Source organism: Colletotrichum acutatum (genome assembly GCF_030867785.1).
Source record: "Colletotrichum acutatum strain CBS 112980 chromosome Unknown BDZ83scaffold_138, whole genome shotgun sequence".
Classification (NCBI taxonomy): Eukaryota; Fungi; Ascomycota; class Sordariomycetes; order Glomerellales; family Glomerellaceae; genus Colletotrichum; species Colletotrichum acutatum.
In genome coordinates, this window is record NW_026849132.1 from 24,890 (window position 1) to 89,154 (window position 64,265).

The following is a 64,265-nucleotide window of genomic DNA, read 5'->3' on the forward strand; positions in this document are numbered from 1 at the left end:
CTCGCCGACTCTTGCTTGGGCGCGGATCTAATCATGAATGGACGAAGCATCGTCTCGACGGCAGAAATCGAACACGAGCAAAGTACTTCTAGAGCCAAACGACAATCAGGCTTTGAACAAAATGGCTCAAGTCCGAGGACCATTTCCGCTTTGAAAACTCTCACAGCTGGGAAAGGCACAATCCGCCTGTGTGCCATCCTGGTATGCACTTACTATATTCAGCTGAGTGATCCAATGCCCCAGGCCGACCGCAGCAGTTCCAATCATTGTGGGTTGTAGCGCATTGCAGTGAAATTTTGGACAGCAAAGGACGTGTGTCACTTGAGCATGCCTGACTAACCCAAGGCAAGCGTCGGCAGCGGGTGCGGTGCGACGCCAATTATCTTTCCCTTCCTCCCCTCTCTGTCAAGCTTTTGGCTGGATCTCATCCCATATCCTTCCTGGCAGCTGAATGAATCTGTGAACTTACTCTAAATTGCCTCCATAACGGCACTCATTCACGGTATTTCACGTATCTCCAAGACCTTCGCGGAGGCCCATGGCCAAAGGACCAGAATATCACATCTGGAAGATCCAGGATGCCTGCCATGTACGTGCCTGTTCGACTGCCCCGATCTCTCCACCAAGTTCCCATACGCGCCCCTGTTGCGACTCAACGGATGGAGGAGACTGTTTGGGCGTTCGCAGTCGCACGCGGACTTTCTGGTTCATGAGTCGTAGTAATAAGAGAGGGGCTTCCGCCGTCGGGCTAGTCTCGGTCTTGCTGAATTCCTTCCAAGCTCTCATTCGGATAGTGATGTTGTTTTCTTGTACGAGGTGCGGCAGCCAGCAGGGGTTTTCCCCTGCACCAGTCCAGCTAGAGCATTCCAGGCTTTCGCTCGAAATTTTGTTGGCTGCCTTTGGCCACGCCTGGGTCTCGAAATGGTCAGAGAGCCCAATCAGTCTACAGACGTCCTTGGCGCTCGCTCCGTGTGAATCGTTAGCGACAGGTTTATTGACTCTCTAAGGCTTAGTTGTAGCGAGGAGACCGGCCGCCATGGACGTAAGAGTCGAAAAGAGCAAGACGTGGCTTTCCACAAAGCTCTGGTGCGCAATCTTCAACAGAATTTGGAGGTCCCCACTCATCGTCCACGAATGCAGCACTCTCTCCCTCTTTCCGCTAGTAGCTCTGACTCTGGCTCTTCACGATGAGCCTATCGCGCTGAAGAGACAACCTATAGCGTGGGAAGTCAATTTGTGACAGCCCACAGAGTATAGCAGTGACAGGTCTGCCAGCTCAGAGCATTGGGCTTTGCCTTGGGCATGCCAAACTTATTGCTGAGAAAATCGCACAGCATCATGTCCGGAAGTTGCGCTCGAGACCGCCTGATACGTCCCGCGCACCAGGGTAGTACAGTCCGCCAACAGGCGTGAGCAGGAACGGCGACCTCCTTCAAACTTATCGGGTTGTTGATGGACGGCCCATACAAGTCAATCACTGGGCATCCACACAGCACACGGAAGTCGCATGCATATATGACAGCCTGGCTTTTTATCTACTTTATTACTTCCTGCACGAGGCGCATTCTTCGCCGTTCCCGTCGCCGTTGACGTTCCGTTGTGACACCGACTGAGACTTCAAGTGGATGAGTGGGCGGACTTTGGTCGTCTCGACATGCTGTTCGCACCATCGCCTGACCGGAGATATGGCGGAAGCGATGAGCAAACGTGGATCATAAACAGGTTTGTAAAGTTGGGTTAGGTAGTCCAGTATCTGGCGGAAAGAAAAGGGGCGGGAAATTGGGGTGTGGAATTTTGCGCGGGGACCCGAAGATCCTGCGCAGATGCGGCGGCACAGTATACTCCAGCTCCAGTGAGATGTCTTATGGGTTGTAGCTGACGATGGCTTTGTACACATGGCGGCTAGGGCACGATCTTCGGAGCGCATCACAAAAGCACTATGCACTACAGCTTTCTTTCACAATGCGTGCATAGACCCGCATCGTCGAACGCATCATGCCTTCATTTGCCGAGGGCCACAGATCCTTGGCTGAAGTCTGCTCCTGATAATGAATCCAATCGTTGATGTCACTACAGGCAGCCTGGATTGCTGTGTGGCCAGACGTAGACTGTCAGGGAGAGATCTAGGTCATGACGACACTGCGCCCAGTGGTACGCGCAAACGTAGAGAGATCTGAGTCGCTAGCCACTGAGTGAAAGCAATTATACCGCGTTTCCCAGCAGTGGTAAGATCGCTTCTCAGTAGATAATCTTGTCCACCTTCTCAAAGTGGCTGCCATTGGAGACGCTATCCGTCATTGGGTTATCTCTCAAACGATGGCTGAGAATGATGAAGACCAATACAGCAGTCCGCCCCCCCCCCCCAACGAGCTACGTTTACAGCCACCCTGACAGCAAGTCTTAGCTAGAGCCAATCACGAACGTGGATTTGAGACAGGCAAAATATTGATGCATACTGAACGCGCCCTGGAGCAGCTGGAACAGCCGAATTAGAGTCACGGTGGGAAGTTGTCCACAACAAAGCACCTTGCCTCACTGCATGCATGCCTCTTCATTGGTCCAACTCCTCATGGTTATGGCACAGCTTGGTCACTTTGGTCAAACACTCCAAATCCCAGCTCATAAAAGTCGCCGGTTTGGCACGTCGCCTTCACGAACCGCAGCGAGATATGGTAAAAATGGTGACTGAGGGGACCATGAGCGGTGCCACCACGAAACCAGTCACATCATTCTCTTCGGTCTGGCTTTCCAGTCATTCCTATGGCCACCATCCACCAGTTACCACGAAAGTCGGGCCCAGGAAGCGTTGGGCCCCAATAAACTTCGCCTTCGACTCTGAATTGCTTAGGATGCGAACCACCATGCCCGTGGTGGGGGAAGCCGCGCTCTTAATCTATCCAGACTTTATGATAGCTGAAAGTACCGAATCCTGAATCTCATTCGACACTGTGTTGTGCTGTTTCGAAAACGCCTGTGGTTTCGAGACCCAGCGAGTCCGCAGCTTTTGCCAGGCCAGCGATGCCCTTCCTATGACATGCAACCAACCGGGACAGGATGAGCGTGCTACATTGCGATATTCGACCGACACCACCCTTTCGCTAAGCGAGTTATGGCGAAGGACGACGACCTGCGTGTATTAGAGAAACTTCAAGTGATGAAGGATAGGACTCTGAACGTTACCTTGGTTGTTTTTACGAATAGGATCGAGTCTGATTCTTTCTCGGGGCTTTTGCTGTCATGCTCAAGCCAGCGAAATAGACTGAGAGTATTGGCGTCCATGGGTATCGGCAAGAACCTGCTCGTATGAAATTTAGAAGTCTTCCGTTGACGGAGGGAAGCGGTGGCTCAGCTCCCAGTTTCGAAGCGGGTAAAGGGCCTCATAAGAATGAGCAAACTGATCGCCATAACAGCCTAGCTGTCCGCAAACAGTACTCTGGTGTCCTGTGAATTGAGTTTAACCATGGAAGGACTTGCCTCGGCCCCGCGCGGATTGTGATGAGACACCAATGTTGGCCGCCCTAGCGTGAGGATAAGCGTATTGAATTATTTCTCCACAGCCATCTGATAGTATTGATGGACGATTGACAATCTGGCAGAAACTCCCGACCGTCGATCACAGCTCTGTTATGAAGCTTCAGACGCAAGACCAACGACAGAGGTGACGCACAAAGCTTCTTCCCAAAGAGTTTTGAAGCCCCTGCTCTCACAGCCATGATATGTACAAAGTTTTTGGATTACCATTCTGCGTTCCACTGGCTTTGAAGATGGGCCATTTGCACCCGAGTACGCGCAAAGCCTTCCGGAACGAGATCGACTCCTTGTCTACGAAGCCTCCCCATCACCGTCGATTGCACCTTAAAATTGCAGTGGACATGGTTTGGCGTTGCTATTTTGTTCAGACAAGCCACATTCACGACGAGGGACTGTTCTTACCGGTTAATCATAGATTCCCATGCAACCGGAGTGGATGGTTTACAGTCACCACAGATTCCATCGCCGCGGACTTCGTGAAACGTAACGAGAGGCGGGCATGGTCGGTGGGTGCTGGAATAGACGACGCACCATTCCGACACAATATATCGGACGTGGCCGCAGTGAAGTTCACGCTTTGTATAATTGCACATCATGTCGAGTTCAGCGGGACTGAATCGATGGCTGCTAAATTGCTGTGAAGGGAGCGTATGATGCACAAGTTTAATATAACATACGCGAGGGTGGGGTTACCCTCGGGCACGTTCGATCGTCCGCAGGTTCATCTTTCCAATGATTGGCTGTCAGCTTGTATCGTGGTCTGGGTTCTTGTAAGGAGCTAAAGTATCGTACGGTCAAAGTGACGGACGATCGCGCCCTAATGATACGAACGTGCATGCCGACCACGGGAACAGATCGCCTCCGTTGAATGATTTTAGCTCCACATGCTACAGCTCAGATGTAAATAGATGATGGTGCTATGAAGAGCTTTCTCTAACCAAGTTCTTGACAAGGCCATATCACATTGCAGCAAGTCTGCCAGCGCTCCGCGCGGCTCGAGAGAATGATGATGGGGCGGCAGTCACAAACCCCACTGAAGTCCTGGCAGGTTCGCCAAGGTGAGAACAGAAGAAGACCGAAATGCCTATTCAAGCAACCGACACACACTCTGGATGGTCCTGTGTGACTGCTTCAAGTTAATGGATAGAGGTCGCCATTGCCTTTGGTGGTCCAATAGCGCATCTGACCTGCATGCTAGTGTTGAAGCGATGCACACTCTGGACTCGACAGAGCCGGCATCGATCTGAACGGCCATTCCTGGCCTCCGTCGCACTATAGAATCAGAGAGGAAAGTACACTAGGATGCTGTTCACGCTATCGGCGGGCCAAGGGCAGGGTCGCGGACATCTCCCCTTGTTGGTCCAACGGCCGTAAAGCCTCCCCCCCGAGATGACTGTCTGGTGCACTCCACACAAAGAGTGGCGCGAAAAGCACATCACCTTTGCATTGATGGATCAATCGTATCACCGTTGGCCCCTTTCTGGGAAGTTACGACAAGGTACCTCAGGTCCGCGGGACTCCGCCGCCGAGCTTGGCCCTGACGCATTACCACGGGCACTACAAGGTCGGTATTTCATGAAGCATGGACGGTTGCGTTCGGGCCTAGCTATGCTGGGCTCGCGGAGTCAGAGTCGGGGGTCATATAATGTACTACACGACTGGAATGCCCTTTCAGTTGCTGTCCCTTTGTCGCACTTCAACTAGCCGTCTTGCGATTGCTGTTCTTGATGGGAAAGGCCAGGGTCCTGTGAAGAGTCATCCGACTCCACTCACATGAATAGGCTGTAGAAGGCGTTGCTATATCTCCATGAGCACGCCGCGGACAGAAAAAAGGGCGTCCTCGCAGCTAGACCATCTTTCTAATGGCAAGCGCCTTTGATCTCATACTCAAGAGCGATGGCACAAATCCGGACTGCTCAACAGATGGCCCTCTGCGGTGATTGAAACATGACTGAATGGGTTGGCCAATCGCCGGGGTTGGGAGCTGCGAATGCGGGGTCGGGCTCGTGCCATGCGATAGATGTGGGGGCTGGAAAAAGCCTTCGACAATCGAGGAGTCGAGAGACTTGGGACAACGCGCCGGTACAACAATCTCGTCGATCTCACCCGCGAGAGCCGCCTGGGACACCCAATTTCAGTTTGTGGCCCGTGGATGTACCGATATCAGCTAGAAGATCTTTCGCCCTGGTAAGTGAATGATTTCCCACAGCTCCTGAAAGGTAGACCCAGGTTCTGGGTGCACGCAGCCGGGACACTAGTGGCGGGCGTTGGTAGGAGTACCTACAAGCTGAGAGTTCCGTGGCCCGCCAAAGGCTGCCGACTTCCAAGTCTCAGTTGGAGTCCATGATGTACTCAGTAGATTGGCTGGGGCGGAGATCCAGCGTGAGCAAACGCACGCCGTTGCATCACGCTTTACTCTTTTGGCCGAACTCGCAAAAGATTGCGAGTTCGTTGAATCCGGTAAGCGTGAAGTAAGGGCGTGCATATCATGATACCAGGGTTCAGAACTCGACGTGTGCAATCAGGGCCAAGACTTGAAGCTAGCCTGGTTAGCTTTAGCACACTACATTGGCGAGGATGGTAGGTAGTATCGAGATGGGCTAGGCACATGCTGGGGTGTGTCGGAGACGATGTAGCAGCAGATGCACACCCCACGGTGACGCTTTACTCTTTTGGCCGAACTCGAAAAAAGTTGCGAGTTCGGCGAAAACGGTAAGCGTAAGGCAAGGGTGCACATCACCGTACCAGGGTCGATAATGCGGCGCACGGTATCGCTGAGCGGAGAGGGTGTCGAAGACAGAACCCAAGCTAGCCGGCTTGGAACTATGCGCACACTACACGTGTAAGTATTGTGCAGGGTGGGGTGGACATGGGAGGATGGGAGTGGATAAGAAGCTGCAGCAGATGAACACCCCCCGGCGAGGCTTTACCTATTTGGCCGAACTCGCAAAAAGTTGGGAGTTCGGTAAAATAGGTAGGCGTGAGGCCCATCAAATCTGAACAGGGGATCAGAGGACCCAGTGGGGCAGTCAACTGCGCTAGCCTGTTTTGCCGAACTCGCAAACTAAGCGTCAAGTCGGCTGGTGCCACTGAGCTCGGTCCTGAAGCAGGCGCCCGCGTCTCTCTGTCTCCTGTCAACTCGTCTTTCCACACAATCGATCCGCATCCTGACAACAATCGAGCGACGTCAGACCAGCATCGACGCAGTACGCCAGCCTGACCGCAAAATCCGAGCCTGCCAGCCATTGACAGCTCGCCGCGCCGACGCCTTGGTTCAAGAGACATGCCCTACGCCCCCGGACGATGCGGGTCTCTCTTCCGCGGTCCCAAGAGCTCCCTCCGCCGAACCCGACTCCGCCCTCCGACAATCACAACCCGACGCTCCACGAAGATAGACCCGAGTTGAATGCATCCCCTGCATTGTCAGCCTTGTCCGCCTTGAGACAAGAAAGTGGAAATTGGCAAGAGTCTCCCAAGGAATTCTTCGCAGCTGTACCGGATAGTGTAACCAAGTTCGACCGCCACAGCCCGGTGCACTTCATACGAGGGACGATCGCGTTCAGGATTCGAGCTGGAGAGTTCTTTCAGTGTCGAAAGACATGGGGATACCGCGGGCTAAGCGCCTTCAAGGCTCATGTGGCCCGTTGCAAAACAGCGTTATCCTCGATTGACCACGCCAGGTGGCTGGAGTTCGGGAGGACTACGGACATGATTCTTCGAAGACATGCCGCCGGTACCATCGTGGCGAGCTGCCTGGTAATTACAGATGCAACGTCAGCTCTCTCATTCTCACGGGCAAGGACAATTCATTGACTATGAATAGTTTTCGCTCTGTCCCTCAAGCGGAAGACCATCCCAAGCACAGGGAGTTTTTCGAACAGCTTGATGCGCCAGAAGCCAAACAATATGCGGAAGAATTTGCAGCCCTTGAAAAGGCGTTGTGGGACTACATCGTCAAAGACTATAGCTGTCTGAAAAATAAGATTCGCACGCACCGCTCGCACCGCACTACAGGCCGTTCCCGCCCTCATGGGGCCCATCACAACCATTCATGCAATACTTTACTCTCTGATGAGCCACATCAAGTTGTCTTCGACAGCTTGGCCAAAGACCTTCCGCTCCAGAACACAGATCGAAGCGATCCCGTTGACGGGCAGTCGGCCTTGGTCGATCAACAGCCAACTACTTGCGCGATAGCCCAGTCAGATGAGCGTGCCAGAATGCTTTACAACACTCCAATATCTCAACAATCGCCAACACAGCAGTCACAACAGTCTCTATCGTCCTCCGTTCACCACCCAACCACTCCTCCCCAATACAGTGAAAGCACAGCGGAAATGTCTTCGCATCCGGCATTCGTGGTGCAGCCTTGGACCTTAACCAACACGATCCCGATGGCTCCAGAATATATCAGTCACTTGCCTCAATGGGACTTCGCCACACATGCCGTGACGAACACTCCGTTTCCTGCATACGATATCTGTCTGGCGGGTCACCAGCACCGCTCGCTGGGCTCCTTGCCTACAGATCCGGAGAGGATGCAGACACAACTGGCGGAACAGACCACCGCGAGTCCTCACATGGCTGGGTATGAACAGTACCAGTCTCAGGCATCATTGTCGACATTCGGCAGACCTGCCCACGATCCCTCCCACCTCAGGATGAATGTTCGAGGGCAGTCTGTGGCAGAGGTACCGTGGGAATGCGCTGAAAACCAAGACTCTCGAGATAGCTATCATCCACATGCCATAACTCCAAACACGACTATGACGAACCTCAGCCGGCTCCGTCCGCAACTCCAGGGTCCAGGATTCGGCACCGGCAGCGCACTGTCTGACGTGGACGAAAGTGCCATGATGAACTACACAGTGGCATTTGTGGAGCCCGAGACATATTTCTTGCACAGGCAATTAGAAAGAAACAGCCAGGAAGTTGATGTTGCCTCAATGGTGTGTACAACGAACATGGCATCTTTGGGGGACATAAGACAGCGCATACAATATTAGCAAGGCCTAAGTACTACGAAGACGAATAAGATCGGCTTTTCGACCGGCGTCAAAGAAACCTCTGGTTCTAGCAAGTAATATACGCCAGTGTCCCATTCCAGGTCTGGGTAGACATTACCCTTTGCTGTCATGCGCACTTTGGTAGCATGCCGTTCACCTATGGGGATGATCAAGGCTTTCGACCTCTCGACGAGCCGGCGTCCAGGCTCAAGCATGGCGACGCCTTTAGTCACGTCGAGGTCGACAGGCTCGTTGCCTCTAATTTTACGTCTCTTGGATGTCAGCGTGGCGCATTCACCAGGACTTTTTTGAACACACCTCACTATCTCGTCGTCGGATGCATAATCCCATAATTTAGAGTGTATTTCTCGCCACGCGAACTTGCTCAGTCTTCCTGTATTTTGATACCAGGCCCCGATTTCGTGTGGATGCACTAGAACTTCGCCAGTGAGATCTTTCCCGGCGTCTATTGCGAGTTGCAGTCTGTCTTCACCGAGTTCAAAACGATGGTACACGACAGGCGTTGCACGCGATACAAAGCTGAGAGAAGGAGTGAACGCGGCCATCGAAGCTTCTGTCGTCTGTGCTTCGCAAGCTACGTACTTGAGGGCATCTTGATGATAGGAGTATGGTCTGCTCCAATAACGTTCAGATTCAGACTCGGCTGATTTTGTGCGGCTCACCTGCGGGGTTAATGTGACCAGGTGGTGGCAGATGCTGATTATGTAAGCTCCGGCTGCTTACCCAATATTCTTCCTGGGGAAACAACCTCACCAGCAGCCTGGACAAATTTGGAAAACCGCATCAAACCGATAGAGTACGCACCAACCCACGTTTCTGAAGGCGATCTATCCTCGCCGTTGATTACTCGAGCGAGTTTGCAAACGCGAATTGCGAGAGTAAGTCGCCAAGTCAAGCGCGTCGAGAGACAACCACTACCACGGGCAGCAACGAATCATTACACAAGGGACGATACCTGCGTCAAAACAGAGACCACCCTGCCAGCCCCCGATTGGCTCTGGGTCGTCAACTATAGCCGACCAGTTAGCGACATTCCATGACAACGACGATGGCGATAATGACGACGATGGCCGCGAGCCTGGCAGAACGGTACGGCCTTCTACATGAGAGAGCGTCAGACAGTAGGCATGCTGTGCATGGACGATGATCAGAGCAATATGGTGGACGGCCGTGGTGGTCAAAACATGAAGACGAACATCCATAGAGGAATTTGGCAGGAGGCAACGATGTCCCGCTGGTTCATGGAAGAAATACTTCGCCCGAGCCGAGAGGATGCAGACATCTTGAACAGACGAAGCGGGGCACCGAATGAAGGCTGTAGGCATGCACAGCCAGCCTTGGTGGCAAGCACTGGCGGCCGCCGAAGCAGAAGTTCGTGGTAGATGGATTCGGGAGGCATCGCAATGGAGAGGGGAAAATGCAGCAGGATGATGACCTACTCTTCAACAGATGGCACAGATGATTGGATGTAAAGTGCAGCGAGGAGCTTCGTGAATAGTTGACCCTGACTTCAATGAAGGGCGAGGCGAGGCGTGGCAGTTTACCGTGACGCATCGACGGCTCGCTAACCATACTTCCCAGATAGCTACTGATACAAGAGTAGCTGATGACGGTGTAGGATCAATTACCCAAACCTAAAGCGGATTCGTAGAATAGATCACCGATCGAAACCTCGCCCAACCTCCCTTCTTGTTGAAAGAGTTGCTCCAAATCAGGTTTCATCATCTCAACTGAATACACTGGAGCAAGGACATTAAGTATGGTCAGAGGAAAGCTCTGCAAGAAGAAAAACACAAGAGCAACCGGTGAAAGAAGACATGCCACGATGCTATTGCGTCGAGCATCATAATCGTGCCCAAACCATCATCATTGAGACAAGTACGATCGAAAGGCTACCAATTGCCTATTAACTTCGACAACGCTTATGTTCCACAACGAGCAACGCACCTCGCAGGACGTGTCGTTCTCTAAACCAAGAAAACACTAGACTCATTTCTTCCACCATACCACGAACTATACACGATTTGGTTCATTAAACATCCCTTTCGGAAAAGGAATTGTTGTCCTCTTAACACAGAGCAATATCTGCTGGAACCCAAGCTCTAACAATAATTGTGAATTCAGTAATAGAACGAGCCGAACTCGGTCGACCTTAACGAAACTCACTGATCTTCGAAACCTGAAATCGACATGATCAGAGTCGAACTATCTCCGTCACGCTGCCAACTTCGGTCATGGATGTGGTTTCCTGTGGAGCAGCTGGTGGAGGCGGAGAAGGAGGCGGAGGTGGAGGAGGATTTCGGTTGTTTGACATTGCGAGTTTGATAAAGCGAGACTGGCGGAGTAGAGATTTAGAAAGTCTCGTAGGCATTCCTTATGTTTGGACATACCTTCTTTGGTTGCATTTCGATCTTGGAATGAATCGAGATCTATGTGGTCCAGAATGAGCTACACGAAATCACGAATGAAGTAGGACGTATTGTGCGAGAATATTAGCAGTGATAAGAATTCAAAGTGCATTTTATAGTAACCATTTCATTGCAGATGTCTGTCTAATACTACTCAAACACAGCGAGAATCATTCACCTTCCTTGTTAATTCCCAGTGATCTCATACGTAGACCCATCCTGCGGCCATATACCTGCTATTGCTTCAAAGTCCATTGACAGCATGCTGGTGATAACTGGTGCAGCCCGGTTGACGTCCCAATTGGGGATTGGCTCAACCCTTTCTCCCTTCGCGAGCTTCAAAGCGTCGTAGCTGAAAGACAGGGGAGGGAAGGCCCGGATCTATGGAAATCGGTAGCATGCATACACCCTCGGATATGGGTCCTGACTACGGCTTGCAGTTCTCATCATCGGCTGGCCTGACATGCGGCCAGACTGCCAGTGCTCACTAAGATGTTGGCGCTGCCTCCGAAGTTTGCAACAATATCTGGGTTTCATGTATTCAGACCGGCACCTCCATATCCAGCAATGCATTACTCTTTCCGGCGTAGGGATGAATGGATCCAAGTTATTGTTATTTGACGTACCATCGGAACGCATTGGAATGCCGGGTCCTCCGGTAGAAGCCTGGTACATACTGCAACTAGGTCAACTGTCGATATATTCGTTTCTCATTCACGCGAAGGACGTAGTACGCAGCCTCGGAATAGCTACAAAGAATTTTCGAATGCAAAGGCTCAATTTCGAACCCCTATTGTTCTGTGGGAATCAATTCGAGATGAGATTCTCGCTTGGTAACTGAGATGGTGCTAAATGAGATACCAAGACACAATGCCATGAGATCCTAGAATGACAGTTCACCTTACATGCGTTGATCCCCAAGCCGGTGTGTTTACTCGCTCGCACCCATAATCTTGCCTACTTCAAGGGCATAACCAAACTGTGGGAACGAACAAATGATACCTGCTTGAGGTTGAATCAAGCAGTAAATGTGATTGAACGATGGCTATACCTAATCGGGACTAGAAAACTGAGACCAGCCTCTAGCCAGTTGCCACGCTCCGGACTGCCGCCCTCGCTGCCGCCCTCGCTGCCGCCCTCGCTGCCGCCCTTGCTGTCGTCCTCGCTGCCGCCCTTGCTGTCGCCCTCATTGGTTTCGTCAATCTTGTGCTTGGTGCCCCGCACTCAGGGTTATGCTGACAAAGTCCCTCCCCTACCCTACGGTCTGCCGCATTAAATGCCGCAAATAGCATGAGACTAAATGCCAGCCTGGTTGTCGCCCTCGTTGCCGTCGTCGTTGTCGTCCTTGTTATCGTCCTCGTTGCCGTCATCGTTGTCGTGCTCGTTGCCGTCGTCCTTGTCGTCCTTGTTGTCGTCCTCGTTATTGTTGTTGTCGTTCTCGTCACCGTATTAGCTGCCGCATACAGTGCCGCCCTCCACACCTCCCTCGCCGCGATCTTCAGCGCCGTGCACGTTACGTTTCTTACCGCCCGCGTCGTCGTCTTACTGATGGCTAAATCATCGCGATCCTCACAGACTCAAAGAGCGGGGATTTCTGTGGCTGAGGATACAGCAATATTCGGCCTGGATGACTCCCTCAGTACACATCAGAAGAGGCTTCAAGCCGCCACGGCTTTTGCTACTCTTCGAGGGGGCATAGAGCGAAACAAAACACTTTTAAGTACTCTTACTAAGCGTAATGCTCAAAGAAGGCGACGCGATTACTTCGAGACTAATGCCAAAGAGCTTGTGCAAAGCGGCGATGTGAGCCAGATTTTGTCGCCTCTTGTCAAACTTTGCTCCTCTCACCCAGAAAGGCCTATCGATTGGCTTCTTTTGGCTTTGTACTCCTTGACAGAGACATGTATCACAAATATAAAGGAACAAGACCTCTTTGACGTCTTCGTCGAGTTGTTTCCGCGCGCTATAGGGGAGTGTTCGATTTTTCAAGAAACAAGGGAGATGTTCATCGATGTCCTTCGAGGAATTTGTCGCCAAGATACCTCAATTATCGCTCAAATGGTGGCAGGTAAGTTCATATAACCTATCTATATTTACAGTAAGTTTCTGATGATACTAGGTCTACTACCGCCGGAACCAAGCAACAAGAAGCGACGGCTTGCGAATGTAATCAGTCATTCGGGTCCGTTAGTTCTTGAACCGGAGAGTTTGATATGCCCGGTGATGACACCCGAGGACAACGCTCCGAACTTGAACCCCAACAGTGAGTCTACGGCAGAGGTGTGACATTGGAAGGCAACGTATTGACCTTGTGATAGGAGGAGCGGTTTTCCAATTTGTGGCGGCCCGGGGCGACAAGCTTGAAGGTGTTCTGCCTGGCACCTCTCCTTTCCTGCAAGGCATACACACCGGCCGTCAGTGGTGTTGGGAGAGGCAAAAGGACGCGGAATCTCTATCCTCGGATGAAATGCGGACGGGTGCTATTTGTGCCATGATTCCCGACAACGATCAAGCAGACATCTCCTTTGTTCTGACAGTAGGATACAAGGCAGGGTGGGATATCGTGCAGTATTTGGAGTTTCGATCTTCAGAGATGGAAAGATAGTTGTCAACGCTGGAATTGCACATTCGCGTTGAATGTCCTGACTCTGTAACCTTTCAAAACAGAGATTCCGTCGGGACCCGTATTCTTCCCGTACCAAAAAGCCTTGCTTTCATTCCCCTTAAAGAGCATAATCATCATCCCTTCTGCAATGACGAGTTTTTGATCTTCGACCGTGAACTCATGGTGTGCTGGTAAATATTCTTTTTCCCCTTCCAAGGCTTTGCTTCCGACGACCCCAGACATTGTGTGCGAAAATACGGTGACTCGAAATCGTGATACTGCAAATCGTCTGGTAGAGGTCGTGCGGCTAGAAAATTGAACACGCTGAGGGTTGGTTAGTAAAGCAACAATGAATGACAGAAGTTCTTACTCAGGATGAACGATGATTCCGCTGGTGTATCCCAGTAACTTCCATGGCTGTGAACGTTGAAGCCGAGAAATTGCGAGGATGATATGGCGAAGTTTGCTCCGGATCTTGATGCCCAAGCGTACAGTCGGGGTCCACTGACCCCTCAGGCAGTTGTGCACGTGCTTCCTGAAAGTGCACCTCAGCCACACTACTCAGCCACTTATAGAATCGTGGACGGAGAAAAAGGCACCTGGTCAATCAAAAGGCATGAGAAGCTGGCTAATACTGTACTTAGAAGAAAGCTAGCGTTTGTGGCCGTCTCCTCTTTCCTTGCCTGTGATACCATGCTGAGCTTTTGAGGTCATAAGATCTCCCGATTACGATGCAGGTGTGACGTGGCTTTGGGACAGCATGTGACAAAGTGCAGAAGCTAAATAGTTCCATGTCGTGACTTGCCGTAGACAGCCTGGCGAAGTCGACAGAGCTCCAGCGGTCTTGCTGCCAGGACGCCAAGGTCAGTGGTTGTGATGTAACCACAGCCACCTGCTGACATACCAACAATTTAGGTGTCGCTTCTTATGCCGGTTGCAGGCCAGTAATACTAAATTGATTATCGTCCTGCGTCGCTGGAGGTGATGCGTTTGTCCCGCAATGTCGATGAGTTGTTGCTTGTTTGGCCGCTTTGAGTTGGGCCATCACGTTCGAAGTCGCACTTCATCATTCATGTGCCTAGCCTGACGTGGGGCAATAATCGAGTAGTAATGAGTTTCCTCGAAGCGGGGTGCAGCAAGACATGAATGCTTTAGTCAGCCAAGTACATGCAATCCGACCCGCTTCGCTCTCTCGGAATAACTATGTCGCCGCACTTCTATCCAATTGGTCTTGTACCTTGCGTAACTACAATTGACACACGATTGGATGTAGGAAAAATACCAACAGCAGCGAGAACGAAGTTTTTGAAACCAGCACCATATTGATCGACATACGCCCGCTCGCGCTTGCAGAGGTCGCTTTGGATACAATGTCATCCTCGGCATTGATTCCGCATCCAAAAAGCCTGCTCGTGGCCGCGAGCGGGCTCTGACCACGAAAACTCGAGAGCAAGCCACAAAGCACGACGGGTCACGGGTTATCACGCGAAGCACAAGGACCGCGCTCAAACACGAATCAACACAACAGCCACCGATAGGTTATGGGTCGCCTATCACCCTCGACAAAGTTTGCAACGTCCCGCGACAGCAACGACGACGAGCCCGACACAACCGTATCACCTCTTGCACAGAGAAAGAACCCGACACCAGGCATGCTACAATCGATACCGCAAATACTACAGATTACAGACAGATTGGTCGCTTGTCGCCCCCTCCATGAAGAAGGATTATCGCCCCTTCAACGTACGACAATGTCTGCGGAACCTGTGCACGAGCTCTCATACTCAGTAATTGGACGAGTCGAGGCGGCTGGAGCATTATGTTTCGCGCATTGAGCCTGGCTCCAGGCGGTGGACGGCGGTAGTGGTCGCAAAATGGAAACACAAAGCCACATGAAAACCCGGCAGGAGGCAGCAAATAGATTTACAGATTCAACTAAGATACGCGAGTCTAAGAGGATGCAGACAAGAGAAACAAACGAGGCTAAGCACTAGGGGGAGACTATAGGTACGCGGAACCAGACATAGTGGTTACCACCAACAGAGCGGAAGCAGGAAGACGCTAAAGAGGGAATCCTGAGGCAAGCAAAACAATCATGACGGGAAAAAACAAAGCAGCAAGAAGAGGCTCTTCAACAGAGAGAATCAACACGAGAGTAGGCAGTGCAGCGAGGAATTTGGAGATAGCTGGCCCTGATTCAACAACAGGGCGAAGTTGGGTATCGCGACTTGTCGTGGGCGCGTCGGCTGTTGGCCAAACCTTGCTTTCCGGGCATAGCTGCTGACTAAAGCGGCCGAAACCGACTAGGATACAATCCAATCAAATCAAATCAAATTGGATGTACTCACTTGATTTCTTCTCCAAGCCGCGGGAAACCTCATATCATCAATCACACTACTTTAACATCGTCCTAATAGCTCTTTCGCGGCAAACAATGTAGCCTAAAGCCTGGGGATACTATCAATCAGAGCTTGCTGTCAAAAGGTACCCCATGATGAGCCATCCGACCCCCTGTGCAGTAGTAGAGTGCAGCCATGTCTGGTTCCATAAACAGATTCATACCCGAGCGCACCGCCATTGCATAAGTTGCGAACGCCAGTGACAAGGCACGATTGCCCGACGTACAATGACATGGTCCATGCACATCAGGATATGAGAGTCTCAGCACAATGATAGCGGCCAGTCGTGCCATGGCCATCCCAGAGAAAAGGAACTTCAGGACACCTGATCAGCTCAACATGAAGGACATCACGCTCCACAAGCCGACGGGCGCTGATGTTACGAATTTTTCCACCTCTACTGACACCCTCATGAAGGCCGTACAGAAAGTTGCAGACTCACGTATGCCGTCATACTGGCGAGAAGCCGTTCCAGTGCGAGAAGTGCAGAACATCGTTTGTGTAGCGCGGCAACCTTCAGAAACATAAAGCAACATGTACCGGCGGGAAGCCATTCGTCTGCAAGTCAGATCAGTGCTACAAAGAGCTCATGCAGAGAGGAAATCTCAAGGTCGGTGATTCAGGTACTTGTAGCCTATTTGGCTGACATGTCGCACCACAGAATTATCTAGAGAGAATAGCATGAGAAGACACTCATGGAGGTGACCGGCATGATGCTCTCCGTTTGCGACGTTGTTGACCTGTCCAATGACCAACGCGATATGTGCTCTTACATCGCGGGCATATTTCAAAATAGCAGTAAGAGTTGTGGCCAGGACCGAAGGGTGGCAGTGCGTGTTTTGAAGGCTGGGAGGACATCTTCTCACCAACCAATCGAGCACTTTCCTGTCTCTGATAGCCTGGTAGCTTATAGCTCGAAAGTGCCTTTCAACGGAGCAGCAGCATCAGCACTACCATTCACGGGGTCAATACGATGTTGAAGACAAAGACATAGCCTCATCACTGAATGAAAGCAGTGACAGACAGATTATGGCTTTCGAGAACCCCGACGGCGTGTACAGGCAGTTATCTCGCGCGATGTACACTCAAAGGGCATACATACTTGCGCTTGGCAGCCCCGAAGACTGTCTGGCTGTGTTGTGTAATGAAGCTGGCGCATGCCCTGGATGTCTGGACCAATTAGCAAGTTGCAATGGCCGGGGCGGATACCGTTCCTGCTTCAATGTGATCTGTGCCAAATTGAGACTCTTTGATCTACGCGATCAATTGAACCAAGGGTTGATTATGTAGGTGGCGTCAGTCCGTGCATAGTCTGGCCTCTCAATGAAAAGTGAGCTCCTCTCTAGCGATGAGCGACGGTAGGTCCAAAGACTCAGAGGGAAAGACGTGTGTTGGGAATTGCGTGTGAAGGGTATATTCCGGGTCACTCCCCGCACCGATAGCCGGGTATTCCTTGCAATGCTATAGCGAGCTGGATTGGATTAAGAGTGACACCCATCGTCCTTGGCGCGCGTCTCGCCGCCGCTTGGTGGCCGAAATTCTTGGTTGAATGATGTTGGCTAAGGTGGCCGATCGTCGTGTCGGATATTGTGCCCTATGCAGCTCGCTATCTGCGGGCTGGGGTCCGGTCTGAGACCCTGGAGGGCTGATTACTTTCAAGGTTTATGCAAGGGCCACTGGCGCTGTTACTAGCCAACCCCAAAGTCCGTGCCTCGAGTATGGATGGTCGTAGCTCGAACGGGCTGTGGACACCGAGCGGTTTTCTCACGCCCCTGCTGAACTGCACCCTATGGCGTCTTTCGAGCCAGAAGTATCGCGCCGTTTTGTTGCGCTGAACTTGCGGCAACCCCCAGGGCCCCACCGAGTCCTTTCCAACCAGGGACACCAGACGGTACAAGCCGCAACGTCCGGGCCTCGATCAGACGGGGCAGACGGACGAGTCAGCGCACAGTCGCCCACTAACCGGATCAGGATGTCGCTCGCGGGCCAATCACATCTGCCGCAGCCGACTTCATCACCTCATTATACACTAGACTGGAAGTGCTCAACGCGATGGGGAAGACGGGTTTCAATGGCTGAAGGGTGACTGCATATGCTCTTGGAGGCGCCGAGGAGTTTCGGGGACGCATAAGTTCCCGATGTAGATAGGGCATGAGCCAGGCCATTGTCCCGAGAGACTGATGTACAGGGCGTGGAGGCTTCTCTCAACTCCAGTGGTGCTCAGTTGGATTTGTGCTTTCCAGCGGCAGCATCGCGCGGAGAGCATTACAGCCAGTGCTACCATGGGTGAAGAGTATAGTCTAGAGGAACTATCAGATCTACCGTAGCATGCACGTATGTCAGGAGTGGGTGCAACTTTTTTGACGAATACCCGCGCCTGTTCCTAATTGACCTGGGGCATGGCAAGATTAAAGGAGCCGATCCGTGGTAGGGATCTCGGGACAGGAAATGCTCGTATTGCCAATTCTTCAACAACGCCGCCGCCACCAAAGTAAAGTTTAATTCCCCCGTCAGGAGATGTCTCAGGACTTCAATCACACCGGACTGGGTGTAGAGCCGGCCGTCCTCCGCGTACAGTTCCTGCCGGGCTTTATAAGACGTGACGGTCCCCGAGTTCTCCACGTTGGCAGTGGTCGACTACCTGAAGAATCCATTGACATTGAGTCAACAACACGAACATCATGTCTGAGCCCAGCTTTACCTCTGCGAACACCGTCGCTCCAGCGGCAACCGGGAACCTGGTCTACCTTCACTACGTTGTGTTTGGTGTTGGCTATGGCGTTTCCACTCTCCTTCTTCTCTTGCGGCTTTACAGCAGGTATCGTTATAGCCGTCTCAGGCTGGATGACAGTAAGTGATCACGCAGCCGAAGGACGTACAGCAAAAAAGCACGACTGACGTACTGTACCCAGTGTTGGTGGTATTTTCCTGGGTAAGTAAGAGATAGGAGATCACGTTTATGAGACCGAGGACTCATTCCGGCACGCCAGGTGTTTTCGTCCGCCATGCAAATTCTGATGATCGGCAAGTACCTCCAAGACCCGGGGATGGAAAATGCTAACGAAGTTGGCGTAGTCGCGATATCCATGGGTACAATGTGCTTCCCGCGAGTATCCATTCCAGACGATCGATTCCGGATATACGTCGAGGTGTGTACCGTGGCCTGTTCAGATGAGACAACCATGATTGACAAGCAGTCACAGCTCAGTTACAATGCGGCGCCGGCGTTCATGATGTCCATCGGCTGTGCGAAGGCGTCTATACTCTGCCTCTATCTAGAAACGTTCTATGTCGATGAGTGGTTATACAAGGCTGCAAGGATCACACAAGGTGTTTTGATAACGATCACAGTCACCATCACCCTGCTGCTATACCTCTCGCGCCTCCCGAGTCTGTCACTCGATGCTGTGGCCCTCTTTCTGGCAACGGCTGCCTCGAACATCATCATGGACTTGGTGTTGCTGATTCTTCCCATTCGCCCCGTGTTCAGACTTCAGACAAGCCTTGGCAGAAAGCTTAGGCTCACAGGGTTTTTCAGCCTCGGCTTAATGTACGTCGCCGTGCGCGAGACGTCTGTACGGGAACTGACGTACATCGTAGAACAACTGTCACCTCCATCCTTCGGCTGTATCTTCTCAGCAAGATCCAACAAAGCGAGGACCTAACGTGGGACGCCGCGCCAGCTAACATCACTTCGTACGTTATGCAAAATCCCGACCTGCAACGCTCGCTGACGTTAAAAGATTCCTTGAAATCAATCTCCTTCTAATCTGCGCTTGTGTGCCCGCTATGCGCCAATTCTTCAGGGCCCTCAAGCCCGACTCCCCCATAGTGAATCAATCCACCTTCACAAACCGAGCCTCGGGGACAACACAGTCACGCCTGGATAGCTCGAGTCAAGTTCAATTGCGCGAGTCCCAGGATTCCATTGTAGAATTGGGAATTATTGCCTCGAGAAGTCAATCAAGCGGTGCGGGTAGTGCAAGAGCTGACAGCGCTTGGAGCGAGCCGGTACACGAGAAAAAGGTCTTGAGCGCATCTCTGTATATTTGATAGCATCAGGCGACAATACAGTAGGGGCTTGAGACATCAAACAGGTGCAAGCCTGTCTCTCTACTGAGTCACAAACGGTCTTTGACCCAAATTTACCGCCAGATCACATCTATGATTACTCGGAAACGTCTCATCGGTCCTCTCCTTGATTGAGCGATATGAAAGTAGCCAGGCGGAGCCAGACTCCCTATCTGGGCAGGCCGGCCGGGAAAGGGTAGATTGCATGACTCCCGAACCCAGGCCTGCCGGCCGCTGCACGTATGCCACCATTCGGCTTGCCCGGTTTCGCTAGCGTCTACCCCGAATGGCCTGACAACGTGAACAATACCCCGCTCCTGTACAATAGAGCCATGGTATTGCACTCCAGATGCGAGGGCCGGGGCTGCCCAGCACCAGCGTCTACAGTGGCTGTCCCAGACCTCGTATCCTCAACATGGCCATCCCTCCTCTGTGTTCAGGCGGTGAGCGATCGTGAGCACTTCTGCTAGATGCCTGCGACTGGATACGGGCGGATTTGCGAAGCTGTGAGTATAAAACCCCGACTCTGTTCCCGTCCCTCTTGACCTCTACGATCAATCGCGGTCTCCTTCCGCATTTCTTGAGCAACTATGCAAATCTTTTATCTCGTGGTCGCATTCATCCTAGCGGCTACCGCCATCGAATCAGCCGCCGTTGAACGCTCTGAATTCAAATGTGTATGTCGGCAATCTACCCACCACGTTATCTCATACTGACGCTAGACTAAAAGTGTCTCGCTCTCCTGAAAGACGATGTACTTTCTGGAAAGGTTTTGACTCCGTGCAACGAGGATTTCCACCATCGTTTGGAGTCATACTACTCCGCCAATGCGGCCGAGCCACCTCGCTGCATGGTGTTGCCTCAGACCGCTGAAGACGTCGCCAGGACCATCCAGATCATATCTGCTCGAAACTGTTCCTTTGGAATGAGAATCGGGGCTCACTCGGCGTTCCGCGGCTCGAACGGGCTCAAGGATGGCATCACAGTCGATTTCGGTGAGTATCGCCTCTTGATCTGGCATCAAAGCTCACATGAGATAGGCTACATGAACTCGACCGAATATGACCCGACCACCGGCATCGCTTCCGTCCGCCCAGGCTCGAACTGGGGCGATGTATACTCCGCTCTGGATCCGTTCGGTGTCACGGCTGTTGGAGGACGAGCTTCTGTCGTCGGGGTTGGGGGTTTTACTACGGGCGGTGGGGTGCGTATGCTCTGCCACTCTGCGTGCAAGACTGTCGCGGACCCAGCAAAGACCGGTTTCTTCCCGACAGAAGAAGACTGACTCTCGACAGTACTCTTTCCACAGCAACAGGAGAGGATTCGCTTGCGACAATGTTGTCAACTTCGAGGTTGTCCTCGCCAATGGTACCATTGTGAATGCAAACGCACACGAGAACGCTGGCCTCTGGAGAGCTCTCAAGGGGGGCTCGGGAAACTTTGGTTTCGTCACACGGGTTGATGTCGGTACGTGGCGAATGATTTCGTGGCGTGAGCCTACCTAACGAGGCGCAATGATGGCTGACCTTTCCACAGAGGTCGTCCGTTCGACCCAGATATGGGGCGGGATCACAACCTACGACCTGAGCAAGACAGGCGACGTGGTCAACGCTTACGTGAATTTCGTCAACAACATGGACGAAGACCCGGCGAGCCAGGCCATCGTGACTCTGCTGTATGGCCAGCAGGGGTTGAGCCTCGTTGCAGTGTTAACAAACAGTGACGCGAAAAGTTCCGCGCCCGCCTTTCGAGAATTTGCCAGTATTGCCAACGTTTCAAGCACAGCTCGCGTCGGATCTGTCGCAGAGATGGTTCCTGAGTTCACCGGACCAACTCCCCTAGGACTCTAGTACGTCTCGTATCGAAATCCACCGAAGAGGCGACGTCACTGACCATGACACAGCGCCAATTGGAGGACAGGCATGACCTCACACAGCGCCGCTTTTATGGACTTTGTTCTTCGTACCGTGCCCGAATACACGAAGAGAATGCAGCTCGCAGCTCCGGCCTCCGACTTCGAGCTTCTCACTCAATTCCAGCCTGTGACCAAGTCGATGGTGGCCCATGGCGACGAACGAGGTGGCAACGTCCTCGGCCTTGGGAGGGTGGTCGCAGACGGCTCGGCTCTCATGTGGCTCCTAGCACTCACCGTGGATACCGCAAAGAACCAGGAGTTGATCTTGCCTCTCTTGCTCGATCTTGAGCGTGTCATCAACCAGTTTGCTGTTGAGAAGGGACTTCAAGAAGACTGGGAGTTCCTAAACTACAGCGGCTTTGATCAGACGCCAATTTCGCACTATGGCGAGGAAACAGTCCACTTCATGAGGAATATTTCGTTGGAGTACGACCCAGGCAGAGTTTTCCAGGACCTTCGGAAGACGGGCTTTCAGATCCCTGTTTGAGTCCTAGATTCAATCAACGAGCTCGATATGGAGGGAGTAAGGACGGCCGCTCAAATTCGAAACATGCAAATGTCAAGAAACGAATAATCTCTAGCATGGATTTTGAGGGAAAACATGATAACCATAGACGATAGACACGTAACGCCCGAATACAATTTATTGTGAAATATTGATCTCGCGCCCTCTGCCAAGAGGTGCGTACGCAATGGCATTGTCCGAATAACATTAGAGCACTGCAGATACCATGTTGAGCTTTCAAATCTCCACGATGGAAGTGGCTATGTTTCGTGGTTTGTATGCCAGTATTTGGAGATGCTCCTGCCACGGAGAGGAGGACTAGGATATGCTTTCGGGACAACCCGTCATCAAGCCTCAATCACGTTTCGGGTTTGAATTGGTGTACGTGATCGTCAGGCCAAACGTGCCGGCCCTTGAACGTGCACAATAAAAAGTGCGAAAACATCGATTGCCAGCGTAAAAGTTGACGCTGTAATCGCTAGGTCGTCAGTCTAATAGCGTAAGGATAAGTGTTTGAAGCAGGATGAACCACACTCTATAGGTTTAAGCTTCTATGCGCCGTGCGACATGCCAGACGACCTATTTTCCCGACAATGACGTGGATTCGGACAGGTGATTGTGCGTTCGAAGGGTCACTGCCAAGAATCACATCCAATGTTACGAGGGGCCATTTAGCTCAACTGTGACAGGTCGTCTCTGGGCTTTGATAATGACAGGAGCCGTGTGGTCTCGGTATGTCTCGGTATAGAACCGCCGAAGAGCAGCTGCGGGACGACGTGAATCCGTAAGACTCGGCAATGACATTGACGGATCGAAGGAGTAGTGCTGAGTCTATCGCGGACTAAGAATTATGCTAACCTTACTGGCCGAGCTTCCATCTCCGGCTTAACCTTGCCAGAAATTCAGTACACAGTGATGTGGTTTCGGGCTCGACGCCCCAGCGGGGCGCAGCAGAAGACCCGTGAATGGACCAATTACAAAGGGAATTGACGTTTCGATGTAGCACTCAGTCAAGGATGGGTGTTGCCCTCCGCAAGCTTGTTGAGGTTGAAGAGCTAGAGCGAGGCTTTGAGGGATCGCTATTTTTGCAAAAGAAATCGCGTACCAAGAAACGAAACGGAAATTGGGTCTTGCTGCTCGGTCGGCATCTCGGGTGGGGCGTAGATGCGCCGGTCAAGGCTGGAACTTCATGTCCGACGGCTATCTGGATGTTGCAGACATGGCCTCATAACTCAAAGTCAAGTCGATTGAGTTTCCTGTTGTCAGCAAGCATAATGGTCTGGCGGAGTCTTCACCACCGTTTCGAATGGACGGATTACGTCGAAGACATAAAGCTGCTATTAGACGTCGAGAAGTCAGTGTTCAACTGCTAGCGATCGGCGCCACCCCCTCGATGTGGCTCAAAGACGCCACCCCCACTATGACTTGGACTTGCGTGCCCCGCGAAGGGGCAGTCAGACTGAGGAACGGCAGGGAAGCCATCTGATCTTCCGTCGCGGAAAACGTTGCGATTGTTGACGGACTGGCGTAAAATCGATGAACGGGTAGTCATGTTTGTGCTGGCTGCCACTTCTCCGCCAGAGCTGTCGTCAACTTCACGCTCCTTACGGCCGTCATCCCCGTCATTCTACGGTCGAGAATAGGTCGCGGCACATTTCACCCGAGCTAGCCGATCACCTGATGAACAGAGTGTCGTCTTAGGTCGCCTCACGACGGGCACCAGCGTATTTCTCTAGAAGTTTCACAGCAGAGTCAATATAGACATTTCAGCCCAGTCCCATAACAAAGTCTCTGGCTTTGGATGCAATTGGGTGGTTACGATACCAGTGATGTAGACGATGATGATTGTAGACGGCATGGGATCAAAGGCAGGAGTACTCCTGAAACCATCGGCTAAGAGAACATGCAAGCTCTTTTCCCGGATGCGATCCACCACAAGTTGGTTCCTAATGATGGGATTTGCGGTTCAAGCCTCGAAGGCTCAAAGCAAAAGGTAATGTGGATCCCGTACACGTACAGTCGGGTAGGTGTCACCCAAACATCTAATTCGCAATCCCTTCTAGGTAGTTCCGGTACACGACGGGCTCCGCCAAGAGCCCATCAAAGACCACAGTATCTACACCGTACCTTGCCAACAAGGACTGTTGTAAGGTGAGCTTCTAAGTGCAAAACGTTCGTCCGGTCGGCCACTCGCCGTGGCCTCTTCGGCACCTGACGGCTCTAGCTCCGGGTCATCTGCCGCAATACTGGGGTTCGTGACTCTGTCGCCTCGGACAGTTGCAACCCTTAGGTCGATGTGCAATCACGACCTTTATTGCGCAATCGACCTCGAACGAACCGAAATTTAGGGTTCTCCAGAACTAGAGCAGAGATCCGGGTATCAACAACTGCTGCTCACCTCGCCATCATCAAACTAGTCGATTTCCCAAGAACCGTGCGACTCGAGTCCGACCCCTTGGTCGGGTCCCAACCAAACGCTACAAGCGTAGATCCCGCAGGGCTAGATCGGGAAAATCTGTTGGAGTCAGCTGATCTAAGATTTTGATTCTGAACAGAAATTCAAGAGACATTTAGACAATTCTTCGATATTGACTAAGAAGAAGCCCGCAGAAGTAAGCCCAAGCAATGTGAGTCAAGGAGATTGCCAAACAACGTGTCGAGTAAGTTTTTGCGGCTGTTCCGGACCTTTGTAGTTGGGACGCCTACAAGTTCACAGTGTACCGCAGTGTTAGGGGTGGCGCTGCCCAAACCACCGTCTGATGCCGCTTATCACAAGACGAGAGGACGCGGGCCCACCCAGCGCACAGCCCTAGCCCCGCGCGGCGCACACATTACGCCAGGAAAGCGCCAAGGACTACTGAATGCGAGGGGTTTTAACAACATAACCCACAGGACGTGGGCAGCGAATCGCGGCGTATTCGCCCAACGCGAGATCGATAGCTCACCGCGGTAGAAGGTTTCGACACTGTACTTGACAATACAGCAGTTTCAGTCGGCGGGTGGACGATAGTGATAGGTTGATACCGGATTGGAAAGTGCATAAAGTGTTGTGATCCCTGCAAACCTACGGAAATGCCATGCAGCCGAACTGGTAAAATGCGTTCAAGACTATTACATAATTTCTTTACCTAATAACCATCCTCAGGCAACAGTATCTCGACAAAACATGTGACATGATTGAGTCCCCTCTAGGACCACAATTTGCGGCAGTGTGACGAGTAGAGCCTGCCCTCTTGGAGTGCCTTGCGACAACTTCGCCGTCCAGCACCAACTCAATCACCATGACTCTTTCCATCACCCTCCGCCTGAATGGGCTTCAGGCAGACGTGTTTCACCAACCGGAACTATGCAATGAGGCTCACGAACTGGGTGTTCAATTTTTGGATATGGTTGAGATGGCCCGCGACTTCAGCTCAGCACTTCACAATCCCCGCCCACAAAAGTCCAGAAATAACTTTTTGCGCTTCGTTTTCGAGCAAAGTCATGCTCATGATCAGGAGGCAACGAACCGCAAGCTTGAGCTCCGGGCTTTGAACGGTATCAGTCTTGTCCTCTGCGCCGCAACTTATACGAAAAATTCAGTACTTGGCTTCTCAAAGGGCCGTTTCAACATACTCCTTGCACACTGCAGCAGCTTCCTGGGGAGTCCGGCAGTAGTTGCATCCAAGCTGCCTTTCCAACTTATCCAAACATCACTTGCGGCTCCAATCCATGCTATCGATGATGTTTCATACCGGAGGTTCCGCGGTGGTGAGTTCAAAAATCTCTCGCAATCTTGAAATTACCATCCCTGACTTTGAAGATTTGGGAAAACTCCAAACGGGCCTAGGGGCTACAAAAGCCTCGATTGACTTAGGTCTAAAACAAGATCACGGTCTTTGTCGCAGGGAATTAACTGCCTGGCCAAAGGAACAAGTGTCAGCTTTGCTGTGCGTTCAAGACCCTGGCGTTCTCTTTCAAAGAACTAACTTCGTAGCCATGGGCCCCAATGTATTACTTTCTGTGTTGTTCTTCGCCAAATTGCTCGACTCTGTAACGATTTTGGACGCACGATACCCTGTTCAACCCACACGATCGAGGCTCTGGTGACCATTTCCAAATCTGGCTCCCTTGACGACAGTATGCAACTTCTCGACGCCGCTGCAGAAATGCTCACGGACTTGGTACCAGTCTCGACGTGGGCATCTGTCGTGCATCGACGCAGCATAGTCCTACGACTTCTTGGTGATCCCCAGAGCTCTCAGCAGGAGTTATATACGTTTATTCGGCGGTCACCTAATTTACCAGGCCACCTTCTCATACCTCTTCAATTGTCCCTAGCAAACAACCTTATCTACCAACTGAAGTACACAGACGCTGCCCAGATTGTGCGAGAAATCCAAGTCACAAAGGATCTCCAAGGCGACCAAGTTCAATTGATTTGGGATCAAATTTACTGTGTTGGTCGCGTTATGAGGGGTCAAGGCGACTTCGAAAGTGCCAGAATCTGCTTTGAGCAATGTTTCAAAACCTATGGTATGCGGAAGTCCAAAAAGATCATTATTCAGACAGCGCTGGCAGACCTTTATTGCGAGTTGGACTACAAATCTCAGGATGATCAACGCTATCACCTGTTTCAAGCCAGGTCATTGCTCGAACCTGCCCTCGAATCGGTTGGAGTAGCTAACTCAAAGAGCCGCCGGCGCCTCCTCTTGTCTTTGTCGGAGATCAACCTTCGGGAAGGTCGACCTCGTGAGGCAAGGAAATCATTGGAGGAACTATTGATTCTCTATGGTGGCATAGACTCTTTCGATGTCGTCGATCGACTTGGACACGTTCGTCTATACATCGCGTTAGCTCGCACGTACCCTGATGGCCAATCTGAGTCTCATTGGAGGAATGCTCTGCGTCTCAACGCAGAGTACAACCCATCTGAGGAAGAAGTTTTCACTTGTGCTATCATTTACTTGCATCTCAGCTGGTTCAGCTACTGCTCGGGGGAGTTGAGTGGAGCACAGAAGATGTACGCATGTGCAGAGAAGGTTCTCCACAGAAGAAGGCCTGAGTATTTATTGCCCGGAGTTGGGACGTACGTTTTTGATGAAATCCAGTGTAAATTACGAAATGCAGATTTGCGAGGCGACCTGGGAACACCCAGCTATTCAGGACGTAGCTAAGGATACCTCGTTCTCCCCGGTTGCTGCATACCCACGCCGTGCCGAAGCAGATCGTGAGCGCCTCCGTCGTGACTTTTCCACTAGGAACAAAAATTCGTGCCCATCAGGCAGTTCACCAAGAGGCCAGTTCCCATTTTCCTGGAACCAGGCAAGAACATCGAGGGGTTCAGTGTGATCAACATAGAACTTGGAGTTCACGCCCGACACCATTCCGCTAGCATCGTCGGAGTGAAAAAGCCGCCCGCAAAGCTGCGCCTGGCGAACATAATCAATCGGCGACGCCTTTAACACATCAGCGGCATGGTCCCGAGCATAGTCCATCGAAACGTCGGAAAATCTGATGTCTTCATAACTAGTCAGCAACAAGTTCGCCAGAGGAGTCTGGTTCATTACCTCCGACTGCCTTCGCGAGGGCTTTACACGCTGCTGGATGGGAACTCATAATCCCGAGCACTTCATCGTCGTCATCGATCAAGTTCAAGAGAAGAGTAGTTGCGAGACTTTGTTCTCGGTAATTGCTGTGGACCACCAGTTGGGTGACCCAGCATACTCGACGATCCGCATGCTCCCAGCGGCAAGCAAAAGCATTCCCTGCTAGGACGCCATCGATATGGATGGTGACATATGTGTTGTTCGATCCCTCGGGAAGACATTGCACCCGTAGGCGGTCTGCGCTCATCTTGACACGACTCCCTTATGACATTTTAGCAAGATATTGATAGATCAAGGGTAGGAGAATGATTACCAGGACTCCCAGGCCCTTCATTGCCCCAGACGCCGTAGTTCTCGCTGAAAAGTTTTGCAGCGTCCTTCAACATGGCGTCAGTGACTTGTTGGCCATTGAAGTTGCTGACAAGCTTTGCCATAGTCTCTGTTGATGTTTTCCTTCGTTTTCGACGGGGCTCGTCTGCTTCGAAGGTTTTAACGTCGGTAAAATCAGAGAATCGCAAAGACGGGGAGCTCTTTGGCGCCATAGTCGAGCAGATGTTGCTAGTCTTATGGGAGTTGGAACGCCAGGTCGCGAGGTGATCACTGGCAATTCGGATCAGACGTTAAACGCTCAGCCTTTTGGCAGGCGCTTCCATCACGCAGCTACTGGCCCTTTCCTCAGATGAGGGGCAGGCACACGAAAAAATACCCACTTCCTCATCAGCAATTGGTGACCTTCCTGAATGTGGGGCGTGTGCTACCCCTCCAAGGGGGAGAACAAGATTCTGTCTGTCTATTGGTGGTTTCCTAAAATGTGGGCCGCGTGCGATGCTACCCTACCCTGGCTCATGGTATCTCACTGCCTGTCACGGCTCCAACGTGCGTCTACATTACTAACAAGCGTGCAAGCTTCTTATCCAGGTGTGGTTGACGTACGTTCACTCCCAGGGGTCGCTAGGACAATCACAGGCCGACATCACCAGAAACGAAGCATAATTCGATGCAATTGCCACCGTAAGCCCAATGAGGACGTCACAAGGTTGGACCAACTCGACAAGGGAGATACTGCTGGATCATGCAAAGCGACCGATTCGAATCATGACTTGATTACGCGTGCTTCTTCTGCGCGAATGAGCCCCGCTGTCTGGTCGCTGGGCTTCCGAATGCCATCCGCTCAAAGTATAATAAGGCAGCCTTAAGAAGCCCTGTTGATCGCATGATTCGCAATGCAGCAAAGGCTCAAAGCAATACAGTCCATCTCATTATGTCTACCCTGAGAGAATACCGACAAATGTCCGAGACGGAATTGGCGATTTACGGCCGAAAATACTCACAAATTGCTGAAGAGAACCATGAGCGTATAGGGGTTTATATCAAGATTTTCGACACAGTGGTGGTAATTGAGACGAAGGAAGAAATTACGATACCCAAAGCCGATTTTGACCAAACCATGGCGAAGCGCGGACAAAATATAGCACTTCGGCGTGCTCTTCACGGCTAATCCATGAGGAAGCCAACAAGTACAAGGACGATCTGACAGAGAAAGTCAATTCATCACGGTTAAAGGCTTGGGTACTAGATTGACCCGCACCATACGGGTTTCAACACAAGTTCGCAACAACGAAATAAGACAGCAAAGCGAAGGATGTGCGAGCAGTTTTTGGTAGTTCACTATCATGGGTTTTCGACGCGCTTCACAGCTGGCACGTCAGGGAGAGGCACAGGAAAGCGGCAAAGTAACACTGCCGGGAGCCAATACTTGGACAACAAAAGCTCATCAACCAACGACCAACTTCTCTGCCCAGCTAGCCGATTACATATTGAGCATGTTGATAGCTATTGAACGCCAAAGGTGCAGATGTATCCAAAGTCTAAGAATTATAAGAGAGCGACTGGAATTAAGAACAGATGAATAACGAATACTATGACTTGAAAAGGGTTGAGTAATCCATCGCGTCATGCGTCACCATATGCTCCAGATCAGAAGAACGCGGCGTGCATCAAGACGTTCACCAATGAGGAGGAATTAGGCTCAGCTCATGATTTCCTCACATAGCCGAAGTATTGAACTAAGCTTCCGGATCTAGTCAACTGTGCAGAAGACTTCGTCGAGCGTGCGTGGTTTGCTGCCTCTGGATGAATGTAGAGGCGTTTGCCCGTCGCTGGCTCGCAGCTGGCCCGCCAAGGTACTGGACTTGCACAATCCTGCAAGATTCGTGGCTTAGACTGAAGGGACCCCGTTGCATTCCGGTCGACACGGGAATCTTCCGAGCCCCTCCGCAATTTCCCTACTAATGCGAACGAGAAGGGCTGCTCATGTTGCATATGACAAGCATCGCTCTGTCACTCCTCCATGGGTTCTAGCCTTAATTCTTTGTCCGTCTTTCTCGAAATCGTAAGGAGCTCGGCAAGCTCATATTCAATATCTTGTAGAGATGTTCGAAAGACTTTTAGGATGTACCGTAAGCGGTGCTATGGCTTGGCTTTTGCGTAATGCTGCAAATTTTTTGCTTCTACCACGGCGTCACAGAGTAAATACGTACTCTGCCTGACGGTGACGAGCCAAACGCGAGTTTCAGAGAACTATGATTGTCTGAAAGGGCCACCGGGATGAATAGGGTTCTGTACTATCGCTAATAGCACGTTTAATAAAGATATGACAGACCGTTACCTTGCGTTAAAGAGTATCTCGGCCTAGCTGCCATAATAGCCTTGTTTCAGGCAACCAGGCAACCAGGCAACCTCATTACAGACTGCGAACACATATCAGGCAACAGGCCAGCTCATCCCGTCGTCCGCACAACCTTGATATAGAAGCAGCCAGGATAGCGTTCGTATCACAGCATATACATGAGATTATGGACGTTGCCTCGCATTATCACCTCGCATAATCCACTCGCAGGCCATTGAAGTCTGAGAGAAGCCCCTCGGCGGCAGGATCTCAAGCCGACTCAGGCATGCCGAGCCTTACTTGTGGCGCGGCAAACACAAAGCGACTCAGGCCAGGCTGTAGGATCTCTAGCATGGGGTGAGGTGATGTCAGTTTCTGTTTTCGGTCATGGGTGGGAAACTCTGCAACAGCGGAGCACTATAGAAAGTCCACGCTTCTCCTCGCACTCGTGTCTCGTGCTGGCGTGAAATAACTCAACACATTCATCATGGCGTCAGAGCATGACTCCCACCAATTCCTGACATTGCTCTTAGTTCAGACATTAAGTAGTCATGCAACTGCCATCTTCAAACAAGCAGTCGCAATACTAGCTGAGGTCATCTGGAATGCGGTCGTTGTTTCTCAATCGGTTAGCAATGACGACTCCTTTTACCCGGCGGTACTGCGATGGACAAGCACTTGCAAAGGGCTCTCGAAGAGACACCAAATAGTGGGTCTGGACGAGGCGCCATGGCTGAGCCATTTACGAATGGGAGATATCGAGGGTCCTGCTGACAAGCCACTGTTCTTCACTCCAAGTCCCGGCAGATGTTATTTCTTCTTGAGGAGCAAATTCTTCTGGGTAAATCGGCAAATCACGCGGACAATGCCGGGAGGGCGAAGAGAAACGATTACGATCAAAAGTTTCGGGCGAGATCCGACAGCCATCAAAGAACTTTTGAGGTCGATCAAAGCAGACTACTTCGAACAAAAGCCTGGCAAGGTAGCGTCATACGAAGCTTCGGGCGATCAGGAGCCCAAGTGGGAGTTGGTCACATCGCAGTCACGCGATATGTCTACCATTGCTATGGACCAAGAGCAGAAACTGGCCGTAGTGAAGGACTTGAAAGACTTCCTGGAGCCGACTCAGTTCAAGTACTACTCTGAGCGAAGTATTCCGTTTCGTCGCGGGTATCTGTTCCATGGGCCCCCAGGGACTGGGAAGACATCTTTCTGCGTGGCCTTGGCCACTGAGTTTCAACTTGATATCTATATCATAAGCGTTGGTACGGTAGACGACAAATCTCTTGGTAAGCTGTTCCGACAGCTTCCGATGAGATGCATTGTATTGCTTGAGGATATCGAAACTCCTCAGAGTACACACAAACGCCCGCAGCCCCCTGAGCGACGTCAGGAACTACAACGAACGCATCAGATCACCGACCTCACACGCTCGGGCCTTCTTAACATACTCGATGGCGCTGGGGCCCGACAGGGACGTGTTTTGATCATGTCGACCAACCATCGCAGCGAACTTGACCCCGCTATCACCAGACCCGGGAGAGTGGATATGGAGGTCGCGTTTGCGTTGGCGAACCAGGAAACCGCGAGACAACTCTTTCGTTCCTTGATCCTCACAGGCTCTTCCATCACAGAAGAGTCCGCAAATACCAAGACCGCCGACACGAGTCGTGACTTCGCAGCAGAATTTGCAGAGAACATATCCGAGGGCGTAGTCTCTCAGGCAGAGTTGCAGGGGTATCTGGTACGGAGGAGGCGTGATCCGCAGGCTGCTGTAGATGAAGTTTCTGCATGGTTCAAAGAGAGAAAAGTGGTCTACTGATAGATTGAAAATGATTCAAGAGGACGCAAGCCCTCTGGTTCTTTGATGGGTCTGGCGAAGCAGTGTTTTGGGATTGAGGTTATGTGTTCATGGAAGTAGCCGTGAATGCGGAAGTGGTTGAGACGGCAAAATCTATGGACGAACGAAAACATGTATTAACAGCTCAGCGTATATTCGGCAACACCAACGATGTGTCCATTGGACAACCTTGATGTTTCGTTAGGCATAATTGGAGGATATGGCCGACATCAGATCGACGCTCGCCTTCGTAGCTCTAAGAGAGTGCACTCGAGTGAAGACGGCCCTAAGTCGGTCAAGAACTGAAGCAATCGGGCGATCCTTCGCGTCTGTGAGATATTGATATCTTGGAAACATCGTTGGAGTGGCCGTGTTTCTTATTTGAGGCCCATACTGCACGTTCAAGCAACTCAATGTTGCTTTTCGCCATCACAGTGACTAGCTTTTCCAATTCAACTACGCGCAGTTCGAGCTCGGATATTCTGCGACACCAAGCCGGCGAGGGCTCTACTGACCAGTATCGTGTCTCCCTTTACTCCGTCAGTGTCATCAACCAATCCGGCCGGGAATGGGCTATACCTATTCTGACTTCCCAGCCTCTGTGAGAACGTTTCGCTGGGGGGCTGGAGACGAGCTTTCTTCTGAATCTTCGATGCCATCAATCGGCTCGATGAAGCCACTCGTGTCATTTCCTTTCGTCTTACGACTCGAGGAGAATCAGTGTGGGCGGTAGGCAGCATGCTATGGGCTTTATCCTCAACCGTCGGTAGGCCGCCTGATGTATTGTATGCCGTATACATGTTGCTGTTGTGGACGATGCCTTGAGGTCCTTGAGAACCACTGAAACCGTCTCCGACGTTCACTTGGAGATTTCTCTCTGGCTTTACTATACCAATGGGGCGCCCCGACAAAACTGCAGGTGTGAGTATTCTATCGAGAAGCGTCAACGCCACTCTGACGTACCTGGCTCCATTTCGTGGTTGAGGATCACTGTGAAATCGGCACACATTGCGTTTCGTGACTCGATTGATGCTGCCCTACTACGGAGGGTCGATTGCGTCGTTTGGGCGGCTGTGCGAGTAATAAATGATCTCTGAAAATTTGAATCCGAAAGCTTTCTCTTTAAACGCGATGAGAGGATGAAGCTATGGCGACTTGGATGGAGGGAGATCTTTCTTGTGCGCTAAATACTTCCTTTCGGGCTCGTGGACATGACATTGGTGTCGAAGAAATCAATGTAGCAGAGAAATTATGAGGACTCCACTCACTGCATTGGTCAGATCGGGAGAGTTCTGAAACTGGTGCCCAGAAACCAAACCGTTGACTCTCCACTGACAATCCGCCAGTAAACAGAACTGCGTGGCTGCCGCGCGCATGGTGTTCACTCAGCGCAGCGCAGTAGAAAACCAACAGCTCTTCGCCCAATAGAATCGCGGTATTCGTTGCCTCCCGGAGTTACTGTTCACACTCGAAGTGGCTGCCTGGGTTCATTATGGTGGCGCCTGAAGACGCCGGAGAGCTTCGACCTTTCGACGGTCAAGGCATGCTCGCCCTTGATGGCTAGGGATGATTCTTCGAACACCTCCATTTCCCCACCCTACACGGACCTGACTGCCCAATGCAGACGAGGCACGCCCAGCCAAGATGCTCATATCTCCGCATGGGGGCCCCAGCGCGCTGGTACACGGCCGAGGGATGGCTTTCACACGACTCGAAGAGGTACACAGACGAGACTCTGTTGGCGAGAAGGCGTTGTGTGTGGCCCATGCCCCTGCACCATGCGGCGACAAGGATGGAGAGAGCACACCCACAGGATCTCTCGCAGTGAATCGAAGAGCAGGGGTGTAGGCACGCCTCCCCGGTCCGAATGCCTGCCAGCCACGAACATGGGTACATTACCCAGTAAAAGGGGGCGTGTCTGGCTTTCTTCCTGAGCAAGCATTGGCTTTGTTCCCACGTCCCACTAGATCTTCAGCCTCCGTAAATGGTGGGCAATGGAGCGACCAATCACAATGACCCTGCGAACGGCCACAGCCCGTCGGTGGATGCGCCAATACGACCTCATGCCCTTGTTCAGATACCAGGCGCAAACAAAACAACGATCTGCCAGTTGCTTCTCGTTTTGACCGGTGTGAGCACTCAAGCACAGCGGTCAATGGAATGATGTTTACCATGTCCACGTCGACTGCTGCAGCCTCGTCGCCACAGGGCAGCTGCGGTTGAGAAGTTGGTCCTTCGTCCGGGTACCTGCGGTTCGCATAGATACACCCTGTAGCGCAATGACTCGGCTATTGAACGGTCTCGCTGGGCGTTTGGTCACAGTCCTGAGCCCACTTCAGCTGCAGGTGTCTTGATCGCCTCCTTCGAGCAGAGTTACCGTTAAGTCTGCAAGATTGTGTTACGGAAGCGCCACCTCTGATAGAAGCTGGCATCTTCTTCCAACGGCCAGGACGACAGCACATCGAGGTTTCGCTGCGCATCGCAATAACCCATCGTCAGTGCCGTTATTAACTCGACTTCGCTGTAGTCAAAACAGGCGTAGCCGTTGTTGGTGGACCCAATCATCAGACGGCTGGTAGCCACGCAACTACGAAGTGCACGCTAACCTTATCGAACGTGGCAGGCAGGCCCAGGCGGCCGTGTCAGGGCGTCCGCTTGTTGCAGCCCTCCGACTGGGGTGCTGCACACGGATTCAGATCCGTTCATCCCGTAGCGTTCCTTCAGGGAGCGGGTGTCTGTGTAGTGTACATGCACCATGCTCGGTGATGCAGGGGTTTTCGCCGGCCGCCACTTCTGCGGGCTAACCAGCGCACGCCCCGACCCTGGCGCTGTCTGCGAACGAAGGAGAACAGAGGGCATGTAGCACACGCCCCAATTGCCCTCGTGTAACGCACCCCTTCACCCAGACGCAGGGACCAGGTTCCGGCCGCGGCGCTGGCCCGGCTTCCGCACCACCGGCGTGGGGCCGTCTTGCCCCGCCGCGCCAGGAAAGTCCTGGGACGTCATACTCACCGGAGTGTGGGTCGCGCGCCGAAAGCGCAGGCCATCACTCCGTAGGTCCCCGACGTATCTCCTGGCATTGTCTTTCTTACGAGCCCGCCACTGTTATTAGTATTGAGCGTACGGCCTTCAGGATGTAATTTGCATTGTATCGAGTAGCACACGCTCCTTCTTTTGATGCCATGTCTGCCTCCCCCTACATCAGGCAGGCGGGAAACTGGCAAGAGCGCCTTGAAGGTACGAGAGTTTTCTCTGTCCCGCGCCGCCGGGTCTGAACAACAAACAGATGCCTGCCAAAGAGCCAACATCATGCCACCTGTGTTCCAAATCGTCTCCGATCGGCGAGGTAAGCATACGGCGCTGGCTATTTGAGCGGTCCTGACTCTTTCGCAGGAAGACGCACGGCTTGGTCTAGCCGGGTGACCGTCCACGGTCGCACGCTCTCGGCTCGGTTTTGGTACGACGGAAAAAACTTAAACAATGCAAAGGAGGACGCCGCAGAAATGGCTCTGAACTACCTCACAGGTTCCGATCCTGGCAAGTCGACTACGACTCAGTCGTCGTGACACAAACTCGAGAGGACACTGCACTCGAAGCATTGCACTCGAAGAATCATCAGCGCAAGATCGGAGCCGGATCGAGATAGCACACCTATGAAATGAGACCGTTCAAGGTTTATACTACTCTTTAAGGTGACTAGGCAATCCAATTGCTTTCCTACCTTCAGTTCCATCCAACTCAACCGGTCTTCACACACTTGCATAGCCTACATTCTTTTCACGTGCTCGGCAATTGCGTTCTTCTGAAGTGACCCTGGCCTGATCTGGGAGTGAGCGATGTTTCTTTCAACCGTGGCCGACAACGTCGATTCGCATGAGCCGATTCAGCTCAGCATCTTAGTTAATACATTGAATGCCACGAAAGGTGGCGGAAGAGTTTGAGAAACAAAGTTTATGGCAAGATGCCAATTTGAAAAACGTACACTTTCTTTGGATGCCTATCTCATCTTGTAGGCTTGTACCGTTTGCAAACCGGCCAGAACACCCACCAACTCCACGACTACTGAGATCAAATAGTACCAATTGAATCCCTCGATTCATTCGCCTTAACCACTAGTAACTCGTTCCCCATACGCGCCGGCTCCTAGTAGCCCAGTTAGCTGAAGAGGTTCCCACAATGAAAGTGCTGCAACCCTTCTGGCTCACCAACGGCAACCCCCTGCAGGGGATTTGTATTGTGGTCGCGTGGACATGCAGTCTCAGGCACTCTGTACTCCAGGAGTCCCATTTCATGAATACTTGGAAGGTGGTGCTGGTGCTGTGCAGAAACGCGTGTACAAGTGGAACTCGGCTGCTCGCGAATTCCATAGGTATTACTGGAGGTGGTTCTTTGACCGCTCCTCTGAATGTCCTCCTGGTATATCGAGAGGTCAAATTGAGCGATCGCATTTTCAGAACCCCACGCAGAGGCGTCTATGAAACTGGAGTTGATGAGTGTTTTCTGCAAGGCGACATCGATCGGGGTCGAGCTAGACTTTTCCAGGCAAGTTTGGGTTAGTATGTGCCAGCTGCTGGGAATGGTGATATATGGTGTCTGGTACCTCGTGAATATGCTTAATATCGACTGGAAGATCGGGATGAAAAGTCTTCACATGGCGCTTGACACTTCTTCTAAAAGTGGAGCGGAATTCACAGTATTTGCATCTATATGGACGCACCTCGGTATGGATGGGTTCATGGGATCGTAAATCACCTTTTCGTCTGAAGCATTTATGACATGTTTCGCATTCGAAGGGACGCTTTCCAGTGTGAATTTCTTCATGAGATCGTAAATCATCTCTTTGCTTGAAGCGTTTGTGACATATTCCGCATGCAAAGGGACGCTCTCCGGTGTGGTTTTGGATATGACGAGTGTGATCAATTCGTCTTTTGGAGCGATGGCCACAGGTTTCGCATTCGAATCGGAGCTCTCTGGCGTGGTGGGGGACGTGGAAAATGAGATCAGGCATGGAGACTATGTTTGTGGTGTCTTCCCCCACCTGGCTTCTTCGTTGACTTCTAAACACACGATCATTAGAATTTTGCAGTTGATTATGGAGAAAATTGGGTCTGCAGCGAGGCAAGCTTAACTCGTTAAAGAGCCGTTGCTAAGACGAGCGGTGAACTGGTCACAGTGGCGAACAGATCAATGGATGCAAATAATCGCTCAACGGGTCGCGGCTAGAGACGTGGGATTCTTGCCATCGAGTACGACGGATTCCTTCACACGCTCGTACCGATGCGTTCCTGGGCTTAGGAAATGTGCGGCGGCTTTTTGGGAACAGCAAAGAACGAGACTTCAGAGTCGACCGTAACTTCCGAAGCACCAGAATTTATGATGAATTGTGCTCAGTTGGGTTACTCCGAGGTTGGAAAGCTTGCTAGCCGGAGTTCAGCGGCTTTCGTCGACGAGAAGGTGGCCTGACACCCCCAGCGCTGGCACCTCTGCCAGTTGGAGGCACCGACCTTTTCGTCCAAGCCCTGCAGTGGTTGAACTTCTCTAATTGACCCCTGCATTGGAGATTGGAGTGTTCAGCTTTCTTTTGGGTGCATAAGGTACCATGTCATCTCATACCTTGATTTGGCTGCTGTTAAACAATGCTGTAGCGCCATCAAGAAATCTCACACCCTCGCCCTTGTCAGGGGCTGCCAGAATGAAGCAGTCATGGCCCAGGCTACAACCGGGCCGCCGAGTCGCGCCCGCCAGATCAGGGAGGTCTGCTTGCTTTGCCGGCCACACCGCACCTCCTGTCTTCTCTCAGTCTAGGACGGAACTTGGTAAGCGGGGCACCTTCAATTTCCCCCACTGAACTGCCTGTCGCCAAGGAACCAAGCAAATCGAAGCAGAGACACTCAGCCAAGAAGCCGAAAGCTTTCAAGACGACATTCCCAGCTGCAGAGCTCCAACCCGGTATGAATCGCTCAACAAATAGCCTGAGGCATCCGAGAGCTTCGGACTCAATTACTACACCTCTCTCGGGACACCCAAAGCTCCTCAGTATTCCTTCAAGTCGACGCAGAACATCCAGACCCTCATCCAAAGCCAGACACCCAACTCTACCAATAGATAACGTGATTCCTTCGACTTCTTCCAGGCCATGTGCCTTACCCTACAGAAGTGGGAACTCAAACAAGTCGACATGAGACCCATACATAGCGAAGACTACGGGGGCAATCAGGACTACCTGCCGTGAGGAACGAGGACACAGGCCTCCAGAGTACCTTGCTGGCTTGATATGAGCGGTTTTTGTGGACTGACGACGCTTTGGCTTATGGAAGTCCGGGCCAAATCTTCAACATTGACATTGTAGAGGTTCTTCAGAACGTGTAAATTCTTCTACTATCCGATTGTTGCGCCTTACCTCTCGTGCAACAGAGTAGGCTAACTCTAGTGCAACGGGCCATATTCGCCTGGAGGTTGAAAGGAAGTCACGGAAGATAGGTTTCTCTATCTAGGGAAGCACACCCCATTTAACACACAAAAGCTATCAATCAAAGCTGCGGCCGCCCGCCTGTCTGATCCCCGAGTCTCTGCCGGTGACTATGTGAATCTCGATGTCGAACGACGGTCTCAACTCCGGCGACATCTGTATCGCTAGTCGTATGTGCTCATCCACCTTTCTCTTCATGTGTTCGAATTGTTTTTCTCTCCCACGCTTGACTTCGAATTCTAGAATGGCGCCATGGCCACGCACATCGAAATGCCACGACTCAATTCGGAACTCCTTGAGGCCAGCGAAGTCCTGTTTGCCTGTCGTCCGAGTCCAGCCTTCCTCCAGCACCGTCTTGAGTTCGATCTCCAATTCAGAAAGGGTTTTGAAAGCAAGGTGACCCCTGGGGGTCCACGGTATCCTGAGGTGCACTGGGTACTGTAAGGCAACGCCATAGCTGAACTCAACCTCAGGTACGAGTTGGTTGATATTGCTCACGTTGGACAGAGCCGGTGTTCCCTTGACGCCGAGCTTCGACCCATGCGAGGCAGGCAAGATTGGATCATGCCTCGTACCCGCCTGTTCTTCTACTGTCGACTCTGGTAGACTGGTCCCGGCAGTCTCCCTTGTCGAGCCCGTCTCTGCCAAACCTTCGTTTGTGTGCACGAAGTTGGTACTGTCATCTCTGGCTGGCAACTGATCTTGGGTGGTTTGTTCCTCGGCCCCTAAACCTGGCAAATATTCGCGATTGTCGGAACTCCCGGCTTCGACTACAAAGGTAGAATTGGTTGGGGATCGAGTTTCAGTGTTCGTTGGTCGGGCGTCGCTTGCCGTTTCGTCATGACCACCCATTTGAGCCGACGAGCTTCGGATTGAACTCTCGTTGACCACAATGCTCTCTTGCTCATAGTCGATATTGGTTCTGTTGTCTGAGAACAGCCCGCAGCCCAGGTGCGTTGTGAGGCGGGGGTGACGGCGCGCTGTGCATGCAGAGTCAAGAGCAGTCATTGCACAGCGCTTCATAGGCTTTTGTATCAAATCTTTCTGACCTGGCTGATGAGAAGTTGCTTCAGTGCTTGTAGCCGCAACGTATATGGTCTCAAAAGGCCCCCTCTCAATACGAGTCGGGCAGTCTTCAACTCTACGGCCTAAGGAGTCTGGACTCCGATGGCTGTAGTCTTCATCTTGAAGGTCTTCGCAGTATCCCATGTTCTTCGTTCTCTTATCTCGCAATTTGGAGGTTTTTTCCGCCCCGTAACTCTGGCGACAAAATACTTTGAAGACTAAGTCTTCAATCCTAGACACAAGAACATTGACTCCGAATCAGTGATACTGGACACAAGGTAACTCACTCATTTTGGTCTTTCGGGTATCGCAGTCTGTTGCTTTGAGACGGGTCCTCGTCGCAGGGCCAAAGCTGCTCTCCGTGCTTGTCTAGAAAGACCCCGGCCATACTATGCAGCTCCTCCTGGTGTTCTGATAAATGCCATTTGGTGAAGTCTTCAAGATTCAGACCTTTGGCAGATAAAGCCTTGTCTCGAAATTCTGCCAACACTGTCTTAATCTTAGCCCGTCCTCTGTTACTAGTGTATCCGAGCTCTCTGTGTAACTCCGTGATGCTTCGAATGTTCCAGGGTTTCTGGAAGCGAGCAGACATGGAGAACTCTATGATTTGCGCGAAGTGTTGTGGTTGGTGTGTAGAACGAGAAATGGAGAGAGAAAGATTGAGGTGAAGGAAGTTGATAAGCCAGTCGTGCGAGACTGATGCTCTAAATACTTGGGGCCCATGACTGCTCCTGATGACAAGAGCCCCTCGTTAAGTGACCGGGGTTCTCTGAGAGACTCAGTACTGGAGACAAGGAGACGTCATGCGACGTGCTGTAGTCTCCCTAGTAGTGCAGCCACTCAAGACGTGAAGAACAGAGGCTCGAGACTGCGCACCATGACTCACTCCAACAAATACTTCCGGCAACCACAAGTCGGTCACGCCTCCTACGCCAAGGAGCGCTCTGCGCGGTCGTCTTGTTGTCGAAACGTGTCCAAACTACAATCGTGTGGCTATCTTCTTACGAAATTATTGCGATGCCGGCTTCTTACGCTTCAACACCAGTAAGACTTTGAGAAAGGATTAATGATAAAGCAACATAGATCGTCACTTAGGAGCATAGCATAGACTTACGGAACAGAATATGGGCTAGATGTGTTCGAGTTATTGTGTTCGTGGACGAATTCGGTATAAATAAGAGTATCGGTACACCATGTTGTGATCAAGCTCCTCAAAGGAAGCGACTATGTTGAATAAAGCGGTTCTAGTGCGGTTGGAGATATTAGAGCTAGCCGCCGTAGACTCAAGATAGGATGACATACTTGGTTTCTAAAGGATCGATAAATGCCAAGTCGTTGAGGATTCCACCCATCGGTGTCTCACATCTTCTAGCATGCCCTGCTCAATGGAAAGAGTGAGCAACGTCGATCTCGTGATAAGCTCGAGATACCGGCTTCTATCAGTCGTCACGTCGTATGCCAGCTCGAAAATTCATCTTGAGTTAGGCTTCCTCCTTTCGAGCAACGTCATTTGTAGCACAGCATGACAGCGTCGTCCCTAAGCCCATTGGAGCTGAGGAGAAGTGGATGGACGGGAGGGCGGGATGCCTGGATAGACGAAATCTGGTGACGTTTTATCCGACGCTGTCACACGTATGAAATGTGGTCATGGATGATCACGGGGACAAGACCAGCAGATTCTGATCCCGAGTTCTGCCGCTTACGCTTGCGACCCTGTTGCTCCTGGGCCTACGGTTGTTGGAAATTGCAGGAATAAAAAAAACGATCCTCGGTAGTTTAGCTGAACGTGCCATACTTATTTCAACACAGTGTACGATCTCATATAACATTACGTGTTTGCTAGCACTTCTGGATCCTTCCGTGCATCGTCAAGAACCTGCCTCATGGAGGAATATAGCCCAGGCTCTGAACTGTTCCATTTACGCCCACTAGGGAATACTTCCCTTCGTAGCTTCTTGACCCAGGGTACTAGTGGCTGGTATTGTGCAGTGAAGCTCTCCGTAATCTTTTGCTGAAAGTATTGCTCGTCAGCAACTACACCCATCTTGAGCTCAGCCAACGTGTCATCGCTCTCGTAGTTCCACCTATCAAACCCGGTCGGGCCAACATCTTTGCCATCTGCATCATAATGAATGCATATCCAGAAAAGCACCCAGAAAAACGACTCCAGGTCGTGCATGAACGAATGCTGCTCGCCGAGCAGCGCCCCGATTGCCATAAACGCCCGCGTACCAGTCTTTCCCTTGGCATCAGAGGACCCTTCTCTTGGCTCTCGAATGGCCAGGTCAAGATCAATCAAGAAGGCAGGCCAGGATGGGTTGCGACTATCCTCATTGATCATGAGATTGTTGATGGATATGTCTCTATGGAGAATGCCTGCCTTGGACAAAGACTCGTGAGCGTCAATGCAGCATACCAGGGCAGCAAGCAATGCTGATCGAGAGCTCGCCTCGTAGATGGGTTTGCCGTAATCCCGGAGAATGATGCGCCGATGAACCCGATTGGGTGGGGTACTTGGCACCTTTGTTGGAGACATGGAGCAGGACCGCTTGCTTGGGGGCAAGGCGAAGTCGATTTGGCTGGAGGGCCGCTTCTTGCTGCTGCCGGGACGGCCCTTCCGCGGGTCATCTTTTACCATCTTGCTTGGTGGTATCTGTCGTCCCGGCCGGTAATTCGTCGCTGCCGTAACATCAAGACCACGTCGAACGTTGTTCCAGATGTCATCCTCTGTCTCACGGATCCGGACCGTTTCGTGGTGATAATACCGGGCCACATTTACAATGCCTTTGTCCGTCACCTCACGCAGAAGATCGCCTTCCTCATCGCGCTCGGGATATTGCCATGAATCCTTGATGACAAGAAGCGTTTCTGGATGTCCTTTGGGGTGGGCTTTCCAGCAAGTCACAGCGCGGCCAGCCACACAACGCGCCCGAAGGATGACCCCATCAATGACAATCTGCTCGGTAGAACCGTTCCGCTGAATCTTGATAAATCGGTCGTTGTCCGACACCATGACCGTTGGATCAAACCCTAGGCCTTCCTCATCCATCCAAAGAATCCAAGGACCACCGACACAAACTGCAGGCCGTCTTTGTTGATGTCAAACTGCTCTGATGCGAGGGCTCCAAGCCGGTCAAAGGCCCACACCCTCATGAGAGATCCACAGAGCGTGAAGCCCATCACAAAGCGTCGGGTGTCCTGTGCGGCTAGCACTTCCCTCGCATATCTCCCAAGGTCGATCCAAGCTTTGGAGGCGGTGTCGGCAGACGGATTACTCTTCAGTTCTCCGGGTACTAATATTTGCTTCCAGTGGTATGGAGGTCCCTTTAAATCATCGACAAACCCAACATCCAGTCTGCGGTCCGCCGTCGAACCATGCATCGGCGTGTTGGGCTGTATTAAAAGGCTCCGCTGATGTGTCGTATTGGACTTCTGGGCTTTTGCAAGTAGCGCCAGCGTCTTTACGATGTCGGCAAGCCACTCCAACACGCTTTTTTCGTTCGGATCCCGAGGCCATTCCCTCCAGCCATTTTGAAATACAGGCTCGCGGCCATCAAGGCACTGATCGAAAACCTCCTTGGATGCAGCTTCTAGTCCGTCCAATCTTCCAAAATACGCATCTTGGAATCCGGGAAGTCCCACGTACATAGTGCCGAGCTCCTCCTTCAGTATATCGTCAACGTATCGGCGGTGTTCGGATGAGTTCGTGAAACTGCTCGTGCTCTGCAGCCATGGTGTTTGTTGAAGCGAGGAAGCTATCCTTCGGGGGGGTGGCGTGGTTTCTGTAACGGCACTATATGCTTGATCCCAGATGGTGGCATCATCGAGTTTATGAGAGCAAGCCGCTTTCAGAAGTGGTTTGACGCGATTGAAGTCGAAGCTGTCGGAGACTGCGTCCGAGATAAGTCTGAGGAGATCACTTTGTATACTGCCGCAGCCCGATTTCGATGGTAGAGATATTGAAAGGACGTGGCTTTGCAAGGCAACCAGGAGAGGAGGGTCAGGTTCCGAAGATCTGTGAATAATTTAGAGGGGTTAAGCAGCGAGAGCCAGGGCTCGTACCTTCCTGGCCGAGTTGATCTACTGAATCTGTAGAATATGGCGTCTTTTCCCTGGTGCATAGGGACTTGAAAGTACTGCGAACATCATCAAGCCCATTTCCAATGGGATTGCGATTGATCTGTTCTGATAGATCAGTCATGGCGGATGCTAGGTGGTCGGTCAGGTAGTGGGTGGGGATTTGCGGGCTTCTGCATCTTTGGTTGGCGACGCGGCTGTCGGAAACTTGATATTCCGAAGCCAGCAAAAACACTGCCCAATCAACGGCTTAAAGATGAGCCCCTCTTCACGCTAATCTGATTGGAGGGGTTGCTGGAGAGCCCAGACGATAGCGAAATAAACAGTCAGGGGAGCAATGATCAGTGTACCGATTGGGCGTGAAGCCAAGGGCCGTATGAACAAGGTGGTGATCATTGACTTTAGGATAGCATCGATCTTTCGCCCCTCAAGGCGCCCAGGCGAAATAGATTCGGCCAAATGTAGCTCGATATACGGAGCCGATGCCCCCGGCACTGCCAGCTCATCGAGCGGAAGGTCATACAGTGCACAGCAAGAGTGCACGATTGGCCGGGAAGCATACGGATGCCAGCATAGACTGCAGCGCAACTTGGCTAGAGGAACCTGCATCTAAGCGCGCGCGTACGGCACAATATTGCGAAAGGGGAAGCTTGCGGGAGAAAATACGCATAGTGACACAACGCCTGGCCTGCCCGTCACGTTTGCCGTGATGAGTTATATGGCAGTCCAGCGCCATCAACGAAAACTAAGAACAACACCTGTCTGGCTGTTCAATCCTCGCTTGAATCCATCACCGAACTGGGAACCAGCATCTGCCATGACTACGCCTCTACGCGCCGCGCCTACCGACAGCATCTTTGAGCAACGCGACCCTATGGAGCGCTCGCACACGCTCGATCCTGATGGGGACGTGGTGCTTGTCCTCGAAAATGCGAATCCAGCTTTTGCCCTGTGGGATCAATGCACCACCGCCGGGCTTCAGGAACTTAACCTGTGGTACGATTCGCACTACCCGTGCTCGGAGATAAGGCCAAATGGCGAAGCTGACCATTTTGTACAGCCAGCCTGACAGCGCAACGCATCCTGAAACACGCGCTAGAGGCGAGCACGCAAGACTCACACCAGTCTCGTGGAATGTGATTTCGGCATTACATGCAAAACCCAAAGAAGAAGGCAGCTCGAGGAAATTGATCAAGAAGGACAAGAAAAAGAAGAAGAAGCAAAAAGAGTTTGAGTCTCCAACCATCGCGACCATCACCGGCCTCGGAGTAGACGAATTGCCGCTTGCGGAAGATGAAATTAGCCGAAGCTTGAGTGCGGCCGACTCCCCCATTGCAAATAACGGCTCGGTGCACCCGCAAACACCAGAAGCCGAGACTCACCCTCCGATGTCATCGTACGATCAGACCCGGGTTCAGAGCCCAGTTTCTACGGTCTCATGTGTTGAATTCATCGTATCGTCCCGACATCTCACGTTCTCATCACACTACTTCAAGGCCCAACTCTGCGGTCCATGGGCGGAGGCATCGGTGCACTCCCAGGATGGCCGTCGTCATACCCAAATACGGGACTGGGACGCTGACGCTCTCCTCATTTTGTTGCAGATTTTCCATGCCAAAACGGGAGACACTCCCCGTCTTATTGACCTGGAACTGCTGGCCAAGATCGCAGTCCTAGTTGACTACCTCAGCTGTTACAATACTGTTAGATTCTTCTCGACTCTGTGGATCGACGCCCTCAAAGAACAACTGCCGTCGCAGTGCAACCGCGAGCTGCTTCTATGGTTGTTCGTGGCCGTGGTCTTTCGTCGAGACGACATCTTCCAGACCATCACCAAGACAGCCGTCACAGAGAGCAAAGGGCCTCTCCCGACTCTTGGACTACCTTTCCGAGTAGACTTGATCGGTTTGTGTTCCTGCCGCACTGTGTACATACCCCTTCTGATTGTGGCAGATCAAATCGACTTCCGAAGGCAGGATGCCATAGCAGGTATCCTCGGAACACTGGAAACACTGGGCACATCTCTACTTCGCGGCCTCACCGGCTGCGACTTTGGCTGTTCTTCCGCCCTCTTTGGTGCACTGGCAAAGGAGATGGCTAAACACAACCTAATGGACCCTGAACCGTGTGCACCATTCTTAGGCTATAGTATCACCGCGCTTGAGAAAGCGACCAAGGATTTTCAAACTCCTCGGTGGGGTCACTCTGTCTATCATGCATCAAGCTCGCGACCTTGCCAGCTGGTTGACATATGTACCAAATTGCTTGAAGAAGGGCTGGGCGAAGTCAAGAAAGGGTTCACACTCAGCGAAGTTGGTCTTTCCCGTCCTTGAGATGTCACCTCCGAAACCGTATCTGGTATCTCTTTCATGTTAGTAGTCATTGCTCAAAATTCAATGCTCAGAGTCAATGAGTTGACCGGCCAAACGGCCAAACCTACTTCAAATGGCTCTATTTATGCGCCCATGAAAGCAAACTCTGTGTACTCGCAAACTTCGCCATCCGTGAAAGTAACTTAGTGTCCAGCGATGCTCGAGCTAGAAGGGAGTTTGGGCCGGCGACTCTGCTACAAAGGAGAATGCATACCAGCACGACAGCAGCCCGGAATTCTAGTGATGACGTTACGAACGAGAGGTCGCACTATTCCCGTCCGCTTCATATCCCACGTGGAGGGGCAGAGAATGGTTCAGTTCCACTGTCTTCTATTAGTCGACCATTGGTCTCACAGGCGAGCATAGCTAGAAGTGCTCTTGAGTCAGGCTTGAGTCGACAGTCCAGCAAGCAGGATGAATACGGTCGCCGAGTTCGGCAATGACATCTGGAATGGTGCTGAATCCCTACGAGCGGAGATCCGTGCATGCAAAACTTTCCCTCAGAAGTTGAAGACTATGGCTTATGCGCATTCACTGCACAGGCGGTAACAAGGCTAATTCGCCAGCGAAAAGACCCTGGTGATGGAAAGGTGCAGTCAAGAAGCACAGTTGCACGGCTACAGTAGCATATCAATCAAGGACCACCGTTGAAGACCAACTACATGAGAACCTACTCATGATACTGATAGGCCTTATTCGAGGGAAAGCGCCTCCTTTCGCCACCTCCCAAGATTGTGCTCTCCGTCCAAAAGGCAGCCTCGTCAAACCCCCCTTCCCACGCTCAGCTGTGCCTATTTACCACTACTAGATTCCTTACTAAGACCTACCCTCCCTGGGCATTAGTAAGAGCCCAATCATCCTTCCTAGGCAATGGCCCCAGGTTAACTTCGTTGAGCTTACAGCCAGTGAAGGCCGTCAACAGTGTCGCTGCCCTCCCCGCTAGATACTGCGGATACTTCTTGCTTGATGGTGGACACCAGGTATGCTGTCAGTTGTCTAAGAGCTCCTGCAAGCTTCAAAGCGTCATCCAGGTCATCTTCGTCGCCCTTCTTGGAAATGACAGTCCGTAGAGACTCTATTTTATCCATGTAGTCTTCGTATATCGCACGGGCCACCGGAGGCATGGACATTAGATTGGAGGTCTGAGTTTCTTCGACTCCCGTTGATGCGGACGCAGACGCGAAGACAGCTGCATTATGATTGTTGTTGCCGTTCATATCGAGAACGAACTGTCCCTTTCACGACTAGGCTACCAGGGACTGAATGAGATGATTCGCAGCTTCCGAATGGTCAAAGACACTCACTGCGCGATCAGTTAGTATTGAGCCTTGTGTTTGGTCACAAATCCGCGCACTCACGATAAGCATGGATCATGTCCCTGTATCTCGGACCAATATAGCGCGACCCGAAGTTGATCAGTGACAAAGCAAGTGATCAGCGGGAGCGCAGGTAAGACAGTGGTTGATGGATATTAGTTTTGCCGATTTTGGTGGTCAGCGAACTGGTTCTATTCCCGATTTCTGCCGTCTTGGTCAGCAGGTATTCCAGGCACCTGGCCCTCCACTGAAGGGCACTGACGTTATCACTCGGAACATCTCCCGGTCTTCGGGCCATGGCGCTCTGGGCAACGTGAACAACTCACCATGCAGTGCTATGCATGCTTGACTCCCCTGATGGAAACATCTTGCCTCTTGAGAACATTTTGAAGGGCATTTCGAGAGCCCTTTCGTTACGCACCAAGCCACGATGCTTGGCGCCAACGGCTGTTCCCTACCAGCGATGGCGCTAGGGACAGTATCAACTGGGCGTGTAGCCACATCAACACCCATCACGTAAGACTAGCCAATGTTTAGAGTCCTGTGTCAATGTTGCCACGTGGTTGTTTCGATGAGGGTAGTGGTCGGTGATCGCAAGCGGGTGCCGGCAAGTCACCCCTCAACGGATGAACGTGTGGCAGATAGCTGGCTGCAAAAAACGCCCTGCTCATCCATCGGAGGCGGCAAGCACCCTGTCGGTGGTCGCGAGGGCCCATCAACTACCAGATCTTACAACAGGCAACTTCCAACACGTGGCGGTGGCCACACCTGGCACCCAATGGCTATCATATCTCTGCATTGCATTAGTCGTTGTAGGATACATTACCAACCAACCACAGGAGGAGATGGTAGAGCTCGAAAGCTTCAGCTCTTGATCCATGATAGGTCGTGCACTGGGTTGGGGCTTATGATAGTAAGCGTCAAACTTGCGAGCTTCGAATGAGCAAACGGCCGTAGTTGCCCTCCGGTGGGTGCGATCTGGACCAGGCCCAGAATATGCTACGAGGTTGTGGAAAGGCCGCGGTGCGAGGGATCCATACTTTTCTTTCCGTGGATGCAGCCACATATGAAGCTAGCATCTGCTCTGGGAGCACTCGGCCGGAGCGTTATTTGGACGTGATCTTTCACGACGCCTTTTTAAGTGGCTGTCAGCGAGCTTCCCCGAGAGCGACCGTTAGCTTTTACCGAGCGGGGCCCACATCCGCCGACAAGACGGCCGTGGAGCTGTTGGCTTCTGTCACACATGAGCAGCATCAGCTTTCAGCAAGCAATGCGCCCCCGCATTGACTTCAGTGGACTGAAGCATTAACCAAGAGCCAAGAGAGTCACTTTGTCATGTACTCAGTGTGTACCCATCAAAACTTGGTATAGTACGGGAAGGGGTTGAACGCAACTGGCAATACATCAATTGAATTTGTTTGGGGAAGCTACGGAGCGTACGTCAGGCACTCTTCCAGCTGAGCGCGTCTTGACTACAACCTATCCCGTCGCAGGAGACACAATCATGTCTTTGAGTGCGCATAACCTCAGCTTGAATACAGGCTTGACCCACCGCGAGCACCAAGATGAGCCGGACCACCGAGCGCCAGCCTTCAGCTTGATCTTCAGAACACCTCCACTCAAAAGCGACGATATTTGGTACGGCAAGGATGTGGGATCCCGTGCGATAAAAGAGCATCGCTAGTGATGACTGGAGGCTGAAGCTAATTGTCAGGATGCGCCACTGCCTCCCTTGCATTCCGAGTCGTTCAGCAGTTTCCTCTCGGGTCTCTGGCACCAATCTAGAAATGCCTTAATTTGACGACGAAGCGCAAATATGTCGTCTTCAATGAAGTCGTGAGTGTTGTCGTGGTTTCGCGCGATCCAGTCCTGGATCCAAGAAGCCAGACCCACGGCTTCGGGATCGGAGTGGCGCCGCGCGGCTGCTGAGTATCGTGACGCAAGGTTTTTGTTCCTTTCCTGAGGCAGATACCGGACGAGAGCTTCGAGAATCATCGTTAGGTGTTCCGAGCTTGGCACTCTCTGTTGAGGATTCGATACCGATGCTGCCATCAAGAGCGCAAGCGCTTTCGCGCCGTCTTCGATGCTGAGAAAGGCGGTTAAAGCAGCCGCCAAGTTGAGAAAACGGCGTCCGTCAGGAGTCGACGACATCACTGCGAAAGTTGTAGTCGTATCATTCGAGTTTGCCATGGATACGTCGATTCCCCAGAGTATTGGTATGCCCTCTGTGGCTACAGTGCAGCCAAAACCCTGACACGCGAGGAGTGCTTCAGCATGAACATTGTCATTGGCCGCAGCGTACAACCAGCAGAGCTCAACCTGAGGTGGATAGTCCCATTGGCCCTTGGCCGCGTAGGTCGACATTTCGAAGTTGGGCGAGCACGAACGAACCCGATCCAGTAGAGGAGATGCGTCGGCGATCACAAGGGAACAAGGCGTTTTATGGAAGCTGGCTGCCTCAAGGAGAGAGCGGGAAAATTGTAGAGCGGAGACGTCTGGCTGGGCTGGCAATGGTGGGCTTGGCTGACTTCAACCTTGACACAGTGTACTTTCCAGCATCACTCACGGCTGCTCGGTGATAGCGCCGTTAGCTGGTGATTGTTATTCGGAACATCTCAAGCGTCTCCAGGCCATGTCACGCAACCCCTGCCTTGTGCGGGCGGTGCCGGTCAGCGACGCAGCAGTGGCACGCGGGAACTCTTGACCAACTACCTTAGTAATGAGATTTGCCAGGTCGGTGAACTAGCTATGGTTCACCGACCCCCCGTATCTAATCTTCTGGGCTTCCTCGGATTCCCCGCTTCGACACTCTGCCACGTCTGTTCTTGGCAACCCCTTGCCGAGCTACAGCGCGTGGTACAATGTTGGGAAATCTGAACAATTCCTACCACCGATATTCTGCCGTGTGGCCAGGGCGTACACGTACTGGAGAAAGCTCTCGCGTAGCTTCTCTGACCCAGGCCGATTGGTGAGACATGTAGCACCCTGCTGCGAAGACCAGGGACCTCACTGGACCCTGCCGGGGTTTACGTTCAGCCAACGAGACAAAAGTTCGCGCGGAAGATAGTTTCGTGGCCAGGGGAGTGGTAGAAGCGGGAAGCGGGGCCGGGGTCTCACCACGGGCTGCAAGTTACCACAGCTTGCACGCCGATTGAAGCGGCTGTCGTGCCTTGGTGGAAAGACTGTATGGGGAGCCGTCACCAAGAAGCTATTGTAATGAGCAAATGGAAGAATTGTACAGCCTAGAAGTTTGAAGGCGATGCACAATCACCGGAGATATGTACAATAAGTACAGTAGATATCGATTTTGGCTTCCGTCTTTGCGGGCAGAAATTGATCTGTGCACAGACATATGTGGTCCCGTTTGCTGACAGGATACATACTGATCAAGTACATTCGTCGATGACCTCCACAGTAAGGCCAGAATCGCTTCTTTACTGTGGTTTTTGTTTTGACCTGTGTTGCATACTGTACTGTAGAGACTACACTTGCCATCGCTGTTTGTGGATAACATGGGTCTATTCCATGAACACAGTGTAAAAGCAATTTCTGACTTCGGCTATGGGGACCATCAAGCAGGTACCGTCAGGGCATTGTCGTGTGCCCTGTCCTTACAAACATTTGTGCGCGGATCAATTTTTGCCCGCAGGAAAGGAAATCGATTTTAATTTCTACTGCATCCGATTTGGACACGAAAGCCATGACCTAACGGGGAAGCCACGGTGTTCATCCGTTCCTGGCGCAAGCCATTTCTGAAGTAGTCAGTTCTGATCCCCAGTACCCTTTGCGAGGTCCCATTGCTTCATACTGTCAAGACAACAGGTCCGTGCGCTCCGGGACTCAACAGAGGCTGATTGAACAAGGCATGCTGTTTGCACGTTGCTGTAGGTGTTTGTCGATCTTGATGGTAGTCAGAAGCCAAAATCTGCACCATGGAAAGAAGCAGCATAAGCAGGCCCTCACCGTGGGTCTGCCTTCTAGGTCACTGTGTTCTTTCATGAAGGAGCACAAAGTCTGCATTTTCCGAGATAATCCACAGAAGAATGACCGCACCATTTTCTGAATCTTGCAGCCAAGAGCTTCCATTACAGTAGCATTGGTTCCCTCAAGGGGAGTCTAATTTTGCCGAACAGCCTTTTTGGATTCAGTACCTGGCCATGGCCATTGTGGCCATTAAGTGGGAAACGGCCATCTGTCTTGTGGATTCTGCTAAGCCGACGCCCTTCATCCAATGGTTGCTAGATGCACTCCAACTTGATTAGATGGCGAACAGTACAGCACTGGACCATGTACAGTAAGCGTCAAGAATTCTGATGTCCTTGCGAAAAGAGATGCAAGAATCGTCGACAGGATGAAGCCCTTCTCGTTGATTGCTGTAACATGTAGTACAGAAGAGTCGCCGGGTGCCCGCTGACGAAAACGGAGGCTGGGGACAGAGCATCGCTACTGACACATATGGCGTAAGGATAACGGTCGGCACTGTGCGAAGCAGCCACGAAACGTGGTCGCGACTATCGTGCCCGCTAACACTGCGTGCAGGTCGGGGCAATCTTTTCGATGAGCTTGAGCCTGTCATGCCGCGAAGCAGAATATCCGTGTCCAGTCACCCAGCCGATCGGGATTGGTCTCTCGGGCTATAGCCGCCCGGTAGACAGCGGCAAGGCCCGCAAGTCTCCTTGGGAGGTCATTCGGCCTTGTAAACCACACCTCAGGAGTGACCGCCAACGTGTGCATCTTGACGCACACGGCACGATAGGCTGTGGTGAATTCTTGTACGATACGTGGCGCCGACCGAAACACGGAAACGTCTGAATCTATTAATGGGGTCCTATCAGCAACGTGCTACAAACTTCGCTTGCTGGTTAATCGTGTAGCAGCAGTGTGCGAATCCTCCATACATGCCGGCAGAAGGTGATACCGCCATCCACCCTCATCAGCGGTAACGCAAGCGAAAGAAATCGAGTAGTTGGGAGAGTCACAACCTATGTCTAGTCTGGCTGCCATGACATCCACTCACGGCGTACCAGAGTCTCACGGCTGCCCACCGCCTGGCCTATCGGGAGGCAGAGCTTCAGTAGAGCGACACGAGAAACCCACTGTTGTTCGCCAGAGGCAACTTCGGCCGCAGAAGAATTCCACCACAAGGCGCGTACCAACCGAGCGGACGACGTGAGCACGGAATCCGCCCACGCCCGAGTCGCCGCACGTGTTTGTGCTGCCCAACATGGCCTGGTCATGGTGAAGAAGATCAGGGACAGCTTGGGCGCTACGCCATTCATACTACGGCACAGGACAGGATGAGGAAGAAGCATCAGTCGCCGGCGTCTGCCTGTGCACAGCAGACCAACAGGATTTGCATCCGGGCAATTAAGCGTGGAAGACATGCCCAATCATATGAACCAGCGGGGCTTGATGGCATGATTCTAAAACACAGATACGCCCAATATTTTGTTGCTCATTGGGATGGCCAGCTACTCAACGTCCTCGCACCATCCAATGTGGGCCCGTTAATCGAATCAGGCAGAATCGGATTGGTCTGGCGATTGCCACTGGCGTTTCCATGAGGGGAAAAACAAGCCGCCGAGCTTACGTATCCCCACTCCCCAGCCCCAATTTCTGTCTCTGCCTCTCCTTTATATTGTGTATGTCCCACCCACACTCCCTACATTACCCTTCACCCTCGTTAACGTCTTCTTATCCACTCCCGTCTGGCCTCTCCGACACGCACACACTCCCGTCGCTTGATCGATCTGTCTCCGACGAACTGGTCATCCGACTGCTCTTGAATGCTTGCCTGACTCTCTGCGCGAGTAGGACCGGGATCCCGTCGGAACCCATCCAAGCCATGGCCTTTGTATAGCGTCTGACTTGGATCTGTAACCCGCGGCCCTGGTCATCCTACTACTTGACCAAGAGCCCCCAACGCACCTCGAGCTAGATCGCGGCCACGTCGGAGCTTATCTTGTTCACGACGACCTGCGAAGGACTCAAAATCGAATGGTGAGACAATGCTGTGACCAAGTAAGTACCCAGGTTCCTCTCTGCTGCTATACCTAGGAAATTTATCGCAAACGAACACGGCACATGATACAGCATGGGTCCGCGAGTACTGCCAGTCGAAGGTTTTGTGGCGTACGAAAATCCAAACGAACAGCGGCACGAATTCGCAGACCAGGCAGTCAAGTTCAGCAGCGCGTATCTGTCACCAGAAACAGCATGTTTTCGTCTCACTTTTACCATCCTGGGTGGCGAGCACAACAAAATTCCCATATATCTGCAAATTGCATCTGACAATCTCGACTCGTTCCGTTATGAGACCTGCAGACTGAAGGATGGAGGCTCACCTCACCTTGACGAAGTGCGCAGTCGGCTGGGCCGCAAGGGCGGCAGGGGCGACCTAACTCACCTTCGATTCGTCTTGCGCAATGGCGTCCACGTACAGCGCATTGTACCCCATAATCTTCCCGACTACGAGGCTCTCGACGACCCATCTCGACATGTCCTTGACACTGTTGCATCGATCGCGGCCTCTCCGTCATTCTCCTTATACATTCCAGCCAATCGACTATCCAGGAAATTGCTTAACGTTTGCGTTGAAGCTGTTCAGCGATGTTCGGTGTCAACAAATGAAGAATTTCTGTCGTATCAACGAGCGCTGCAACTGCAGAGGCTGTACGGTGGCGACGGTGGCCGGATGCTTGCCGTCCATGATGACGACGCTGCCGTCGATCGTGATACAGCCGTCAACAACCACGATAGTAGCTCTCGGCAAGAGACCGATTCGTGCGCGACATTGGGCTTCGACGTTGTTCCGCGTGATCAGAACTCTCCTCCGCGGTATGACGAGGGCTCAGTCGATGTGAAGAAACCCATGGCGAAGCTGGCTGACACGGCCAACGTCGACAACTCCGTTATTGACTGTCCGCCGCCGGAGTATGGTGACATCGAACAGGCTCGCGACACGCCGATGGCTCTCAAGCGCGTGCGCCAATGGGTGGATGAGGATGGGTCTCCGCACCCAAGTCCCAAACGAGCGTTTTCACTGGGTTCACGTGTCGCGATATCTGCCTCGGCTTCAGCAACGAACGTGCGACGACTTGATGCAAAAGAGAGACTCGAACTTGACAATGCGGATGTCGAAAGCTACATACTGCTGCATGACTTATCACGTCGGGTTCTTGAGCAAGAAAACCGGCAGATGATGCAAGAACAAGAAAACCACCAATTACGGCATGAGATCAAGCGATTACAAGAAAAGGTCGAACAATTGCAACAGCAGAATACGAATTCTGAGAAACGTCAAAGCGAAGTGGAAGATATTTGTGATGGGTTGAAGCATCAACAAGATCTGGTCAAGGACGAGCTGGGGAATTTCGATGTCCAGATCGATGAGCTGGGAGGGAAACTTGGCGAGATTGAGAAGCAAATGCCATACGATCTGGAGGAGTTGGAGGACTTGATGAGACACACGATTCGGGACATGCTGCAAGAGGACATCGTGCGAGACCTAATTGCCGATGTGGTCGAGGAACAGACGGATGACCTGGTAAGCGACTACGTGGGTAGAGATGGCGAAGTCAACTTGCCTGGACCAGTGAGAGCATATTTGTGTAAGATCGTCGCGGACCAGGCAGCCACGATGAAGGCGAAAATATGCCAGGCTCTACGAGAGTGAAAATTTACTATCATATACGGATGTCCAGCAAGGGTGCAAATTGTGCTCGCGACTACGCTGACTAGTCGCAACGCTCATAACTGGGCCGAGCAGATCGCGGGCATTTACGTGCAGTATGATGGGTGAGGGCAAACTGCACATGCGCGACTCTGTTTGACACGACGGCCTTGCAGTTGCCTGGTGTCTGGCGGCACGTCTGGCAGCTACGCTTTGTCGAGCTCATGCGTGCAGGGTAGCTACCGTTCAATTCACTCCCCGCTGCAATGCGTCAGTCATGACTGGCGCCCTTAACGAGGGCGCCTCGTTTCCTACACTGGGTGGTGCGGTGGGCTCGTCCTAGCGGTCGCAAGATCGTGGCTCTCGAGCGAACCCTGGGCATATCGGCGTGCTCAGAAGGCAGAACGCAACGGCGTGTGGCACGTCTAGCACGCGGTTCGCCGACTATATCGCGATCGGGTCTGCTAGGTGAGGCGCACCGTATGGATCTCAGAACATTCCCCATCCCCATCCCCGATACGGCCATACCTCCGCACAAAACCTGCCGATGGGGTGTGTTCGACCAAGGCTAGAAAGAAGTTGGGACGGCACACTCATCGAGTACACGCAACCAAACGTTCAAGTCTTGCGAAGTCACGGTTTTGGCCCTAAAGACGCTGCCGCCGATGGGGTGTGTTCGACCAAGGCTAGAAAGAAGTTGGGACGGCACACTCATCGAGTACACGCAACCAAACGTTCAAGTCTTGCGAAGTCACGGTTTTGGCCCTAAAGACGCTGCCGCCAACAAACATCCCTCTCGCCCCCGCTGTCCTCTTTCTGGCCCGCATCACGTTTGATCGCCAGCTAAGCGCCCGGAACATCACAGCAGGATTGCAACTCCACTATCGTCACCCGACGCTACCATGATCGGCAGGATGTAGAATCCCTATCTCACTGACACTCCCACCGCGTTGGTGCGCTATCTACGCCTACCCTGCATACGCACAACACGTTGGGACGTCCAGATCAGTTGCGCAGGCTCGACTTCCGGATGTATGAGCCGCAGGCGTACTGCATCATTGACCCACTGAAAGGCCTTGACGGGAGTATTATCAGTCGTAGCGCAGCAGCCAGCACCCTTCCATGCGGAGGCGACATGCGAGCAATAGATCATCGACGCGAAGCTGTCTATCTGTACCACCGCCAGACAGCTGATATTTCCGTGAGGTATGTCTGCCAAGAGCTTGGCTTTGGGAAGCATCTTCAGGGAACCCGACGGATCGTGGTGGCGAATTTTTGAGCCAACAGAGCCAACTGAGGATGGACTTGGTCCTGTGATTTCTGCTACGGCAGCACCCACCCTTAGAGCCAGGTTCAGAGTATTGATCACGGCAAACAATCGAGGAGCATCACAAGGCGGGTCGTCGGCAGTCTGCCAAAGCACGACCTGAAATGGGGGCTGCCAATTGATACGATGAGCTGCGAAGGATCGATCAAGATTGCATGCGATTGCATTCGTGCGGTCTGCTGAGAACTACGTGAGGCGGAATCAAGATCACGTAAAGCTGGCAATGCCTGTTGAGGAGACCAATTCCACGAGTTGACACGCTTCGGATGCCGCAGGCGGGTGGCTCTGGAGGCGTTCGCCTTGGGCGAAGCACTGGGGACTTTCTAGCATTCGACGGGTTGCCGCGCTGCACCACCCTTGGGTGTACTGCGAACTGCATGGTCCACTCGAAAGTGGGTCTTCACCGCACGACTTCTGCCGCCCGGTGTGGCGCTGTTCTCTGGCGTGTCGCCAGTCGAGCCAGGACCAGACGGCGACGTATGCCCTAAGGGCGTCTTTTGGCTATCAACCGGCTGCAGCCGCACCTGTTCCCCGGTGTGCATGGCCGTGCCCATTCGACTGCTCTTTCTGGGGGATCAACCCCCGCAACACCAGCGCAGGAGCCCCTGTCCATCCGTCGGCGCATAGTACGAACCCTGGGCGAAATCGTTGGGGTGGTGGATCACCCCGAACACAAACGAATGTGGACGTGCAGCATCTGCGGGCCCGCGGTCCGCATCTGGGCTTTCGACGCTCAGCTCGACTACCTGGTCCCCGCGTGCCCAAAATATGGCGCCATAGGGGAGAAATCGTCCTACCTCGACTTCCGAACGTCGGAAGCAATTCTCATGGCCTATTTCGATACCATCAAGCAGAATTTGCAGCCGCCTGACGCCGTATTCGAGGTGTCGGACGACAGCATGTCGGACGAAAGCATGTCGGACGCCGTGAGCTTGGAGGAGTTGGACCCGTCGACTGTCAAATTCGCTGTTGCGGTCAGAAGGCGCAGCCAAGGGCCGAAAATCCAGACAATAGATGGCACCGAAGTCAACACTGAAAAAGCCAGATGGGAACCAGCGCAATGCATGGTGGATGAGACGATGGTCAAGGGCTTCAAATATGTCGGTAACTCGGGGACAGTCTATTTTTCCATGAATGTCAAAGACTACTTCTAGTCTGAGAGTACGTTTACTCGTGTATCCGGGGAATCGCTATCAATTAGCTTCGTTATAGTCATCACCATCTGTGTTGCTGTCGTCCAAACCTCCAACGTGTCCCCATGAGAGCAAACCGTCCATTGTCCATCGTCGCAAGTGTCATTTCCCTGCGAGCGAGAACCTCCCACCATCACCATCACCGTTAGGTCATTTGGGCGCTCTTGCCGCTGAACAACCTTGAACGAGAGCTGTTCGACAGCCCCACATCTCTCGGCTAGATCAACCCCTATGCGACACAGCCCCAGAACCTTTTCCGTGCCATCAAGATACTCAACGATAAGGCCTCGACAGGATTGAGATTCTTCATGGCGAAATATCCAGATGGATTTCACGCATGATAGCGTAGCCCGTGCATGGCATGCGTCTGAGAATGGAGGGTTTCCCGGGGCTGGAGGGACGGCAACTGAGCAGGGTCCGCCTTCTGTTAACACCCCACGAATGACGACAGAGTTCTTTCGCGCCACAACAGACAGAAGAGTCGATCGCGACGTGGTGTGGACGGCAAAATTTCGTCCCGGTCCAGTTGGTGGTGGACCAATGTAAAAATCCCCTCTGTGAGAGGTTCTAACCTTCTGATTGTCAGTCAAACCAATCGGCTCTGTGGGGTTTGGCTTACGAGATATGTCCGTTGGTTCAACTGAGGTTCGCCTTGTTTCGTCCCGATCCGAACTCCAAAGACTGAGATCTTATCTCGAGGTGGATTTGGCACGTAGAACCACGATAAGAACGGCTGAACCGTTGCCTCAATTTGCGCGAAGGTAGCATCTGCGGTTGGCGCTGTGGGAGTATGAGCATGAATCGCCAGCAAGTCCCTCTTCAACAGGAAGAACGTGATTCCTGAGCAGTGGTCCAGATCAACAGTGGCAAGTCGATCACCGTGCTTTGGGGACGGAAATTGAAAGCCTGCCTTCGGTGACAAATTAGGCTTGTCCGTAAGTTGGAGCGTTGCTGGCCTTGGGGGCGTTGCAAGCCGGCCGACACCGAACTGAGAAGGGACGTAAGAAAAGAAGCGATCACTAAGAATGCAAACCATACTGACCTGAAAGCTAATAGTCAAGTCGTTCTCAGCGTCAACAGTGGTGTATAAATCGAATGTTGACCGCAGCTGGGCGGTAGAGCACCCAGATCTCTCTATGCACCTAATGCCCCTTGAATCAATCGTCATCTGAAGTGGTTTGGACGGGCCTGCTGTGGCTATAATCGGAAGTTTTCCGCGTTGCCAGAACTGAACTTGGCGAAGTGGTCCCAATAGGGGCGTGTCAAGGCCTTTGCGGTGTGCGAAGTCGATGGTCTCAAGCACGCAACACAGACGCAGTAGGGCGTGTTGCCCAAGATATCCCCAAATCATTGTGGTTAGTTCGGGGGGGAGTTTTGCAAGTTTGCGCAGATGGGAATTAGCAATGCCCTGCGTGGTATTCACGACTGGGGAAAGGAGAAGGGGCGTGCTTTGAGGCCACGGATATCTCGCAAGTGAAAATTTCAGTAATCTGTATAGTTTGTCTGGGAGTGCTGTTCGCGAGCTGTAGAGGTTGAAACAATCCCTGTGAACGGTGGCCGTCTCTGCAGACGCCGAGCAGATTTTGCAATGCGGATGCCGACAAAAGAGATAAGCATCACGGGTTTGTGGCGTTCCTGTTGCGGCAAATGTTGCTGCATCAAGGGCGATAATGCGCGTTGAGGAAGCGCGCACTGCGTAGTGATACATGTCAGCCGAAGTCATTACATATGGAAGGAGTGAAGGCCCCTCACGTGCAACCAGATGGTCTCCAATCCCAAACAGAAACCCACACGCTCCGCATTGCCGATGGATGCGTACGTGTTGAAAGCTTGGCCTGTCTTGATGAGACATCATTCCAGGTTTCGCGACAAGGAGGATGAAAGAGTATGGAAAGATGGAAACTTACGTCTGTGGGAAGGGATGAACTCGTTAACCATGACAATGTATGTAGCCTGATTAGTCAGCGGAGTAACATTCCACCGTTAGCAAGACCGACCGTCCTAAAGCCCACCGCGACCCCAAGGCCCGAGTAGCAGTTATGGCCGACGCATCAGCCAACTTAGCAGACACCTCCAGACAGCAGTCAGGTCTATCGACATCGCAAATGGCCAATCCCTCAGCTTGCAAGCCATGAGAGCCATGCCCCTTGCTACCCTCTCTTGCTTGCCAAAATGCAGAACCTGCCCGAGCTTGGACACCCCCACTAGGCTATCGAGAGCCTACGTGCGGCAACCAAAACAGACATCGAGAACGCCACCCGCGAAACGAAAATCATCAGGATTGCGGTGCAGCATAGCACAGTCGAAATTACAAGCCCAATGCCACGCGCGCGGTCATCACAGCCGCTAGGGAGGCTTGACAAACTAGCGAGCTGGTGGTAAAGGTCGAAATGATATCAAAGCACTGGACCCCGATGAATCAGGGGAACGCCGTGCAGTCATACGCCAGCGTGGCCGCCCGAGGAGGACTTGCAGGGAGCACGCATAATCCCCACAGCTAAAGAGTGTCTCAGACTCACGTGGAATCATTGTAAAAACATGAGACATCTCATTATCACTGCCGGCCACACAGCCATGAATCCCCGTAGCCTCAAGACGCACGTAGACCGCGCCATCTCACAGATCAGTAACGAACATTTCCGCAAGAGGGATATCTATCTGGTCTATCGTTGGATGGCTTACGTCGATATGGTATCTTCTCGGCGAGGGGAGGCATTGTACTCTTCTATCGACAACAAGGTCGCTTGGACAGCCACACAGCTTGGTAGCAAAGAAAGCGATTCATTAGCGCCATCATGCTCGCCTTCCGGCAAACAGACCTCGCAGTGCACTCCGAAAAGCATCTGAGGTATATGAAACGTTTGATATCGCCCAACGTCGCACATCCCTCCATGACGAAGCCTCGTCGCGGTGATTTCGCGTACTTCGAAAATCTTATCGATCCCATGTCGAAAATTTGGCAACGTACTGAGTACGTGCACCATAGCTCCATAAGGACCCGCGGGCCTGATAGCAAGCGCTCGGTGAACGGGCCCTCCGCAGGTGGCTAATTGAGCATATCCGCCACCGAGTGGCGGAGCGCTCCCCTGAGGTTGCTGCAAACCAGATTGGCCAAATCCGAGCAGGAACAATCCCACGTGGTTCATTCAACTCCTGGGCCCCACCGCTGAAGAACTCGTTCTTTCGAGTCTTTCCACCCGTGCGAGAGCTGACGGAGTCCCTATCCGAACCATGAGCTTATCACAAGAGAGAGTTTTCACAGCCCGACACCCACACTCGCACCATCCCTTGCGCATTGCGGACAGGAAACTCAGTTCGTACCCACTACAACGACCCTACGTGAATATCCCAAGCGGCTATGGTTCGGTCTTGCTGGCAACACAGCAGCATCGTCAAGGGTCTGGGATGAGCTCGTGAGGGCTATGGCGCACGTAAGCATGCTAAGCTAAGAAGGCATGTCTTGAAGGGCGCCCTCGTACTCCAGGGCTGATGCAGTTCAGTGGGGCTTCTTAAAATGGTCACCCGCTTAAATAGGAGTTGCGTTCCCAGCCAGCTTTCGCCCTCAGGCATCTCAAAGATATCAGTGTCTTTGCGCACAGCACAGTACAGCACAGTACAACATGATGGCTTTCGAGGCGGGACTACAGTACATGTTTCGGTATGCCCAAGGCGTCCTGAATTCCCATGCCTCGACGAGCGCTGGATCCAAGCGGCTAGTCCATCAGGATCTTCTCAAGCACGCGATTTCGCGAGGAACTATCACAGCAAAATCCCGCTTACTACCGCAGGTTCTATTCACCTTCTGTGTAGGGGCTGAGTCGAATGGTGTCAGTGACGGACCAGGAAGAAGACTGGCCATTATGGGTCATCCTTGAACGCTCGTAAGGTTCATGCCTATCAAGATAAAGGCCAGCGCACCTCAACTAGGACTGATAAGCAACTCGTAGCAAGCTGGTGAGTGCAAAGCCGATGTTCGATAGAACGCCCTCGAGTGTGGAAACTTTCAAGGCCAAAAGAACTCACGAAAGGTAGGGTGACAGGCGGCCCTGTTTGCGAGCAAACCAACAGGGATATGATGGCAACTCAGAGCAGGGTGTTGAATCACGTGACCATCAGGCTTTGGTACCACCGGGCATGGGTTGGAGGTTCTATAAAGGTCGTCATCGCATCTCAACAGTTGGTTGGCGGTTCTGAGCTGCCTCAAAGCCCCAAACACAAGCAACAAGGTTGCCCATTCGAAGATGACATATGCTGAGCTCTCCCCCGAAAGGATGCCGTATGACCTATCTGACGATAACACCGACCCAAGCCTCAACGTCGTATATGCACCTCTCTCACTTGATTCTGATTCGCACTAACTTTTTTTCAGGCCTATCTGAAAGATGCATACGATCTGCTGCACCACACTCTGAAGAATGAGCAGAGAGCAAAGGTTGACCTAGATTCCTTGCCTTACAGCTGCGCAATCCTTGATTATGGCATGCGCACTGGAATTTGGTCGATCGAAATTGCAGAGTCAGTCACTAGTCCTCCCATCTTTCGAGTCACAAAGTTGACCGAGTGCAAAGGTGCGTAAGGCACTTGCATGGTCGAGTGGTGGGTTACGACATTATCGACATGCACCCGCCAATGTAAGCCGATTTGGATGCCCAATAAATCCACATCCTTACAGTCATGCAGGGACATACTACCGGAAAATTTGACCCTTGTCACAGGAGATGACGGAAGGGTGTGGCGCAAAGACAGTCCCTACGACATCATTCACGTGCGATTCGTCGAGAGCATCGTAGATTGGCAGAACTTCCCCAAAATTGCCTATAACAATCTTAACACGGGTGGTCGCTTGATCGTCGAAATGGTTGATCTTATGCCTTGCGGCGACGAGCAGAAGTCTTTTCCAGGAAATTCGGCTCTCAAAGCCTGGGCAGAGAAGTTCCGTCAGTACGATAAGCGTCAAGCTGATCAACAGGAAATCGAGGCTTTACTCCGACATCAGGGCTTCGACGTTACATGCGCAGCGATCGATTTGCCGGTCAATCCCTACAAGCAATCGAAAAATGAGCAAGAGAGCGGCAAACGCTTTCATTGGTGCCTCAGACAGTTTCTGCAGGCGAAATGCTTTGCGTCTCGTCGCGAGGCCCCGCCGCAAGAAATGTTGGACCTGGTGGCGGATGCAACCAAGGAAATCCGGAATCCCGATCACCATGCCTTCTGTAAATGGTATTTGACCCACTATAATCCGTGGATGATCATTCCGGCTCACTGACCTTTACTATGTTTAGCTACGTCTTGACGGCTTTCAAGAGAGCGGACAAATGTAGACCGTGGTGGTGAACTCAGCAGCATTCGCCGTTCACAGGCCAGAGATGCTGGGACACGGGTGGATCTATCGCACGTTTGAAAGAAGAGCATAACAAATGGATTATGCAGCGACATTCGCCTTGGACTGTACAGAGCACGATTTTGTCGCCACGTCCGAGATCTCGGCTTCTTTGAATGCCTCCTGATACCCATGGGTGGAGGTGTGGCACCGTCTCGTGGGAGCTAGAGGGGATATGTACGTGATCGCATGAGCTGATGCTTGTTACGCGATTAAGGTGTTAATCTGCCACAAGTCTCGTACGATGTCGTCTAACATGCCGAATCACTATCTGGGCTATGAAACCTATTGTCTTGGGTGAATATAATGGCATGGAGGGCCACCATTCCTCCTCCATCAGCAACGTGTTAGTATGGCTTCACCACACTTAGAAATGACAACCGCTCTCTATGGACTGATACCAGGCTTTTTGTGTCTATGCCCTATGCTCGCTCTCCACTCCACCCCAATAGCGACTGCACTACCTGAACTTGCCTCCACGTAGGCGCCGCTGAAAGGCCCGTCGAGTGACCGGGCAGGAGAGGCCAGACGAAACGCGATTGATAGCAAAATGACCATGTATTGCTAAAACCTGCGACCGAACGCGTAGTCATCCTGTTCTGCAGCATCTGACAACTATACTCAGCGCTGTTCACCGGCTGCTGGACCCGTTGGCTCTTCGTCCACTTTTTGCAGGCATACTCGACCTCCCTCTCGTCCGATTACCTTCCAAAACGATCCATCAAGCTCAAGAAAGATGCCCAAAGAGCCTCCTGCAGCCAGTTGGGAGACAAGCAAGCTCACTTTCATGCTCGGACCAACATCTCGGACCTCTACATTTAGGGTGAGCAACCAAAG

At 52.2% G+C, this 64,265-nt stretch overlaps 23 protein-coding genes across 23 annotated transcripts; 12 read left to right on the forward strand and 11 right to left on the reverse strand.

The window, feature by feature from the left end:
- Positions 1-3,929: 3,929 nt before the first annotated feature.
- Positions 3,930-4,124, reverse strand: BDZ83DRAFT_589328 (uncharacterized protein; the record flags this gene model as incomplete). Its single annotated transcript, XM_060506225.1, has 1 exon — positions 3,930-4,124. The coding sequence occupies one exon, from the start codon at positions 4,122-4,124 to the stop codon at positions 3,930-3,932; it is 195 nt and encodes a 64-aa protein (XP_060359712.1).
- A 1,354-nt stretch (positions 4,125-5,478) lies between these two features.
- BDZ83DRAFT_656290 (uncharacterized protein) lies at positions 5,479-6,926 on the forward strand (the record flags this gene model as incomplete). Its single annotated transcript, XM_060510864.1, has 5 exons — positions 5,479-5,718; positions 5,826-6,002; positions 6,057-6,111; positions 6,389-6,505; positions 6,739-6,926. 5 exons carry the CDS (start codon positions 5,479-5,481, stop codon positions 6,924-6,926), a joined length of 777 nt encoding a protein of 258 aa, XP_060359713.1.
- A 155-nt stretch (positions 6,927-7,081) lies between these two features.
- BDZ83DRAFT_80911 (uncharacterized protein) lies at positions 7,082-8,766 on the forward strand. Its single transcript, XM_060515936.1, has one exon. It carries the CDS (start codon positions 7,347-7,349, stop codon positions 8,535-8,537), a length of 1,191 nt encoding a protein of 396 aa, XP_060359714.1. The 5' UTR covers positions 7,082-7,346; the 3' UTR covers positions 8,538-8,766.
- A 3,490-nt stretch (positions 8,767-12,256) lies between these two features.
- Positions 12,257-13,571, forward strand: BDZ83DRAFT_656292 (uncharacterized protein; the record flags this gene model as incomplete). Its single annotated transcript, XM_060510865.1, has 2 exons — positions 12,257-13,034; positions 13,285-13,571. 2 exons carry the CDS (start codon positions 12,257-12,259, stop codon positions 13,569-13,571), a joined length of 1,065 nt encoding a protein of 354 aa, XP_060359715.1.
- Positions 13,572-15,945: 2,374 nt separating this feature from the next.
- Positions 15,946-16,389, reverse strand: BDZ83DRAFT_81017 (uncharacterized protein). Its single transcript, XM_060515937.1, has one exon. The coding sequence runs from the start codon at positions 16,267-16,269 to the stop codon at positions 16,036-16,038; it is 234 nt and encodes a 77-aa protein (XP_060359716.1). The 5' UTR covers positions 16,270-16,389; the 3' UTR covers positions 15,946-16,035.
- A 2,064-nt stretch (positions 16,390-18,453) lies between these two features.
- Positions 18,454-20,153, forward strand: BDZ83DRAFT_81249 (uncharacterized protein). Its single transcript, XM_060515938.1, has 7 exons — positions 18,454-18,820; positions 18,883-18,902; positions 18,961-18,994; positions 19,046-19,119; positions 19,168-19,520; positions 19,571-19,666; positions 19,714-20,153. Exons 1-7 carry the CDS (start codon positions 18,652-18,654, stop codon positions 20,021-20,023), a joined length of 1,056 nt encoding a protein of 351 aa, XP_060359717.1. The 5' UTR covers positions 18,454-18,651; the 3' UTR covers positions 20,024-20,153.
- A 478-nt stretch (positions 20,154-20,631) lies between these two features.
- BDZ83DRAFT_723412 (FAD binding domain-containing protein) lies at positions 20,632-22,443 on the forward strand (the record flags this gene model as incomplete). Its single annotated transcript, XM_060512558.1, has 6 exons — positions 20,632-20,718; positions 20,772-21,036; positions 21,082-21,245; positions 21,337-21,508; positions 21,578-21,890; positions 21,945-22,443. The coding sequence occupies 6 exons, from the start codon at positions 20,632-20,634 to the stop codon at positions 22,441-22,443; spliced, it is 1,500 nt and encodes a 499-aa protein (XP_060359718.1).
- A 1,387-nt stretch (positions 22,444-23,830) lies between these two features.
- On the reverse strand, positions 23,831-25,744 carry BDZ83DRAFT_656295 (uncharacterized protein; the record flags this gene model as incomplete). Its single annotated transcript, XM_060510866.1, has 6 exons — positions 23,831-24,088; positions 24,281-24,407; positions 24,479-24,503; positions 24,589-24,746; positions 24,860-24,961; positions 25,590-25,744. 6 exons carry the CDS (start codon positions 25,742-25,744, stop codon positions 23,831-23,833), a joined length of 825 nt encoding a protein of 274 aa, XP_060359719.1.
- A 1,111-nt stretch (positions 25,745-26,855) lies between these two features.
- BDZ83DRAFT_535439 (uncharacterized protein) lies at positions 26,856-27,563 on the forward strand (the record flags this gene model as incomplete). Its single annotated transcript, XM_060503351.1, has 2 exons — positions 26,856-27,119; positions 27,168-27,563. Coding segments are annotated over 2 exons (660 nt in total), but the record flags the coding sequence as incomplete, so codon positions are not given.
- A 39-nt stretch (positions 27,564-27,602) lies between these two features.
- On the reverse strand, positions 27,603-28,591 carry BDZ83DRAFT_589325 (uncharacterized protein; the record flags this gene model as incomplete). Its single annotated transcript, XM_060506224.1, has 3 exons — positions 27,603-27,961; positions 28,011-28,310; positions 28,363-28,591. 3 exons carry the CDS (start codon positions 28,589-28,591, stop codon positions 27,603-27,605), a joined length of 888 nt encoding a protein of 295 aa, XP_060359721.1.
- A 2,874-nt stretch (positions 28,592-31,465) lies between these two features.
- BDZ83DRAFT_589352 (P-loop containing nucleoside triphosphate hydrolase protein) lies at positions 31,466-32,539 on the forward strand (the record flags this gene model as incomplete). Its single annotated transcript, XM_060506228.1, has 1 exon — positions 31,466-32,539. The coding sequence occupies one exon, from the start codon at positions 31,466-31,468 to the stop codon at positions 32,537-32,539; it is 1,074 nt and encodes a 357-aa protein (XP_060359722.1).
- A 156-nt stretch (positions 32,540-32,695) lies between these two features.
- BDZ83DRAFT_81447 (uncharacterized protein) lies at positions 32,696-33,839 on the reverse strand. Its single transcript, XM_060515939.1, has 3 exons — positions 33,521-33,839; positions 33,137-33,470; positions 32,696-33,087 (listed from the first exon to the last, which is right to left on the reverse strand). The coding sequence occupies exons 1-3, from the start codon at positions 33,564-33,566 to the stop codon at positions 32,853-32,855; spliced, it is 615 nt and encodes a 204-aa protein (XP_060359723.1). The 5' UTR covers positions 33,567-33,839; the 3' UTR covers positions 32,696-32,852.
- A 1,738-nt stretch (positions 33,840-35,577) lies between these two features.
- On the forward strand, positions 35,578-36,296 carry BDZ83DRAFT_81455 (uncharacterized protein). The gene is made up of 3 exons (XM_060515940.1): positions 35,578-35,794; positions 35,844-35,903; positions 35,951-36,296. The coding sequence occupies exons 1-3, from the start codon at positions 35,740-35,742 to the stop codon at positions 36,121-36,123; spliced, it is 288 nt and encodes a 95-aa protein (XP_060359724.1). The 5' UTR covers positions 35,578-35,739; the 3' UTR covers positions 36,124-36,296.
- A 448-nt stretch (positions 36,297-36,744) lies between these two features.
- On the reverse strand, positions 36,745-37,808 carry BDZ83DRAFT_81671 (uncharacterized protein). Its single transcript, XM_060515941.1, has 3 exons — positions 37,687-37,808; positions 37,158-37,611; positions 36,745-37,085 (listed from the first exon to the last, which is right to left on the reverse strand). The coding sequence occupies exons 2-3, from the start codon at positions 37,563-37,565 to the stop codon at positions 37,008-37,010; spliced, it is 486 nt and encodes a 161-aa protein (XP_060359725.1). The 5' UTR covers positions 37,566-37,611; positions 37,687-37,808; the 3' UTR covers positions 36,745-37,007.
- Positions 37,809-38,911: 1,103 nt separating this feature from the next.
- Positions 38,912-40,597, reverse strand: BDZ83DRAFT_81900 (uncharacterized protein). Its single transcript, XM_060515942.1, has 2 exons — positions 40,379-40,597; positions 38,912-40,300 (listed from the first exon to the last, which is right to left on the reverse strand). The coding sequence occupies exons 1-2, from the start codon at positions 40,380-40,382 to the stop codon at positions 39,084-39,086; spliced, it is 1,221 nt and encodes a 406-aa protein (XP_060359726.1). The 5' UTR covers positions 40,383-40,597; the 3' UTR covers positions 38,912-39,083.
- Positions 40,598-41,919: 1,322 nt separating this feature from the next.
- On the reverse strand, positions 41,920-44,292 carry BDZ83DRAFT_723416 (uncharacterized protein; the record flags this gene model as incomplete). Its single annotated transcript, XM_060512559.1, has 3 exons — positions 41,920-43,131; positions 43,158-44,106; positions 44,219-44,292. The coding sequence occupies 3 exons, from the start codon at positions 44,290-44,292 to the stop codon at positions 41,920-41,922; spliced, it is 2,235 nt and encodes a 744-aa protein (XP_060359727.1).
- A 756-nt stretch (positions 44,293-45,048) lies between these two features.
- On the forward strand, positions 45,049-46,366 carry BDZ83DRAFT_537710 (uncharacterized protein; the record flags this gene model as incomplete). Its single annotated transcript, XM_060503375.1, has 2 exons — positions 45,049-45,164; positions 45,589-46,366. Coding segments are annotated over 2 exons (894 nt in total), but the record flags the coding sequence as incomplete, so codon positions are not given.
- Positions 46,367-49,566: 3,200 nt separating this feature from the next.
- On the reverse strand, positions 49,567-50,220 carry BDZ83DRAFT_656303 (uncharacterized protein; the record flags this gene model as incomplete). Its single annotated transcript, XM_060510867.1, has 1 exon — positions 49,567-50,220. The coding sequence occupies one exon, from the start codon at positions 50,218-50,220 to the stop codon at positions 49,567-49,569; it is 654 nt and encodes a 217-aa protein (XP_060359729.1).
- A 2,418-nt stretch (positions 50,221-52,638) lies between these two features.
- Positions 52,639-53,211, reverse strand: BDZ83DRAFT_81907 (uncharacterized protein). Its single transcript, XM_060515943.1, has one exon. It carries the CDS (start codon positions 53,166-53,168, stop codon positions 52,845-52,847), a length of 324 nt encoding a protein of 107 aa, XP_060359730.1. The 5' UTR covers positions 53,169-53,211; the 3' UTR covers positions 52,639-52,844.
- Positions 53,212-53,950: 739 nt separating this feature from the next.
- On the forward strand, positions 53,951-55,531 carry BDZ83DRAFT_589343 (uncharacterized protein; the record flags this gene model as incomplete). Its single annotated transcript, XM_060506227.1, has 2 exons — positions 53,951-55,030; positions 55,094-55,531. 2 exons carry the CDS (start codon positions 53,951-53,953, stop codon positions 55,529-55,531), a joined length of 1,518 nt encoding a protein of 505 aa, XP_060359731.1.
- A 2,881-nt stretch (positions 55,532-58,412) lies between these two features.
- On the reverse strand, positions 58,413-60,314 carry BDZ83DRAFT_83082 (uncharacterized protein). The gene is made up of 4 exons (XM_060515945.1): positions 59,801-60,314; positions 59,091-59,740; positions 58,668-58,954; positions 58,413-58,615 (listed from the first exon to the last, which is right to left on the reverse strand). Exons 1-3 carry the CDS (start codon positions 59,901-59,903, stop codon positions 58,868-58,870), a joined length of 840 nt encoding a protein of 279 aa, XP_060359732.1. The 5' UTR covers positions 59,904-60,314; the 3' UTR covers positions 58,413-58,615; positions 58,668-58,867.
- BDZ83DRAFT_637639 (uncharacterized protein) lies at positions 59,985-60,398 on the forward strand (the record flags this gene model as incomplete). The annotated part of the gene is made up of 2 exons (XM_060509315.1): positions 59,985-59,992; positions 60,056-60,398. The coding sequence occupies 2 exons, from the start codon at positions 59,985-59,987 to the stop codon at positions 60,396-60,398; spliced, it is 351 nt and encodes a 116-aa protein (XP_060359733.1).
- A 1,437-nt stretch (positions 60,399-61,835) lies between these two features.
- Positions 61,836-63,733, forward strand: BDZ83DRAFT_637647 (uncharacterized protein). Its single transcript, XM_060509316.1, has 7 exons — positions 61,836-61,929; positions 61,996-62,002; positions 62,081-62,367; positions 62,418-62,563; positions 62,617-62,679; positions 62,729-63,268; positions 63,331-63,733. Exons 3-7 carry the CDS (start codon positions 62,290-62,292, stop codon positions 63,380-63,382), a joined length of 879 nt encoding a protein of 292 aa, XP_060359734.1. The 5' UTR covers positions 61,836-61,929; positions 61,996-62,002; positions 62,081-62,289; the 3' UTR covers positions 63,383-63,733.
- The last annotated feature ends 532 nt before the right edge of the window (positions 63,734-64,265 follow it).

Excerpts from the sequence above, each read along its gene's own strand:
- BDZ83DRAFT_81017 (XM_060515937.1), bottom strand. The coding sequence starts at position 16,269 with ATGGCCATGGCACGACTGGCCGCTATCATTGTGCTGAGACTCTCATAT.
- BDZ83DRAFT_637647 (XM_060509316.1), top strand. The coding sequence starts at position 62,290 with ATGACATATGCTGAGCTCTCCCCCGAAAGGATGCCGTATGACCTATCT. Across the intron at positions 62,368-62,417 it reads CCGACCCAAGCCTCAACGTC|GCCTATCTGAAAGATGCATA; the intron begins GTATATGCACCT and ends ACTTTTTTTCAG. Across the intron at positions 63,269-63,330 it reads CACCATGCCTTCTGTAAATG|CTACGTCTTGACGGCTTTCA; the intron begins GTATTTGACCCA and ends TACTATGTTTAG.
- BDZ83DRAFT_80911 (XM_060515936.1), top strand. The coding sequence starts at position 7,347 with ATGAATAGTTTTCGCTCTGTCCCTCAAGCGGAAGACCATCCCAAGCAC.
- BDZ83DRAFT_81249 (XM_060515938.1), top strand. The coding sequence starts at position 18,652 with ATGTCTGAGCCCAGCTTTACCTCTGCGAACACCGTCGCTCCAGCGGCA. Across the intron at positions 18,903-18,960 it reads TGTTGGTGGTATTTTCCTGG|GTGTTTTCGTCCGCCATGCA; the intron begins GTAAGTAAGAGA and ends CCGGCACGCCAG. Across the intron at positions 19,667-19,713 it reads GCGCCAGCTAACATCACTTC|ATTCCTTGAAATCAATCTCC; the intron begins GTACGTTATGCA and ends TGACGTTAAAAG.
- BDZ83DRAFT_81671 (XM_060515941.1), bottom strand. The coding sequence starts at position 37,565 with ATGCCTGATCTCATTTTCCACGTCCCCCACCACGCCAGAGAGCTCCGA. Across the intron at positions 37,086-37,157 it reads ATATTAAGCATATTCACGAG|CTCGACCCCGATCGATGTCG; the intron begins GTACCAGACACC and ends GGAAAAGTCTAG.
- BDZ83DRAFT_81455 (XM_060515940.1), top strand. The coding sequence starts at position 35,740 with ATGTCTGCCTCCCCCTACATCAGGCAGGCGGGAAACTGGCAAGAGCGC. Across the intron at positions 35,795-35,843 it reads CTGGCAAGAGCGCCTTGAAG|ATGCCTGCCAAAGAGCCAAC; the intron begins GTACGAGAGTTT and ends AACAACAAACAG. Across the intron at positions 35,904-35,950 it reads AATCGTCTCCGATCGGCGAG|GAAGACGCACGGCTTGGTCT; the intron begins GTAAGCATACGG and ends ACTCTTTCGCAG.
- BDZ83DRAFT_83082 (XM_060515945.1), bottom strand. The coding sequence starts at position 59,903 with ATGATGTCTCATCAAGACAGGCCAAGCTTTCAACACGTACGCATCCAT. Across the intron at positions 59,741-59,800 it reads TGGAGACCATCTGGTTGCAC|TGCGCGCTTCCTCAACGCGC; the intron begins GTGAGGGGCCTT and ends ATCACTACGCAG. Across the intron at positions 58,955-59,090 it reads ACTTGACTATTAGCTTTCAG|GCTTTCAATTTCCGTCCCCA; the intron begins GTCAGTATGGTT and ends CACCGAAGGCAG.
- BDZ83DRAFT_81447 (XM_060515939.1), bottom strand. The coding sequence starts at position 33,566 with ATGTGTGCCGATTTCACAGTGATCCTCAACCACGAAATGGAGCCAG. Across the intron at positions 33,471-33,520 it reads CAACCACGAAATGGAGCCAG|TTTTGTCGGGGCGCCCCATT; the intron begins GTACGTCAGAGT and ends TCACACCTGCAG. Across the intron at positions 33,088-33,136 it reads AGGCTGGGAAGTCAGAATAG|GGAGACACGATACTGGTCAG; the intron begins GTATAGCCCATT and ends GACGGAGTAAAG.
- BDZ83DRAFT_81907 (XM_060515943.1), bottom strand. The coding sequence starts at position 53,168 with ATGCTTCTTCCTCATCCTGTCCTGTGCCGTAGTATGAATGGCGTAGCG.